Source organism: Neophocaena asiaeorientalis, unplaced genomic scaffold (genome assembly GCF_003031525.2).
Source record: "Neophocaena asiaeorientalis asiaeorientalis breed wild unplaced genomic scaffold, Neophocaena_asiaeorientalis_V1.1 scaffold90, whole genome shotgun sequence".
In the NCBI taxonomy this organism is placed as follows: Eukaryota; Metazoa; Chordata; class Mammalia; order Artiodactyla; family Phocoenidae; genus Neophocaena; species Neophocaena asiaeorientalis.
This window is the reverse complement of record NW_020172445.1, coordinates 3,117,992-3,190,080: the sequence shown is the minus strand read 5'-3', so window position 1 is coordinate 3,190,080 and position 72,089 is coordinate 3,117,992.

The window sequence follows — 72,089 nt, the reverse complement described above, 5'->3', positions numbered from 1 at the left end:
CAAATCAATGTGTATTCTCTCTGTCTCTGTCTCTGTCTCCACATATAAACACATACACACACACACACTCTGCAGAGAAACACACACTCCACACAGAAACACACACTATCAGGAGAACAATTTCAGCTTTGCTAGGATAACTAGTCATTGAACACCAAGATACATGATGAGACGCAAAGAAGTAGTATATTTGCAGATAGAAGGAAACTAAAGGGTAATGAATATCCAACCCCAGGTCTCTACTTGGATAACTAGTGAGCACTTCAAACTCAGCACATCTCAGACTTAACTCATGTGTTCTCCTCTTGCAACTCTTATCACTTCCTATTTCCCCAGACTTGGTAAATAGCATTAAAGCCATCCATATGTGCAGATCAGAGACCTGGGTATCATCCTTTATACCTGTTTCCCTCCTCCCCTCTTTACAAATCAGTGTCTATGTTCTGTACAGTCCAGTTCCTGAGTAGCTTTCCAAATCTAGTCACCCTTTCACTGCCACCACCCATGTCCAAGGTACTGTTATCACTCATCTGGACTGTCCACCAACCATCACTTACCACACATCCTTCTCTTTCCCACATGAATCCATATTCTCACACTATAGCTGCCCAGTGAGACTTTTAAAATGTAAATTTTATCATGTCCCCCATCCTGCCCCATTGCTTAAAAACTGTTAGTAGATTCTCATTGCTCTTAAGAAAACAACTTAAATCCTTAATGGACCTGCATATTCCTTCCTAAGACCCTGACTATTTATCTCTAGATTTATCTGTGCCTTTCTTCCTACCTGCGTTAGTATCTGTTCTACATGTGGATCCTTCAATCGGCCTCAGTCCTTTTGTCTTCAAGGCCTTCCCGTATGTCGTTCCCATTACATGGGACTCTCCAATTCATTTCTTAAAACTCAAAGTGATTTCTGTATCACTTAGACCTCAAAGGTATGTCCACAGGAAGTTTTCCCAGACCCCCTAGACTGAATCAGTCCCCTGCTATAAGCCTATTTGATATCACTTTTATTGTTGTCATTGAAATTAGTTGTTTAGTAACTATGGACCCTGCTGGAACTGTAAGTTCCATTAATGCAAGAAAAGATATGTCCTGTTAACAAATGTATCCTCAGAGCCTGAAGCAGCTCAAACTGGTCCTAAAAAAGCATTTGTAAAATGAATCAATGAATCACGATGGATTCTACTGATAAACCAGATGGATCCAAAGTAAATCTGAAGTTCTGAGCCTGGATCCCCCAAATCAACTTCCCATTTGTAGATGGAGGAAAGGAAATTGAAGATTCTGGCTAACTATAAATGTAACTAAAATGCATTACTCCTGGGTGTAGTTGCTAAAGAAGTGATTTTAATCTGGGGCTTTGTAAAGAGAAGTAGATTATCCAGGACAAGAAACATGGCACTTCTGTTCCACTCTGCACTGTGTAGGATATTCCTGAAATAGTCCAGTCAGGCCCGGGACTTTACATATTTGAACAGTCCAGACGTGAGAGAAGAGGGTGCTGAGGAGGACTGGAAACCATGGTAACCATGAGGTATTGTCAGAGTTGTTGGGGAAGTACTTGGGGACTCTATTCAAAGATCTGAAGAACTCTCATGTTTGTAATGAAAGTGTCCTACATGGCCTAAAAGAGAGAGAGAGAGACGGGAGTTCTTGGGTGAATTTTGGATGGAGCCAGATGATGGCTGTCTATAGAGAACAGTTTTGATTAAACATCCTGAACTGTGATATAGGTCCTGCCCCAAATTGAAAGAGCACGCTAGGAGTCCTCACTATCCAGAGGTAGAATGGGCAAACCCGGAAAGTTGCGAGATGCCTGCCACTTGACTTGGTCCAACATAAACTGGCCTGGCCACATGGTGCTGACAGTCAGGTCGTGTTGGGAATTGGCCTTTGGTGATACCAGCTTCCTATTTAATTGGCATTTATTTGAGAAGACACTATGTGCCTGAAGTTGTGCTGGGCTTATTCACAAATGCTGACTCATTAGTGCTACACCACAGCTCCATAAAGTAGATAATATACTTTTGGAATCCTGTTTGGCAGAGAATGAAAGTGAAACTTAGCAAAGTAAGGAGACTTCTTCAAAATAGCATAGATGGTAAATGATCCTTTGCAGGTTCTTCTTCTTTTTAAATTCCGCAATCCTATGTTGCTTTTTCAAAATGACACTTATAAGCCCTTCCAGGGCGCATGTGCTCTAATTCTACCATACTGGACTTGACACAAAACATGACCAACACACTTAGAAACCTAACCACAGTGGTCACAGCTGAATAAAAAAGACTGAGGTCTTCAAACTGGGTCATATCTAATGACCAAATGAAGCTGAGATTGCAGAGAATGAAGTGCAGGGTAGTAATAGTGGCAGAATATTTGTGATATAGGGCAGGTTGGCTCTTTAATTTTTTTTTAACAAGTATTCTTTTTTTTTAATTAATTAATTTTTGGCTGAGCTGGGTCTTTGTTGCTGTGCGCAGGCTTTCTTTAGTTGCGGCGAGCGGGGGCTACCCTTTGTTACGGTGTGCGGGCTTCTCATTGCAGTGGCTTCTCTCGTTGCGGAGCATGGGCTCTAGGTGCGCGGGCTTCAGTAGTTGTGGCATACGAGCTCAGTAGTTGTGGCGCACAGGCTTAGTTGCTCCGTGGCATGTGGTATCTTCCCAGACCAGGGCTCAAACCCGTGTCCTGTGAATTGGAAGGTGGATTCTTAACCACTGCGCCACCAGGGAAGTCCCCTAATTTAATATTTTATTCATGTTTCTAAGGGGTAAAAGTACCAGACTTGGCAACTAGGGAGGTTATGACTCAAGTCATTGAAGGGGAAACGTGGAGAATCACGATCAAAACTTCATTATGCTCACAATTAGGCTAAAAATAAGAGCACACGGCAGCTGAGGGAAAACATGAGCTGCAGATACTGGATTTCCAGTAGACGAAGTTGAGGAATGAATATATGAAGTCATATTATCGTAGGTGAAGACAAGAAAGAAATGGATGGAATTAATAACAGTGCATCTGGAAAAGTAAGGGAGCTCTGCAGTGATAAATAGAAGAAGTAGAAGAAAATAAATGAATAAATAATGCAAAGGATAAATAGCCAACAATGCGAGATACTACAACCCTAAGCTGCCATCACAGATGACAAAAATACGGGGATGGGTGTGTGTAAAAGACGCAAAAGGCAAGGACAATGCATAAGGCGAAAATGGGGATGAGTGGGTGTGTGTAAAAGATGAAAAAGGCAAGGACAATGCATAAGGCGAAAATGGGGATGAGAAATGTCTCTTGGAAACAAAATAAGAAATCTCTAATTAATTGGTGAGAGACATGTAGCTCATAAAACCCTTATGAAAGTAGAGTGGAAATGGGGTAGCACCAAACGCATTGGTTAGACACCCAGAGCAACCTGGGGCGGTGCCATAATATAGTAGAGAAAGAAGGGAGATGTTATAATCTAGGGATTTGTTTTTCTTTCTGCTGGGTGAAGGCCAGATGGTGTGGGAAGGGTGCGGAGGCATATTTGAAAGGGCATGGATGGAGTTAGGGATTATACTCTTGGGGTTAGAATCTTGGCATTATGATGTGGAGATGCGTGTGCCCTTTGTCAATTTTCCTGACCTCCGTAACCTCAGGGTTTCCTTTGTTGAGCCGCAATATTAGTACTCACAACCGGTGTACTGTTGTGAGCATCAGATATGAAAAATGTGTGTCAGTGGCCTACCAAACAGCTCCCCGCGTGACAGCTATTCTGACTGCAAAGCAGGGTGGTAGAGTGGAAGGAGCCATCACAAAAATGAACTAGAAGAGAAAGGAGGAAATTTACCTTGACGGAACCCTTGCAGTATCTGGGCACATACACACATTAATATTTTGATTCCTCACAGTGACATTATGACAGTGACATTAATTTCCCCAAACTTCAGAAGCACAAATGGAGGTGCAGAAAGCTTAAATGAAATGTCTTAGGTCTCTCTGCTACTGATTGGTGAATCTGGAAACCAAGCCCCAATTTCTGAACGTGAAAGTCCTATTCTTTGCATCATATCAGCCAATATCAACTAAATTATATTAACCATTTAAATCTTTCTGGTTCAGATGCCGAAAAGCTACGAGTTTACTCTTACTCTTCAAAGAGATTTGTTTTCACCTCCAATCCATTGAGTAGGGAAAGGACTTTTGGTACATAAGGTGTCTTAGAGTCCATGAGTTTGAAAAATTACCCCATCTCCAGTTTCTCCATCCCAGTAAACATGCCAGGAGCAGAAGGCACAAGGAAGACTTACAAAGACTCCAAAAGCCAATGGCAGCAAATCAGGAAAGCAAAGGACCAAAGACAGAGAGCCCTGAGGGGACTCCTGTGCTCCATCTTTCTATCGGTTCAGCCAACAGATCTTTAATTCAGTTAGAAACCAGCCCCCATGGATGTGGGCAGCCCGTAGAAATGTATTCTCAGCAAGGGAGGTGTCAGGATGGATTCACGAGAGGTATTTCATGCTTCACAAATCACCCCAAATATTTCATATACATTAAAATATTAGTAGACAAAACTGGGGCCATGGCATATAATTTACCTAGACTTGCGAGTGTTTTTGATACGGAGCAGGGCAGAAGATTTATCTGTGGGCACACTGAGCTGTGCTTGGAACAAAATTCATTGGCTCTGCATTTGCTCCCATCAGAGAGGGTAGCAGAACAAGTTGTGTCGTGGTGAGGCAGTAAATATGGGCGTAGCATAGAGAAATATTAGCTTCATTTTTCTTTATCTTCTGCAGAGTGCATTGGTGAGTTTCTGCCCTCCAAAGGGTGAGATAGCATTGCCCCTGTATGAATGAGTTTAAAAGGCATAAACAAGGGAGTCTGATGGCCTAGTTTGGAGGGTCCAGTGGGAATCTGCCTCCTTGCAGATAATGAGATTGTATTTGGAGTAGATATGCCACCAAGTGAGAAAGTGAATTTAATAGAAATATCACTGCTATTTACAACCAAAGGAACATTGGTGAAATATGCAGTAAAGAGAATGAATTCATGGCTTGGGACCTTTTTTTATGTTTGGAAAAGTATTTAGTAGGGGACCCTCATCCCTTGGATAAATGTACTGTGAGTTTACAGTAATTCAAACCTCTGAGTTATGTTTAGCTAAGGTTGAAAGAGTTTGAAAATTCAGCCTTGAGCTACATTTACTGGCAGAAGAACAGTGTCTTGTATTCGCTTTCCACCTTTCTAAGTTCTAGAACTCTCAGAACCTGGCTCTGGTCTCTTTTTCTCAACCAAGGATGTGCCCCACGGTTGAGGCTACCAGGACACTGGTTTGCCCTCGACTACACAGTAACTGTGTCTTGATCAGCAGTGAAAAGAAGCACTACTTCTGCTAACAGAAAAGCATGCAACCATGCAGAAGTTTAATTTTTTCTTCTTTTTGGCCCTTTGTCTTTCCTGAACACGGGTGTGTGTTTCCTCAGAGACCTCATGTTGGTGATGAATTCAGAGTTTTTTGACTTGCAGAACACACAGATTCATCTCTACAAATGAACCGTAGTTAAAGGAGGTGGAGCAGCCCTGGACTGGAGACAGTGTGCTCCCAGCTCAGTGAATGCTGGTCTCCCTGGAATCTAGTGACTTTGCAAAGTGTAGGAGCTCAAATATATAGAAACCAGTTTGTTTGTTTGTTTGTTTGTTTGTTTTTTGCGGTATGTGGGCCTCTCACTGTTGTGGCCCCTCCCGTTGCGGAGCACAGGCTCTGGACGCGCAGGCTCAGTGGCCATGGCTCACGGGCCCAGCTGCTCCGCGGCATGGGGGATCTTCCCGGACCGGGGCACGAACCCGTGTCCCCTGCATCGGCAGGTGGACTCTCAACCACTGTGCCACCAAGGAAGCCCAGAAACCAGTTCTTTTTTAAGACAGTAGAGAGTAGAGGAAAGAGAATTGGTGGACCAGAAAGGAGAGTAGGGTAGGAAATGCTGATGACGGTCTTGCTGGTTTATAACAATTTCTCAGTGCTTGAAAATGGTATATGTTTTTGGGTTACCAACCTTCCTATGGCTCTTTTATAGGTTGCTTCATTTGAGTCATACAACATTACCTGCCATATCTCCATCTTTAAACTGAGTTTCAGCATTTTAATGATTTTTCAAGGTCCCACCACCTTTAAATAGCAGAATTAGGATATATATGTATGGTTGACTAGCAATAAGCCCAGAATTCTGAGGCTCAGGACCCACAAAGACGTGATCTCTAGGTAGAGTCACAATCTGTCAGAGAGGTTTGGGAATCAGCCTCTCCCTTCTAGGTACCTGATTTCCTCTCTCTTTCCTGATAAGAACCTCAGGTTCCTTTTATGGATGTGGGAAATAAAATGAGATGAATGAGCTGGAGCCGTAAATTGTTATAAAACTATTAAGGAGAAATCAGTCTTAAGTTATCACCTGAGGCGCAAGTAAAAATTGGTCGTCATAGAGGTGGATTTTTAAATAAAGGTTGAACAAAATTACACTCAGATCCCTGAGGATGCTTCTAAAGAATCTTTTAAAACAGGGGGTTATGCAGGCAGGTGACCTTCTTGCCTCACTGCCTGCAAGTTTTATGCCAAGATATCCTGTGTCGAGCAAGGTTTAAAAAAATCTGCATTCCCCCAGTGAATCCATGTGTCCCCTGGGTCTTCTGTTATCTTGCCCAGAGCAAGGCACTAATCTTGGAAATGAGGCAGTCAGTGCTTCCTTCAAAACTGGGGACTCACCTGAAATTTCAACCCTTGAAAATTCAGTATCCTTTGGAGAATCTTTTACTTCAGCAAATGTCTGCATACCTAATAATCTCTAAGCCCCCATCTCCAATATGTCTCTCCTTGCTTAAAAAGCTGCCATGCTTGCCCTGGCTTTCATGGTGCCATATCCTATCATCAGCACCACTTCCTGACTCTGTGTTACGTGCTACTGGACCCCACCATACACCGACGAGTAAAAACTTCCTTAACCATCACCTCCTGTGTTAAGAGTTTCTAAACCCAGTGCAGCACAGATAGGTTTTCGTTTCTTTATGCCCCATACCCACCTTGCCATCTACTCAACACACAGACTTGTGATTGCCTGCGTCTGGGTTTGTAAGTCTGGGAGAATCTCAAAGACAGAGACTTCCCCCCATGCTTCGAGGAGTGTTTGATCCACTGTAGGGAGGGAGTGTTTATTTAATGAAAGGATGAAAAGTGAATGAAGGGGTGCGTGGAGGGCTCTTTCTAGAAGGGCAAGTGGAAGCTTTTCCCCTTCCTAAGGCACATCTGATTATTCCCACTCCCCCTGGCTGTTGCTCACATACCTCTCACAGTTCAGATCTTCCTGGCCCATCAAGACCCCATCCATAGTGGGCATCCTCTATGAACACATCTCCTCTAATAACTTCTCCTGACAGATGCATATCAACGAGTCAAGTTGTGTGGATCGTTTGGTGACTGGTGGGAAAGAAAATAAGCTTCGGGGAAGATTTGCATTAGGGTGAGGTGGTGTAGACGGATGGATAAACCTTTCCTTCTTGAGCTCATTTTCAGTCATCCTGAACAAGGTGAAAGATGGGACAGAGTGGGAGCTGATGCTGTCAGAAAGGAGATGCAGGTTAGTGAGCTTCATCTCCCAGGTGTGGGAATAGGGCTGTGGGTTCCAGCTAACTCTGCGCCAACTGTGTTTGTCTGCTGAGGGGCATGGGGAGACAGTCCCATCCACCCATTTCTGAGGGGTGGCCTATTCTCAAGGGTGCTTTTTCTCAAAGCAAGATGTTTAAGATTTACCTGAAAGCTACACCCTCAGCAGCAGCAAGAGGCAGCCACAGATTAGCCCCTCACCTGCCACTGTCCTCCTGGAGGAAGGTATTTCACATCGCGGAGAGTTTACACCAGGTGAAAACCACTTTCCAAAGCAGTCAGCCAGGTGTGCAACGATGAGTAAGACCCACTGCATCACTGTGTCTGTACCTGCCAAAGAAGAACGTTGTTTCTAGGCTCCAGGCAGGAGAATTTTGTTCCTAGACTTGACACCGTATTGTATTAGGATGGGGCTTTGTCTAAAGTTCTTTATGACCATGATTCCGTTAAGCCTCCTCACACCCTGTAATAGAGAAAACATCTCACTTCCTTTACAGATGGGCAAAATGAGGCTTAGAGAAACGTGATGCTTCTGTGGAGGAAGCAGGGGGTGGGAGTTGGTAGTGATTCCCTGCGTCCCGATTCCTAGCTTACCTGGCAACCCAAGCTCAGCTTTTCTCTCTGCATCATTTAAAAATCTCCACAATCAGCCAAAAGATTTATATTTTCTTATTACCTTAGCAGCTTCTTCCTAATAAATCTTTTTTCTCAGCACAAGGAATGGATTTAAAGGAATATATTAAATTTTAAAATGGGCTTGCAAAGCAAGACTCTACTTTGACCCTAATATCTCCCTCAGATTCCTTTCTGCACACGTACACCCTTATCAAACACGATTCACCTTCTCTGGAAACAGGATGAGATTGAAGTCATGGCCAAAGGCAGGAACAGAAGCATGGGCGTTACTGGCGCAAATAACAAGCAAGTGGATGATTGCTGTGAGGAATTTCAGGGGCTAGACCTCTAATTGCTGATGTTTTCCAAGAAGAGAGGAATCTGATAATTTTTTATACAATTATATTGAGAAATACATTTTGAAAAATGAATTTTTTAAATTGAGGTTGCTGATTTTTTTTTTTTGCATTTTTTCCTATTAGAGGGAATAAAAACAACCTTATATTATATAGCCACTCCACGAGATTTCACACATAGGCTCGCTGGACAGCTCCGTGAGTGATTTTTAAAATAAATACCTAAATGCCCGCATATGATGGGCATACACTGCTTTTCTTAAAACATGGAATATATTTCTTACATGAACTTGATCTCAAAGGAATGATATAGAAAAGATGATATGGTAGACTTTTTATAATACTCTTATTTGATTCAAAATCACACCCAATTCAAATAAAAAAATAACTTCTTTTTTCTCCATGATGAGAATACACAGTCACTTTGAGGAATTTGGGGAACTAATGCAAAAAGTAAAGAAAACAAAAAGCACACAGAATCTCACTTCTCAGAAGTAGCTGTTAATAATTTGGTAAATTCTTTATGTCTTAACTTCATTTATCATTTTTCCCCACTTATCAAGTATCATAGTGCCCATATAACTTTATATATTTTCTCATATTCCTTTTAAAGACTCCCTGATACTTGTTTCCCATGTTGATAAAAATCTTCATACACATTTTTAATAGCAATTCAATATTTTATGATATAGCTACCTTTATTCCCTTATGTTGTGAATTTGGGTTCTTTGAATGCATTTCTTAATGAAAGAAGGATATAAGCAAAGCAAAGTGAGTTTGAATTTGATTTGGAAGAAGAGTGTATGAAATTGTAGAATTTTTTAAAACTGAAAGACATTTGGAAGCTCAAGTCCCCGACCACCTTGTCTCTATCAGAGATCTGAGAATCCCAATCCAGAGAAAGGAGACTTTCCTAGGGTTACACCATGAATGAGCAGTGGAGGGAGGACTGGAACTTACATTCCAGTGATCTTCTTCCCAGTTCCTTATCCTTCCTATGGAAGGCATTTTCCTTCCAGAAGGATAATGCCCTGGTCCACTCTTTGAGAAGCATTACTTATGGAACCAGCATCTGGGGCCCCACAGGAACTAAAGATGGGACTACATGGTGAGCCAGTATAGGACACATGCTGTTATTTCAGGCTTAAACAAGGTCTTCTGCCAAACCAAATCAGAATGATGCTCTGAGAACACCTGGGATAATGGGCTTCAAAAGTTTCAGGTGCCAACATCAGAAAGAGTACCAGTGACAGCATGTTCTGAAACTTCCCAGATCTCTCATGCATCATACCTAAATGTCCTCACTGTGATGTTCAAGCAAAGAACATACTTAACAATCTTATAACCTTTGTTAAGTGTTAAGTGGGTAAGGAAAAGAGTTGCTTGAAGAAGGTTGTTGAGATGGAGGAGTGGCCAGGCATTGGGGGATGCAACAAAACACATCATTTTCCTCATCTGTAAAATGGGAATAGTGGTGTACCCTTCTGTTAAGTTTATTCAAATATTAACTTGAATTAAATAAAATATTTAGTATATATTTAGTATTACGTATAGTATGCATATGAGTCAGTGTTCTCAAGAGGTTTATCATAAGGAATTGGCTCACACGGTTTTGGAGGAGGGCAAGTCCTAAGATCTACAGAGTGCGTCAGCAAACTTGAGATGAAGGATTGCTGATTGTTTCGTTTCAATCTCAGTCTGAAGGCCTGAGATCCAGGAGACCCAATGGTGTAGTTGCCATCCAGACGTCAGCAGGCTGGAGGTCCAGGGAAAGCTGATGTTTCAGTTTGAGTCTCAAGGCAGGAAAAAAGCTGATGTCTCAGTCCTTAGTCAGACAGGAAGAGTTCTCTCTTACTCACAGGAGGGTCAGCCTTTTGTTCTACCCAGGCCTTCAACTGATCAGATGAGGCCCACCCACATTGGGGAGAGCAATCTGCTTTACTCAGCCTACTGATTTAAATGTCTCTCTCATTGAAAAACATCCTTACAAACATATCCAAATTAACATTTGACCAAATATCTGGGTACCTCATGGCCCAGTAAAGTTGCCACATAAAATTAACCATCACAATATGGTACTTGAGATATTCTAAGAATTCTAAAATGGTGAATATTGATTGTTCTCATTATTTGTAATATTTTGGATTATTTTATTTTCCTTCATACTTCCTTTAAGGAAAATACAAACAATTAATAAAAAATTCTGGATGATGATGATGGAGAGGCATGGCTTTAATAAGACCTTAATTGCAACCTAGAGTCTGGCAAGATTGAGTTTTTCAGGTTGCAACCTCGAAAGCTTAAACATTTTGTTTACTAAAATATCAGACATGAAAAGTTTTGGAGAACTTTCATCATAAGATTCATCTATGAGTCACCTGTAAAACACACTTTTAAAGGTGTTGGTAGCAACCTCTCTGCGTCTCTATTTATAGACATATGACTATACATCTGGGTCTGTACAGATACTCATACACACGTACTCTGAAAGGCTTTTGATAAGTTTGGAATAATATAATCAACTTTATGAATTTTTTAAGCTTTTCTCCATGACATGTTGGAAGAGCCAGCGGTTTATACAAACCACGGTTTGTATAAGCGGTTTATACAAAGACCATAATCTAGAGAAAAATTGTTTATTTTTCACAATAGAATTGTTTATTGTAGAAAAATTGTTTATTTTTCAGAATAGAAGCCAGGTCGACAGGGCAACTGGGACATTTTGCTTGTCAGCAAAATAAATTTATTCTGAATTTATGAATTGATAATAAGCGACCTTCTCATAATGATTAATGGTAATTAACCTTTTAAAGCTCCATCACTTACCTGGCCATCTCTGGCTGACAGCCCTTGGAGACAGGATAGAATGCTGATGGTAGAACGGACCTTTGTTTGGACTCTCAAGGTCCTGTAAGGTAGAGAACATCATTTTAGTGTGGAGATGTCACAAATATGATGCAGCCCCAGAGAATTACAAATAAGGAAAAAATGCACGCATGGGCCATCATGGCTAGATGCTTTCATCCTAAAAGGATCATTGCAGACCAGAGTCAGCCAGCTCTACTGCTTAAAGCTGTGTGACTTTGGTTAAGTCTTTTTACCCATGTAAACCCAACCAGCTTCGTTCATCTGTAAAATATTTATGAACAATGATGATATCAACAATTAGTGTTCTTAATGAAGGGTCCCGTGGGCTAGCATAGGACAAAAGGCAAGCCCCCTTGTCCCACAGTCAGCCTCACGTAAAGCTGTCTTCCAGGTGAGCACTTCTCACACTTCCTGACACTGAACTAGATCCACGATGTTCTCCACACTTCGCCTGTTCTAGGCGTCACCGCCTCTGATGTTGACAATGTGAACCTCAAAAATAGCTGGGAAGTAGTCTCTAGATTGGGGTTTAGCATGCAAGAGCTTTATTAAGGGGTGCCCTTAGAACCAACACGTGTGGAAGAGAGGGGAAGGAAGCAGGAATCAGCAGAGAGAAAAGAAATGTAAGGCACAGTGACAGACGTGGCTGACCACAAGTTGAGACCTGGAGCTGAAAGGGCCCCAGCAGAGTTGTTTTGAATCAGGGTCAGTGGCCGGTTCTTTATGCCCCTGCAGTGACCAGTCACGGGATGTGAGCTGCCCCAGAAAGGGTCATGACCTTGACCTGAGAGAATCCCTGAAGGGGCTGAGAGCTGAAGGTTATTTGCAGACAGCACTCCTAGCCACTGTGGCCACCAGTCCTTCCTTGAAGGGGGTTCTGGGTGGCCCGTCACGTTTATTGAGCATTTACTGTATCCCAGACGAACACTGCTGGTGCTGGTATCTGCTTTATCACATTTGACCCTTACCACAACCCTATCAGATAGACATTGGGATGCACATTTGTCATCATAAAAATGAGCCTCAAAGTCTAAGAACCAGGAAGCTGTGCAACTAGAAACCAAATCGAGTCCTTAACTCTAACGTTAAACTGCACAAGTCCAGGGTTTGCAGTGAGCTGTGAGTCAGCTGACACGAACCATCCATTCTTTCTAGTACTGCTCTGATTTTTACTTGGGGACTAGTTCAACTTTCCTCCCTTTCAAATTCCATTTCTTGTAGAATTCATTTCAGCCCCTGACTCAGCTAGGGGGATATAATCTTTTTTTTTTTTTTTTTTGCGGTACGCGGGATCCTCCCGGACCGGGGCACGAACCCACGTCCCCTGCATCGGCAGGCGGACTCTCAACCACTGCGCCACCAGGGAAGCCCAAATCTTGACCTCATCTTTGTTCTCTGAGTATCTGGCTAGCTCTGTGAACTTACAGAAGTTTTACTTATCTGCACTGAACCTTTGTTTTTCTCATCTGTAATAGGGGGATGATAATAGCATGCATCACATCAAATTTCTAAGATGAGAAAAAAAATAAATGCATAGGTATCACACTTACAGGCATGCCTGGTGTATGATACGGACGAAGTGTTTGCTAGTATATTATTTGCATATTCCTCTAATAAAATGCATGTTAGCAATATCATTGTTTTTGTTCATGTCTGTTGATTCTCTTGTTTGTAAGCATCTGGTTTATAAGGATAAAGTAGTGTGATATTTACCTTAACATACTTAGGTCTTAGCATAATGCCTCATAGCAGTAGGTATCCAATAAAAGGCTGTTAAGTTGAATTATATTTTGACAAAAACTAACCAGGTTTTATCAATTATAAGCCATTGATACCATTCAGATTTGTTCATTTGTCTCCATGCATCACCCTAGTCCAAGTTACCATTTCTTTCTTCTGATTTGAAATCAGACAGATCTGGGATCAAAGTCTGGCTGGCATTTGTTACTTAACTAGTTTAAGCTCCTGTTTCTACATTGGTAAAATGGGAACAGATAGAGTGCCTACTTCATGGAGTTGTAAAGAGAATTAAATGAGGTATGCAAATGGAGTAATTAATCCAGGACGTGGCACAGAGCAAACCAGCAGATGCTGGTTTCAATAATAGCAATAACAACTACAGCAAGTTCCACCACAATCATTCTTCTTGTTGAACTTAGTCTAGGTTTCTTAGCCTTCTGTGTAGATAAAAGCAGAAGTAGAATGGTAGCATACACTATCTGTATGCAGTAGAAAGCGCATACACTTTGGAACCTGATTGCATCAAAAACTCTCTCTTAACCTTTACGCAAGTTAATTAATCTGCCTTAGTCTTGCTTTTTTCATTTGCAGATGGGAACAGTGATAGTCCATATATCCTAGAGTCTTTAGGGTTAAATAGGAGAATGCATCTGAAGCATTTCATGTAGCTGCTGAGACCCTGTAAGCTCCTATGAAATGTTAGCTGTATGACTCATGCTGTTGGCATGCACGTGAAACAACACACGTGAGTATCGCAGAGTTGCTGAGAGCGCGTGGGGAACGCTGGCACACAGTGGACCCCGACAGCCAGCAGAGTCTTTCCATTGTGGATTCCACTCCACCCTGGCAAGCTGGGAGTCTCCACGGCCCCACGGCCCGCACGATGCTTAGGAGAATGTTAAATGGCAGGGGAAGCACTCTGACAACATCCATTTTAATGAGACATCCCGTTCGCTCTGGCTTCTCCGCTCCTAGGTCAAGCTGCCTGTGTTAAAGCAAGAGCGCTAACGGACTAGGTGGTCGTGCCTCTCTGTCTGGCTGGGCTGTGGGTTTTTAATGAAGCAAGCAGGCCACACACCCAGGCAGTTTTGGGGTGTGTGTGTGTGTGTGTGTGTGTGTGCCAGTGTTTCCAATGACAAACGTTTTTCATCCTAAAAAGAGCGGAGAAAAACGACAGGATATGAAGGTTCAAAATGTCCTCTGGTTTGCATCAATCAGAGAAAAACTGACCAAGACCTTCCCCCACATGCAGATGACCCTCACACAGGGCAGAGGAATAAAAACCACACTGCTTTTCCAGGGGGGGCTAGCACACCCTCGAAAGCTCTAACAAAGGCCAGTATCAGCTGCTTGACTTCTTAATGATGAATAATTCATACACATCAAAGCAGCCCTCACAAAGTATTTTTTCCTGCAGCCTCCAAGACAATGAAACAACAGCAAAAAGTCCAGAAGGGGAAAGTTTTTTCAAATCACATCATATCTGCTATTTCTCCTCACTACTCTAATATCCATGCTCTGGACTTGATGAAATTGACTGCAATATTATTTTACAAAAATATTTTAAAATCCTTTGATTTGCTTCTGCTCCCACATAACGGCAAACTCCTACTCAGCCTTCAAAGCCCATCTCAAAAGTCACATTTCCAAGTCAATTCTGCCACCCACCTTCCCAAGAGAGTCAGTCTAACCTTACCCCTTATATTAAACACACTTCCTTTACTGCAGTCATTCCTGAGATCTTATTCCTTTAAATCTCTGGCTCAGACTTAAGACTTAGAAGTTCTTAAGGTTAGACATTCTGTCTTATGTATTTCAGAATCACCAGCTCCCAACACAGAGCTGCAATGCAGTAGGCACTCAGTAAATGCTCATGGAATTGAAATGATGAATTCTTGAAATAAATAAAGAACATACTTAAAGTGAAGAATTGGAAAGCTAATATATATTAAGTCTATGAAAACCAAAAGCTGATGAAAAAGCATATTCCCAGCACCTCAAAAACATCATTCAGTATTATTTTTGTCGTTGGTATTTATTAAGAACCCGAATCAAAGGATTAGAAATGCAAGGAGCTGGGGAATATCTTTGGAGGGCTTATCAGTACTCTTTAGGAAGGCAAGCATTTTAAAGAGAAATATTCATCAAAACAGATAAAATTTATATTGGCAGAATTGCAATCTGGGTTATTTTTATAGTCTGTCTTAAAACACAAACTCCTTAAACTCCCTTTCTTTTTGATCATCATAAATGAAAATTTACTACAGACGTACACACATCAAAATGCAGATGTTACCCACTTTTTATATTTCTCAACTGGCTGCTGCTTTAACAAAATACCACCTCAATGTCAGAGGAGAACACATTTCTTTTGTGGAATAAATGCTTGTTATCAAAGGAAAAAGATATATATTTTAAGCTAAACTCTTTATTCACTGAAATATATTACAATGCTATTATGTTCCAGATATCAGGCCAATAATAAAGGAAAAGTTTGGATTGTAAGACAGATCTCACACTCATGGACCTTAGTCCATCAAAGGAGAAAGGTGTGATGAGATAATTATTTTAAAATATATTTTTTTCTGCTTAATGTGTGAACAGAGTTATGGTTTTGCAGAAGGTGTGGTGACTGGTTCTCTCTGGAAAGTTAGAAGTAGCTTCAGAGAGATGATTCGTAATCTGATTTTTGAGGGGTGAGTGAAAAGATATTTTTCCAGTGGAAGAAAGGCAGCTAGAGCCCATCAGAAGAAGTTAGCAGTGCTTTCAAAAAAGATCTGGGGTTGTGGATGGTATCTATGGAAAATTCCATTTCGCTAGGGTACCTAATTTATGGTGAAGGACGAAGCAGGTGAGGCTACAAGGCCATATAGTGTCTTGCCAAGGTTTTAGATTTTTCTTTTATTATTATTCTAAGAACAGTGAGTTTCCATACACAAGTTCCATGATTCTGTTGCTTCAATATGCATATTGCTTTCATTTTCTTAATGCTTCGCAACAATATTTTTTGATCAGAGCTATGTATGAGTCTGAGAAGAAAGCCAGAGATGGAGAAATAAATCAGGTAGATTTGCAACTCTCCAGAAAGCCACAGTTTACAAAAGAGACGAATAACCAGATAATTATGGAACAGTGTGGACAGTGGGGGAAAAAAAATGTTAGAAGGGGTTAACACGGGCAGGCTCCTCACCAAACCTCAGGGGGCAAGGGCAGGTTCCCAGGTAGATAACACCGGAGCCCAAAGGATAAGTAGAAGTTTCCAAAAATATTTAGAATAACAGCTAATATATATTTAGTTTTTACTATGTGCCAGGCACTCAGATAAATGCTTTTCAAATATATTTGAGAAAACAAAAGCCGTATGAGGTATGTTCTGTTATTATCCTCCTTTAAAAGATGCAGAAACTGGGCTTCCCTGGTGGCGCAGTGGTTGAGAGTCCGCCTGCTGTTGCAGGGGACACGGGTTCGTGCCCCGGTCCGGGAAGATCCCACATACCGCAGAGCGGCTGGGCCCGTGAGCCATGGCCGCTGGGCCTGCACGTCCGGAGCCTGTGCTCCGCAACGGGAGAGGCCACAACAGTGAGAGGCCCGCGTACCGCGCAAAAAAAAAAAAAAAAAAAAAAAAAAAATGCAGAAACTGAGGATCAGAAACTTCAAGCAACTTTTTCAAGATCATACAGCTAGGACATGGGAGAGCCATGATTTGGACAAAGATGCCATGTGCTTAAAGTAAAGGCTGGAGGACAGGGAGCTTAAATTGTAAATTTCAGATCAAACTATTAAAACATGAGCTGTGTTGATTTAGAATGATTATAACCTCTTTGAGAAATTTCTGAGGGCCTGTAAGTGCAGCATCTTTGCCCACACTTGTGGATAAGAGCGTCAGCCAAAATAACACTCATCTCCACCCTTAAAAGAGCAGAACCTTTTGTGTGATGGGCGTATGAGAAAGGAGTAATGCACACATCAGAGCACAGGCACATCAGTACTTAGACAATCAGAAAGGACCTGTTTTTATATCATTTGACTTTCCTTCTCTCCCCCGTAATTACTTCATTTCAGCTAAATGACACTGTATTATGATTTAACACCTGGAACAGTCACTTAAGCATTGATATTTTGCAAGCACCTTGCCAGTGTTCCTAACTGGACTTATAAGGGAGAGCAATGAGGGATCACTTAGGGGTCCAGATAAACCATGTAGATGTGCCCAGCGGTCGGTGTTGTGGCTCAGATCCTGCCCTGGTTAACAGCTACTAATATCCTGTTAGCAAATTTTGAGGTAGCATAATCACTGAGCGAAGCAGGGAAAAGATTGTACTTTTTAAGGCAAAGAGAAGGTGACCTTGGGTGGGGAGAGGGCAGGAGTATTCTGACTTCTAGCTGTAACTTTACCTATTCTTTTGAAATTCACCCCTCCCCATTTTGGCCCTTCTGAAACACTGTAAGCCTACTTCTATAGCTAGTTATTTCCAAAGGAAGAGACAAAATGCATTCTGAAGCTACATGATGAAATGCAGAACCCTCATTGTTCCCATGTTTCCTGCAGATTTGAAATCCCAGCCTGTGTTTCATTCCCATGCATTGCTTGTTAACTGCACACATGTGTAAATAATCAAAGGCATCTAGTGGTCAAAGAGCGTATTCTCTGTAAAATGCATACTTACTAGGTGGAGGCAGAGCCCTGAGTACAAATAGTGACTTGTACTTGCAGAATTACAGACGTTTAGTCCCGGAAAGGATCTTGAAGACTGTCCTCCAGGCCCTTTTATTTGATACATGAGGGGTCTTGGGCCCAGACGGGGGATGTGAGGTGCCCACACTTGCAGGATGAAAACATTGGCTTCCAGACCTTAAGCCACTGTTGTTTCAGCTATGTGGCACTGACCTAAAATAGCTTTGCATTTCATACTAAGCTGTAGGTCCCCTTACTTCCTCATCAAAGGCATAATCAATCATCATTTGCAAGGCACTCATTTTAAGAACTAGGAAATGAATTTCCCCAATGTCATTACATTTTAATTTGCCAGGAACTGCTGATTTGGGAAGCGGAACCTCTTAAGAAGAAGGTCACCAAAATGCATCCTGGCATCAACCATGCTTCTCAAACTCAGTGTGAGTCTAGAGCAGTGGATGGCAAACTTTCTTCTGTAAAAGTCCAGCTAGTAAATACCTTAGGCTTTGTGGGCCGTATTATAGCAACTACACAGCTGCTCTTGTAGCAAGAAAGCTGCCGTAGACAATACATAAAGGAATGGGTGTGGCTACATTCCAATAAAACTATTCATGAACAGTGAAATTTGAATTTTATATACTGTTCACATGACAACAAAATCTTCTTATTTTTTTATTTTGTAAAGCAATTTAAAATATAAAAACTATTCTTAGCTCACAGTTATCCAGAAACAGATGGTGGACTGGATTTGTCCCGTATGCCGTAGCTTGCTGATCCCTGGTGCAGAGTAAGACACTTGTAACTCTTTCTCAATATGGTTTGTACTATTAAGAAATATGTATTTGGCCATTGAAGAATTCTTTTAAGCACAAGTCCAGTTTTTCATTGCATTCCATGAAAAAATATCTAGATGTTTCCCTGTAGAGAAATCTCCAAGATATTTAAAGGTATGGAGTAAATTTATTCTTTCCCTCCTAGATTATAATCTTCTTCAAAAGAGTACTATGTTTTATTTGTCTTTAAATCAATGGTATATGGCAAACTACCAAGTCCATATAATCAGCATCTCATAAAGGATTCTTTGGGTAGAATAAACCATGCCAATGGCCTCTTCAGGATACTTCAAATTTTCCCTCTCACTGTGGACTTCATGATTCCAAGTTTGGTTTCAGTACTCTTATAAAATTTCTTTCATTGATTTGTTCGTTTAATAAATATCTCACGAGCACCTACAAGATGGCATTCAAGGCTCCCTATGATCTGCGGTGGTCGAGATGAGATTCTGGTCTCATCTTATGATGTGCCTCCATACACATTCATTCATTTATTCAACGAATATTCAGTGAATATTGACAGTCTAGAATGTGCCAGTGGCTGTCCTAGCTCCTGAGAATAAGGAGTGACCAAGCCAGTCAGAATCCCTGTCTTCGTGGAGCTTTCAGCCTGGTGAGGATACTATTAAAAGCAATCACAAACAACGAATGACTTACAAGTTTAACAAAGGCTAGGAAGGAAGAGAGCAGAGCACTGTGAGGTCTGCTCTCTGCTCCAGTCACACTAGATGTCATGGAAGACCCAACAGAGCCTTAGACTCCCGTGCTGAACCCTCTGCCTCATACAACGTACTGCTTCTCACATTCTGGGTAACTCCAGCCTTCGGCACTTAAAGGTCCCGTGGATGAGCCCTTTCCCTTAAAATTCGTCTACAACTCCAACTTCCCAAGCTGAGTTAGTTGTACTCACTGCAGTGCTCCTCTAGCACGCCGCCCTTCTCTGATTGCTGTCTTTAGATTTTTAGCCCTTGGAGTACTGGCACACGTTGTCAGCCACTGTTCCAGTCGCCCAGCACAGCGTCAGGTTCACCGGAAAAGCGATATTGAACACACGTATGAATAAATGAGTAAGAACGTGCATGCATCATGGTGGCAAGCCAGGTTTACCATGCACGGAGAGTTGCTCATGGGAGTGTTTATAGTATGCACTAGAAATGGGTCAGCGCTTTTCAGATACTTTTCACTCCTCTCCCTCCACCCACACCCCCAACACACTCACATCTCAATTTCAAAGCAACGTCATTTTCGGTTTCTCCTTTATTCCAGAAAACTCACCTTTACAGAGGAATGTCAAGTTGCTTTGCTCTCATTGTTTTAGTTAAGGACTCTGACACCCTACCCCTTTTCCTTCAGACTGACTCTGCTCAGCAATTCCAGAAGAAAACTCCCCTCTTATGTGAATGGGGGCTAGGAAGGCAGCAACTTTCTGGGACTCAGCAATCTTCAGAGTCCAACAGAATCCGCCTAAAACATCACTCTCTGTCAAGAGATGACACCGTTTAACCCCGATTAACTCACATCTTAAGTTCAAGCCTCCTCGTTTACTAACATGAATCAATACTTTATCAATGATGTAAATTCAAACCAATGACATTCCTTGACAGTTTTGGAATTAAAAACTATTAAAATTCTGCCAAGTGAGATGTCACTCGGAGCCAGACTGTGCTCCTGTCAGGAGATGTTGCAGGGTGATCATATTTCGCTTTTTTTATAAGGTTGAATAAAAATCCCTAGATGGTTTACTGAAAGTGGGAAGAAGACAAAACACATGTCCAGATTCTTCAAGTTGCTCCTTAGGGCTGCTATTTATGAAAACTAGTGAAAAACATTTAAGAGAGGATAAATGAGCAACTAACCCTCCTACCTCTCATTGGGAGATTCCAGTCTAGAGAGAGCATGCAACATGTTCAGGGTTCCACGGAAAATGGGAGGGTGGGCAATAGTCCTAGGGGGCATGACTTTGAACGTGGATCTAAGTCCAGGTCCGTTTCTGTATAACCACCAGCAACTTACCTATTTCTAAAAGATTTGTTTCCTCCATCCGTGGAATGGACACATGCCTCACTACAGTAAAGACCTTTGTGAACGTTACACAAAAAAGTACAATAGTGTATGTGGAGTGCTTGGCGCCAGGAGTGTAGTAAGTGCTCAGTAAGTATTAGCTAACGTTATTCTCACTTCCACGAGCAGATGTTTCAGTGTTTCATGATTCCCAGTCCAGTTTCAGTGTTCTTTAGAATTTTCTTTTTTTCATTCGTTCATTTGTTCAGTGCATATTTGTTAAGCATCTGCAAGGTGCCTGGAACTGTGTTACATCACAGAGGAGGTTGTGAGGAATGGGCAAGACACAGCCTCTCTTTTCATGAAGCCTACGGTACTCCCTAACCCAGCACAGGCAAATATGTCATTTTTCAATACAGACATTCAAACAATCTCAAGCTTTCTCTGATATGAGCAGTTAGTCTACCAAGGATTCTCCTTCTGTGCTTGGCTCATAGTAGTTGCTCAGTAAATGCCAGTTGAATGAATAAATGTCAGTCGAATGTAAAGACGGTTAATGGCAACGAATATCTCATATTCTCAAACATTGGGGGATGAGTCAGAGGCAGTAGCCCCTTTTTTAATGTTTTCATGAGATTGTGTTGTGTATGCATACATGTGCTTTGCAAAGAAAATATCCTGTGGAGATTTTAGCGCGTTAGATTCAAATTCTGCGACTAAACTTTATATCCAGTTGTCATGGCAAGTGTGGTATTGAGATAATTAGATACTACCCTGAGTGTTAGGAAGGGCCAGTCATTTCTGGAGAGGATTTTGATTGGAGAAAGAGAACTTCAGGTCCTACCCCTCCTGGTCACCCCACTCAGAAGGAGAGCCATAATCCATCAGCCCTTCTGTATTCGTTTGCTAGCACTGCCATAACAAAATACCACAAACTTCATGACCTAAACAACAGAAATGCATTGTCTCAGTTCTGGAGGCTTGATGTCCAAAATCAAGGTGTCGGCAGGGTTGGTTCCCTCTCAGGGCTGTGAGGGAAGGATCTGCTCAAGGCCTCTCTCCGGCTTATTGATGGCCATTCTCATGTTCGCGTTGATGTTTCCCCTGTATCTGCCCATTGTCTTCCCTCTATTTGTCTCTCTGTCCAAATCCCCTCTATTTATGAGGACTCCCTCTCTGAAGACCCTGCCTCCAAATAAGGTCACATTCAGAGGTGATGGGAGTTAGGACTTCAGTGTGTGCATTTTAGGGGAACATAACTCAGTCCATAACACCTTTTCACGGGCAGGGGACACTGGATCCTGCTAGCATGCTGTGTGTGACTTCCGAGGCATTAGAAAGCTGTTATCAGTAGTCCTGTAATGTATAGAAGAAAAAAGTGAAACCCAGGGAAGTGAAGCTACTTGCATCAGGTCGGACCGCTAAGAGAGTTGGAATGTCTTCATCGTATATGGTACCCCAAAATGCTAATGCCCATTTTTATCTGACCATGTCCAGATGTTTCATGTTTCTTTTACGATATAGGGAGAATCTCAAGCAGAAGAATGGCTATTGTGATTTTAGTGCTCAAATCCATTAGGGCATGGGCACAGTCTTCCAGATTCCCCCAATATTAACTGAAAATCAGTTTTGTGGAGTCCTGTCAGGGCCAGCAATAAAAGAGATCCAAAGCCTACTTACCTTCCAGGCAGTGAACCTATATGGCCACCAAAGCTATCATTTTCTTGCCTCCTGAAAATGAAATGTTAATTTCCCCACTAAGACCCTCCACAGATTTAATTTGTAAGGCTAATAACAGTTTACATAAGAACAAGGGGAATGCCATCCTTGCTTTGATGTATGATCACAAAAAAGAACTATCTTTAAAATTCCCTTCAAAAGGGGTGATGTTTATGGATCCACTTTCAGTGGGGATTATTAAGGGACTGTCAAACCCTGGTGTGATTTCAGTGATGCAGAGAAACCACAGCCCCCTTCAGTGAGCCAGTGCAAATGCGAGCTCCCGCACGGGGCTGCTCTCACCCTATAGTCCCAGCCCTGGTGCTTGGAGCTGCCCCAGCCCCTGGGCCTCTTAGGGCATCCAGACCATTATTTCCTTCTCTTCTTGCTTATTAATTAATTGATTTGTTTGTCTCTTGTGGTCTTGATTTGAAAAGTGAAGTATGCAATGAGAGACTTTTCACCAGCATTATCAATCACAGCCCTGCCTAGGCCTTGACAACAGAAATACCAAAGATATTGAGTAGCTTGGGGTGTCATTGGTGCTTTATTTTCCAAGTCTATGTAAAATAGGCAACTGGACTTGACTTCCTAATAAAGGCTGCCTTCACAGCAGCTGGGTTTTTTCTGCAGAAAAAGTTGTCAGCAATAGAGTTTATAGCGACATCATTCAAAGGCAGGAGAAGAATAAAATATCTTTGTTTTTATGTGTCAATTATTGGTTGCCGGATATATAATGTTGCTGTTTCATATTGCATCCAAAAATTTTTTTTAAATAAATTTATTTGTTTTTATTTTTGGCTGTGTTGGGTCTTTGTTCTGTGCGCGGGCTTTCTCTAGTTGCAGCGAGTGGTGCACAGGCTTCTCATTGTTGTGGCTTCTCTTGTTGCCAAGCACAGGCTCTAGATTTCAGGCTCAGTAGTTGTGGCGCACGGGCTTAGTTGCTCCGCAGCATGTGGGAATCTTCCTGGTCCAGGGATCGAACCCATGTCCCCTGCATGGGCAGGCAGATTCCCACCCACTGCACCACTAGGGAAGCCCCTGCATCCAAATTTTAAATTAAGTTTTGTATACCCATTTTGCTAATGAGAAAACCGAGGCTCAGGCGAATTAAGTAATTTTGTCAGATTTGTGCAACTCATTTAGGCTCCAAAGCATAGATTCAAACCCAGATGGGCCTAATTTTTCCTACTCCGCTATGATCCCACTCATTATAAGATGTCCATATTAACTTACACATCTGCTCATTCATAGGTCTGGTGACTGGTTACTGCCTTTGTGCTTCTAAAATAATTTACTTTATCCATGATGAAATGGATCGGTTCTATGAAGAACGCCATAAGAGATATAGGCCCGGAAGTTTGTTCGTTAGATTTTCCCTCATTTAGGATGAGGTTTAATGTTATTCACTTTAGACTCTTCAAGGAGAAGTTCTGTGAATGTAATCTTCTCTGTGAAGAAAACTTGAAGATCCAGCATCTAGATTCTTATGGCCTTGGCTGGCATTCAGCTTCTGGAGGAGAGCAGTGGGGTGGAAAAAGCGCAGGCCTGTGAATAGTGAAACCTGAGCTCTGTGTTCTCCTCCTTCTTTGACCATTTATTTGTATGACCTTTGGTAACTCACTCAAGTCACAAGATGACATTTGTGAAATGAGTAAAAAGTGGGTGTGCTATTATTTAAAAGCACATGAGTGAATGCGTGGTTGCACTCACCCCTCCCCTGTATAAGTATGTTTAATTATAAATGCTCAATAATTATTGGAACCCTATTAAAAATCAGCTTCTGTCCTAGAGCTATTGTAGACTTTAAGTATTAAAATTATTCTTATTTAATAGATAAGATGATTGAAAGTCACAGAGATTGAAAGAATTTCCATGGTCACACCATGGTGAAGTTACAAGTTAAACCCCAGAGTGTCTGGAATTCATATTCCTTCTACAATATATATTCCCCCATCTAGGGTCATCGGAAAGATTTGACCATGATTCATATAAATGCAACTTTAAACTTGAAGTTGAATCTAAAGGAAGTTCAGTAGATGATCCACCCTTTTGACGGGGTATCTGAAAAGGACAATTAAATTTCAGAGGTGCTTCACCAGGCCACAGAAAGATGAAGGCCATTGGTGTACATGGCCAGGCAAACAGACAGAGGTCTTAGTCTTCCAGAGATTCCCTGATCTTGAAGGTGCCCGAGGAGAGTGGGACAAGCAATCACCAGCTTCATTTACAGCATTTGTTTCCATTCTCATGAGTAGAACAAGATAGTCCATCACCAACTACCCCACCTGCCTTGAAAATGTGGCTTGTTAACAAGCCGGACACCTGCTACACAAATTTTCCAGTTCCCATTTGACTACAGCTCTACTTTTGTGGCAGGGATTTCCTGCAAGGGAGGCTTGATGACTTGATCTAAACAAACAACTGTGACCATAGCCTACCTTTGCTACACAGCTGTGAGTCCACCTTTAAAGGGTGGGTTTTTTGGCATCTCTTTTAGTTACCATGTTCTATTTCTGTTCCTTTTTAGGTGTATCTTATATTGATAAAACAAAACCAAAACAAAACACCTCATACCCTTCCTGGAAAGACTAGGGCTCAAGTAGTTTGTGAATAAATAAAAGTGGGTTAAAGGTGGAGAGTAGTTCCCATCACCAGATCAGACCCACCCATAGGAGTCTCTTCAGTTGTATTTCCATAATTCGAAAATTACCTCTCCCTGTTTTCATGTGTGCTAGTTTTTGCCGGATGCATACGCGTTCCTCATCTCATACTGAAACTGTAATATTTATTTATTTAACAATCATCAATTAAGCACCTACTAAGGGCCAGATAGTGTGGTAAGTGGAAGAGAAGCTCTGCCAACTGTAAATTCATGGGGTGAAAGACAGACATGAAACATAGGCTAATATGGTGTATTGTAAAGACCACCTCCCCTGGTGGGTGAACGTTGTGGTACGTGACTCCTTTTGAATTATGGTTTTCTCAGGGTATATGCCCAGTAGTGGGATTGCTGGCTCATATGGTAGTTCTATTTTTAGTTTTTTAAGGAACCTCCATACTGTTCTCCATAGTGGCTGTATCAATTTACACGTGAATTGCATCTTCATTTCACGTAATTTAATATTTTCTTATCTTTCTGTCACATTTCACATTTCAGTTCATTCTACAACTTACTCATCTCCCTTAAATACTGTACCAAATATATTTTTCCCCAACCTCTCCCAACCTACTAATTCAAAAGTTGTCAAGGGTTCTCTGTTACCTGTAGAATCAAGAATAGATCTAAGGGTGCCCTGGATGCTCGATGCCCGTGCTATACACCAAGGCTTATCTTCCACAATCCCCTCTGTCAACTTTGCCTTCCACACAGGCTTGTTTTATCACTGTCCTCATGCTCGTCGGAAAACTCATTCTTACTCATAACCAGCTATGAATCCCTAATCTTCACTTAAGCCCCAGCTCTAGACTCAACTCCCTCCAGATCTTCCCCAACTAACACCACGAAATCTTAGAGTTGTCTGAATCATCTGTGAAAGTTTGATTGCCCATCTCTGAGAGGATGAATAATATCATCCCCGCTCAGTATTCCGTAAACAGTGATCCCAGTATTTTAAGGAAGGGGCACTCATTGTTGAATTTTTCTTAGCTCTAGGAATTTCTTTTTATGCAGCCCCGTTACTTCTCTGGAACAACATTCACACTGGTTCTGCTCTGCCTTTTGGAAGAGAAAAACAATTCTATCATCTTTTCATCTCCTACCCTTCACATGGTTGATGGCAGCCATTTTTCTACCATCATCATCCTCAGATCTCTCCTTCTCCAGCCTGAATATTCAGATGGCTTCACTCCTCCCGGGAAAATGCTGGGCTTTCTCAGTGCTGCGTTCACATGCAATACCCCAGGGCAGCATACAAGCTCAGAGCTTGCTGTGATTTATGTCATAGAGTGTTCTGCCTATGTTTTCCTCTAATATTTTTAAAGTGTCTGACCTTACATTTAGGTCTTTAATCCATTTGGAGTTTATTTTTGTGTATGGGAGTGTTCTGATTTCATTCTTTTACATGTACTGGCACAAAAACAGAAATATAGATCAATGGAACAGGATAGAAAGCCCAGAGATAAACCCATGCACACATGGTGACCTTATCTCTGATAAAGGAGGCAAGAATATACAATAGAGAAAAGACAGCCTCTTCAGTAAGTGGTGCTGGGAAAACAGCGTAGTCCTTTTTATAGAAGGTGGTTGGCCTGTCTCTTCTCTTCTTCATTGACTTTGTTATTCAGACTAAGTTCATAATTATTTTTGCAGCAGCTATTTCACTCTGGTGCTCCTGAGACCAAAGTCAACAGGACAACCCACTCTTTCTGCAGAGACTGCCACTTAGACAGACCCTCTCCAGCCAGTGCTCAGATAATAGAATTATACTCGATCTAGATAAGCCCATGCAGTTCACACCCCACCATGCTCTGCCTCCACAGAGTAGTTTGCCTGCTTCCCTAGGGTGCTAAACATTGAAAATTTCAAAAGCATGAGCAAAAATCACAGATATTGAGAGCTGGCCTGAAATATGTAAATGTCATCTAATTCCAACTGACCAAAGTGTCAGGAGTAAGTTATGTTTCACATGTCAGCCTAATAATAGTTAATAATGATGCTTTGTATTATCCACTGCTTTTCCTCCAGAGACATTGGCAGAGTAACGTAAATCTAACATCGATATTAAAAAAATAACCCCCTGAATTAACACCAGCCTGACATCCCCCCCAAAACCAGAAGGCATAATAAAAGGCTCTCTGACAGCCCGGAAATGAATGGTTTTGCAAAGCATGAAAATTTGGCCTGGAGGATGACAAGAAAAGTAATATTTCACCTGTGACTAGTTCTAACTCCTACCCTCAGGGTGGGTGTCGCTTTAATTTTGACTTTGGAGAAAAGTAGAGAAATGAAAGGTAAAGAAAACACAGTGAAATTTGGGCAAGGTTACCACCTGGGAGAAGAAAAGCTGAGAGCAGAAGTTGGCTTCCTGGACAGAGGAGAAGGGACCCATTGGAAGGGAATTTTGAGAGCCACTCTATGAGGGGTACAAAGCAATGGTGCATCCCTCCCTTCCAAGGGATACTAAGTAAAACAGGCATTACTCTCTAGGGCTTTGGACATAAAGTAATGACTTCTGGGGAATGTAAACAGTTGCCAAGTCCTACAGGTATCAGTGGATTCAGGTTAAGATTGAGGGAAACAGCAGGATTAAGGGAAGAGCTGACATCTGCATGAGAGAGTTATTAGGCATAAATTAGTATGTGTAAACACCTCATCTGAAACACTGCCGCAGCTGCCATAAAAGTAATTTATAGATGAGCAATTTTAAGGAGTAATCATGCCTTAAGCACAAGTAACAAAGTTCTAATGGTAAAATTTTAAACATAAACAGCAGACCAAACTATGAGAAAATAAAGTATAGAACTTAATTATAAGTCTTTCTATCTCTGCAAGTAAACAATGGAATTATTGGTGCAAAAATAATTTAATATATTAACAGATTAACCAATATTCCTAAAGCCAGGAAATAAAATACGATTTTGTTTTCCCCCTCACTCTCTCTCTCCTACCCCAACTCCCAAATTTGTCCAGCACTTAAGTGTGGAAAGAAATAAAGCATATGATTCCTAAACAGTCTCTGCTCTCAAGGAGCCAGTAGAATCATCAGGGAGACAATGCAGCAACATAAATAACCAAAATCTAAGGAGGAAGGGACCTGATGACACAATGTGAAGATACAGGGCTCTGTAGGGTCATTGGAAGGATGATCTCCGCAGGGAGTGGGAATCAGTCAGGAAGATCTTGAAGATACAGAAAGGGCATCCTCGGCTATATAAACATCCACAGCAAAGACATCTGAAAAGAGCAGAAGATAGAGCATTGCCAGTCTAGAATACAGGGGGGCATGACTGCCACTATTTAATGGCACATTCCATGGTAAATAATGTCGGTGTACTCATGGTTATCTGTTTGAGTTTTAATCCTCACAACAATACTATCTGGCCATATTCAACCTGTCATGATAGCAAACTTTTATTAAGCAGTTGCTATATGGTCATCTTTATGCTAAGTACTTTGCACTTTGTGCTAGGTTGATCATAATGGTGGCCCCAGTTACTGGCCTCCCTGTACCCAGGTCCCTTTCTGTAACTTTCAAACCCCCTTCTCTCTGACTTTGGCCTTGCTTTGTGGCAGAAGTGATGTTCTACTAGGTCAGAGCCTAGGCCTCAATGGCCTTTGAATCTCAGTCTCTCTGTCTCTATTCTGTCCATCTACCATGAGAACAAGTCCAGGAGAGCCTGCTGCAGAATAAGACACCAGGTGGAAGAGAACCCAGTTTTCCAGCCAGGACCAGACTAGACTACTCTTCAGCTGCCTAACTCTCAAACATATGAAAGGACACAGCCAAGGTCAGCAAAGCTTCCTACCCACCTTGTAGCTGGTGCTGCATAATAATCACGCCTAAGTGAGCCTAGCTAAGACGGAACTGCACAGCTAACCCACAGACTCACGAGCAATAATGAAGCGTTTTTGTTTTAAGCCACCGAGTTTTGTTAGTTTGTTATGCAGCAATAGTCAGCTGATACACATATACTCTTCACAACAAACTGTGAAAATACTCCTATGCATCCCCATTTTACAGGTAACTGAAGCTTAGAAAAATCACATCATTTGTGCTAAATCCCATATAGTAAGAAGGCATAAGAGTAAGGATTTAAATCCAGACAGCCCTTTTCTAGAGCCAGAGCTCTCAACCACTTTGCTATACCGACTGCCCATTATGATCCAAATTTTGCAGTTCAATTCGAAATAGGCCAAGTCTGGCACAGACTCAAGAGAAAAGCAAGCTGCAAAGCCAGGCCTGCCTGACTTCAGCCCTGGTGCTGTGTCTGCCGCGGTAGCCCCTCCCACACAGACGGATAGCACTGAGAAATAAATCTCATGGTGAAGGAAGGTTGAGGTCAGAACATGCAGGCTTTTGGACACCAGGCCAAGAGAGCTTTAGCCATGTTTTGAGATGTTAAGCAGTCGTACCGTTATTTGAGCAGGGGCAGTACGAGAGCAGGTATCTCTCTTAGAAAGTTTAAGAGGCAGCAGGGGTACTTTCAAATAAGCCATAACCCAAGAATGAATTCGGTATTTGTGTTTTCTGCCAAGAAGAATATCTCTCTGCAGAAAATGGACCTCTCTTTAGCTTAAAAATAAATTCAGGATGAATAAACCTCAAAAACTTCGGGGGCTAGGTCAGAAAGTTCTCTCCCATGCAGAGCATAAATGCCAACTTTGTGGAAACTTGAAGTGTCCATATTTTTTAAAAATCATAAAATATGTTGGCAAACTTGACTTCCACAAGGACCCCTACCATGAGGATAATCTTAATCCAGCACAAAAGGAAAATATTTACAGGAACTGAGGCTGGCAAGTTGCTCTCCCCTGTGTTATGTGATATACTGACTCCCCTGATTATGTGACAGTTTGATGGGCATGGTAGGAAAAAAATGCTTCAGAGTATAAATATTAATGCTTAATGATTTGTGTAAACTGCAGAGCAAAAACAAAAGTACAGATATAAGTTTTTCACATATTTTGCCTTGTCCACAGTGTATATTATTTACCCCACATGTTTTCCATTTTTACAGCTCGTCTGTGTGACTAGGAACAATATTTCTCAAATCCTGAATTCTCATATAAGTTTTACTTTTTTGAAACAGAATAGAATTGAAGCTGGTTTGCAAACTGGCGTCTGAGGCATTAAAATTGAGCTTTAAAAGATTCTTCTGTGAGTATTATGTGGTATCAGAAAGAGTCAGTGGCAATATCAAAAAGCATCAATGCACTACCAAAGCTATTTCTAAAGACCATTCCAAATGATACAGTCTCCATGGAAGAAAAATGTGTCCAAATTCCCTTCTGGACGTCATCTGTAAGTTGGTGGGTACTGGCCTTATTCCACTCTTTCAATTTGACAACATGGCCCTCAATGGTGACACGAGAAAGGAAGTTCCTCTATTCTTTGCTAGAGGCAGAAAAGAAGCTGAGTTCTTGCTCGTGTACACTGCATGCCATGCCCTTCCCTACTGCCACCACTGTTCATACCTATGTCCTTGAGCAACACTAATGTAATCCCCTGCTTCTTTTTCCCACCAGCCGTATGTAGCCAAACTGAGAATGGTCTTATTGTGAGTTGGTAGCTTACCTGGCTGGTTCTGGTGAGCCCCAGTCAGGTGGGAACCCCTGGCCAGGCTACAGCATTGACCGCACAGAGTTAATGGCAGGAGAGGTCTGGGGTGTCATGTTCCACCCTAAGACTCTTCATTCACCTGAACAGCAGACATTTCTGGTCCACATACCTGCTGCCAGACCTTGTTCTTGGTGCTGGGGATGCAGCAGTGTGGAACGCAGCAAGACAGACATGGCCCTTGGAGACCATGGGACAGAGACAGATAATAAACAGACAACAAATACCAGAAGAAGGTAATTTTTGATTGTGATACGTGCTCTGAAAGGAGTAAATATGGTGATACAGTAGAGGGCAACTCTACAGCAGAGGGTATCTATTATAAGGAGATGACATTGGAGTTGAGCTCTGTGTGCTGGGGCAAAGCTAGTCATGTGAGGGTGAGCAGAGTACCTTCCAGTGAGAAGGAAAAGGAAATGCAAAGGCTGCAAGATGAGAGGGAGCTTGGCGTGGTTGAGGAACTGGAGCAGGTGGGAGAAGAAGAGGCTGGGAGAGTACACAGGATCCAGATCACTGAGGCATCCGCCAACTGTAGCAAGGAGTGGTAAGGTTTTTGAAGGTTGCAAGCAGAGGTGACATGTGGTCTAATTCATTAAATCTTAAATCCTCACTAAAGATTAGGACTTCCCTCCAACCTCTGCTTTGTAGAGGAGTTCCCCATAGAGGGATTCTCTACTTCCTTGCTGGGGCTGAAGCCTCATCCTCACCCCAGGGATTCTGCTTCCTGCCTGGGTCCCTACTTGGTTGCCCCTCCTTCTCTCTGACCTTGGTGATCATCACTATCTAGGTATCGCTTCTCCATTACCCTCCCTTCAGTTCAGACAAGCTCAGGCAGTCACGCTGGCTAAGCCTGAATGCAGTGTGCTGTCTCTTTGCACTCTGGTCGTTGAACCACTGTGAGTCAGCCTCAGAGTCCGGATGGGTCTCCACGCTCTTCCCACTTTCACTGACCTGTACCACACATGTCCTAGCATGCCTTCTGAGGGCTCAACTCATGAGAGATACTCTAGTGCTTAGTATCTCCAAATAGAAACAACCCAGATAGAAGAGAGGTACGTTGTATGTTTTGTCTTGTTCTGGTCATGTGAATCTTAATTGTTATAGATAGACAGGGTTTCCCAATCCTAATTAGAACATTAGTCCTTCCTTCCTTCCTTCCTTCCTTCCTTCCTTCCTTCCTCCCTCCCTCCCTCCCTCTCTCCCTTCCTTTCTTCTGTCTTTTTTCTGTCCTTTCTTCCTTTTCTCCCATCTTTACTCTTTTCATCCTTCCCACCTCAATATCTATAAGAAGGATAGAATCCTTTAATGATTTATGAACACGATAATCCTGGTAATAATACTAATAATGATTATGATGATAATAAAATAATCATATCTGGCGTTTATTGAACATTTAAATGTGCCAGGCATTGAACCAAGCCCCTTACATACATATAATCTCATGAATCCTCACAACTCTAACGGGTAGTGTTAATATCTCTGTTTTAAAACATGAAGAACTCGAGACCTTTTAAAGGTTAAGGCACTTGTCAAGGCTGCCCAGGAAGGCAAAGGACAGAGCTGGTTGGTCCAAATGCAGAGGCTGTGTTCTTCACTATACTTTTTGTGATGGCTTGTATTGCTAAGCATGACTGAGCCTATATCCCGTACTGAGAACTTTGTAAAATATGCACACGTAGAGACAAAGCATCTTTAACTCTCATGTGGAACGAGATGGCTGTAATTAAATGAAGGGCTCCTGGATCTAGACAGACAGGCAGTTCTGATATTCACCTCTCCTTCCTCCTCCTAGAAGTGCTGAGAGAAACCCTCAACCACTGTGTTTTGTGGGGAAGGTCTGGCCCACTTGGAAAAAGCCATTGTGTGTGTGTGTGTGCATGTTTTTACGTCTATCACTCTGTGTCATGAGTGCTGAACCACCGCAGATTCCCTGTCCTTCACTCTGAGGTCAGTTTACATCGATAAGGCGATATCTCCATCAATTTCTGTTTCCCCACAAGATGCTCTACCTACTGCTGGCTGTGCTTCTTTGCATGTTCAAAGGGAAATCTATGTTTTGCTAACCTGAACCCTTCATTTACCCCACACTCTCCCTCCAGTGGTCCTGGTGGCAATGGTGGTAGTGTGTGTGTTGGGGAAGGAGGGGTCCATTCATTCTGACCACTGTGGCTTAAGAAGGGACGTTTTAGGTCCTCTTCTGAGGGATCCTCAAACCAATTTGAGGTTTATGCCAAAAACAAGATTATCCATTGAACAAATACAGCCACCATAATCCTTCTTTCCTCTTCAGCCTCATTAAATACCCCCGTCACCAGGCTCAGCAGTACCCCACGGGTGTGATAATATAATCAGCGTATGCCCATTAGCGGGTTGGCTCAGTTGCAGCATTTACTTTCAGAATAAGTACACCTTCGAGATGATTTCTTTATAAAAGAATGTAATTTAGAATAAAAACCAGAAGAGTTTTGTATTTTAAGTTGTTGATCACCAAAGAAACAGGTCCTATTATCATTTACTTTCCTCTATCAAATAAGACATCATTGCACAGAGGTATTTACTTGACTAGGCAAAGTACACAAAGAGACATACACACAAAGTCATCACGCACAACAGTCTCTAGGAACTTAGAGTCCAGGATGAAAGATTATTGTGCTTTAGGAAGCCTTTGTAGCCTAGAGAATTGTTTCTAAAGAAGATACCAACACTAAAATAACAGCTAGACACTTTTTTGTCTTGTGAGTTGCCACTTTTTAATATATTTTTAATATGGTGGTACTGCATGTGTTTGGTCAAATTAGGGTGTATGTTTTTCCATATAAGTGAATTTTCCAGATAACTGGGCCTTAGCATTTACCCCATTGGAAATGGCTTATTTTAAGTTTTTTTTTTTTTTAAAGGGAAACCATTATTTAATGTATCAAATACTTCTTTGCTTTTTGAAACAGAAAATACAGAAACCAAGTTAACCTTGCCTTAATGTCACAGACTACCATTATCAGCAGTTGTGGCAGAGAGAAAAAGTTCTGTATTTGAAATTATTTGATGCTATGCACATGTTTATACTTTGCCGCTCTTCACAGAGAATTTGGGGCAGTTTAGAAAATTATATGTAATACAAAAGAAAAAGAGCAAATAATTGAAGGAATCAAGATGAAGGGAAAATAGGAAAGCCAGGGAAAATATCCATGAGCGAGATCCTGTCTTCATGTTCTGGTTCCAAGTGCTGGAAATCCAGCTTTGAGTTACTAGAGGACCAACAAGGAAGTAATTTCTGCATTATAAAATACTGCAGTAGTGAGGAATGGTGGAAATGGCCTTAAAGTTGACCAGAATTAGCTCCTGAGCACTGTCAGGACCCTCTCTGTAGGCTTCTCATCTGTTTTTCTATGCACTGGATCCTTATTTTTCTACTGTGAAAAGTGGGTGTGGTGATTTGGCTCATAGGAAAGCATGCATTTCTCTACCAGTTCTGGTGGAAAAATCTTGGAATAGGACTCTGATTGGCCCAGTTTGGGTCACATGAACATACCTGGAGAGGTCTCTCTTGCTACGGGGATTTTTATTATGATCAAACCAGTCTCATTCTAGTGCCTGTATACTTGGGTGAGTCTGTTATCATGTAAGGAAAAGAGATGCTATTCAAACAAAACCAATAGTCACTATATAAGCATTCCACGCTAAATGTCAGCCAGATTTTCGCTTAAGCTTTCCAGTGGCCAAAACAAAGCAGGAAACATGGTTGCTTACATGATCCCCAATTTCTGTAACACAACAGAAAATGGGTTGGGAAGACAGTACAAAAGAAGAGCCAGTTTTCTGAGGGAAACTCAGTTTTTCCTTGAGTTGATGCCAGAGGTTTCTATCACTTGGTGGTTATCTGAATTAGGGGACCATGGAATACCTGAATTTGAAATGTAGAATTTTAAGGAGCTCTGGTCCCAAACTTCCGAAGTTAGAATCGCATTCCCTGGGCTGAGCGCTGACGCACAGTTGTCTGTTTCTCTTTATCTCACAATCCTACTCAGTCCCACTGGGGTCTGGGCAGTCTGCCTTTGCCAGGATTCAGAACTATTCCTGTTGCAAACAGTAGCAAAAACAAACAAAGGAAACATCCCAGATCTCATACCCATAGCAGGGAGTAGAGGTCTACACCCTCTCGGAGGAGTACTCAGACATACAAAAGAGGCTCTAAGAATCCAGAGACCTGAGTAACCCCAAGGAAGCCGTGGTCCCCGACCCGGGCTGCTGTTTTTAGACATAGCTGAACAGCTCGTATTAATCCAAGTGCAGAGATATTCTCCCAGGTTCGTGGTTGTGGAGCTGCGGATTGATTCGCACTCTTCTGCCAGGGAAAACATTAAGTGGCCTTTGGGGAAGCTCATATTTGTAGTACATGGAGGGCAATTTGCCCCTCTATTCCTTGGTGACTTACCTCCCCTCCTGATAATTCCATTCTGAACCACAACCTTGCAGGAAGTACGTGTCGCTTCCTGAGTCGGAGATGCTATTCCAAGGCCTGTGGGTAGACTTGCATCCACCTCACCCCTCCGCCTGCCCAAAAGCTCTCTCTTTTGCCAATATTAACACCAATTGCAGAGTTTCCCTACCCGAGACGGTCACTTGCTTATTTCTTTACTTCTGGTCATTTGTGTGATTGTTTTGGAGGACAGGGTTCCTGGTTCTTTGTATTTGGATCCTTCTTTAAACTAGCAAGTGATCTGCTTTATCACCTTCACTGGGCCGAGCAGGCAATGGCACCTTTCTGATTGTCTCCTATAGGTTAGAAACCATACAAGAAGGCTTATTAGAATCATGTAGAAACATGTATAAAGTTAGAGCCCACTGAGTTCTAAAATGTGTGTGTGTGTGTGTGTGTGTGTGTGTGTGTGTGTGTGTGTGTTTAAGGGGCTTTTTGAAAGCCATGCTTAGCTATATCAAGCCCTTCTCATTTATATCTAATTTCAGGACTAAATTTTGGTTAAGTTACCAGAAGCCTGGCATCTGAGTAAGTGGAACATAGCTGTTCTTAAAGAGACATCAAGTATCCTAGAAATTACTCACTCTGCGTCTCTTACAATGACTAGTGGGTATGTTTTGGGAACAGATCAGGGACCCAAATGAGTTGTTCTTGTGTCCACGGTGAAGAGCATCATCACTTCTCCTGTCCAATGTATTATATGCAAAAGAGAGACACACCTGACTTCTCTTTCAGAGGCACGAGTGTCTTCTGGATGGATATGGAGAGAAGAGCAACCTCCCCCACACATTATTGCTTAGATGAGCCGCCAGAGCGCTGGCACGTTCTGAAGAAGGCAGCAGAGAGGCGTGAGTGGTTGCAGAGGGAGCCCCGCGCCGAGCTGTCCCGGGGGCTCGAGACAGCGTCTCATCGAGATGCCCTGGAACTCGCCCAGCTTTGCTTCATGTGTTCCAAGCTCATTTTGGTATGTGCATTTGCATTTTCTCTGCCTTCCTCGGGGGACATGCTTTAAAGAGAGGGGATTGTGAATTTGAAGTTTCAGAGCTCAGCTTGCTAACACTCCACTAGAGGAAATCGTGGGGCAGAATGACAGGATCACTCCCTGGGCTTTAAGTACAAGAAAACAAGCCTGCCTGCCAGCCCCACTCTCACCCCCAACACCCGAGCGCGCGCGTGCGCGCACACACACACACACACACACACACTCACACACACAGTGAGACGTAAGGCAAATTGCTTAATCATCCCAGACCTGTTTGTCCACCTGCCAGAAGAAGAAGCATGGTGCCCAGCCTCCAGCCAGCTGGGGGTCACGACGATTAAGGGCAAAGTGCCAAACGCAGTGGCTGCTCCATGGTCAGCACTCAATCTTTCTTTCTTTTTTTTAAAAGTAAGTATAGTTGCATGCCTAGATACTTTAAGGGCCAGCTGTGATGGTCCTGTCTCCATGAACCCCTCATAATTTCTTCATCTGGAAGTTGGTGCTCTGCAGACCCCTGGATGGGTACAGTCATGGTTTACTTTGTGTTTGTACTGTGTGTGCATCTGTATGTGCGTCTGTGCTGCTTCTTGGATTTTTTTCAGTCCTTAAGTTTACTTGTCCCAGACAGGAAATGTGGCTTTCTGTCTCCCTCCCTCTCTGTCTCTCTCTTTCTCTCTCTCTCTCCCCCATGCTGTGTATACAGGAAGGCTTAATAATTTTGTGACAAGTTTATTTATTTACCACCATGTGAGAGCTATTATTCTGTTCCAGGCTACTTACTAGGCACTTTATACTTGGTATCGTATTTAATCTCTATAACAGCACTAGGAGATGGGTTTTATTAACTGCATCCTTTTAATGACTATTTATATAGTCAATAAGACTATAATGATATAGACTCCTACTGAGCAGATAAGGGAACCAAAGCTAGGAGGGATTGAATGACTTGCTTGGTGTCACAAAACTACCAGGTGGTGGATCTGGAACCCCAACTACTTATCTATGATTCTGACTCAGGCTCCCAATTCTAAGTAACCAATGGCACTCAAAGTGCGGCCCCCAGACCAGTAACATCAGCATCACGCAGGAGGTTGTTAGAAATGCAAATCACTGGGCCCAGCCCCAGACCTACTGAATCAAGAACTCTGGGGGTGGGTTCCAACAATCTTTGTCTAACAAGCCCGTCCAGGTGACTTTGATGCTTGCGCAGGTTTGAGAAGCCCTGCCCTGGATGCCATCAAGTCATGCCTGGAAGACAAGGGCCAGGAGAGAGCAATGGTGGGGTGCAGGGGCTCTGGCTCCTGACTGCCTGAGTTCAAAGCTGAGCGCCTCCACTTTCTAACCATGTGCCTCTGGGTATGATATTCATTGTTTCTGTGCCCCCCTTCCCTCATGAGTAAAGTGGGGATAATGACAGACTTCCAGTCACTGTGAAGATAAAATATATTGATACATGATACAAGTAATGATATTGATACATGGTACAAGACACTGAACCTGGCACATAGTAGGGACTTGGTAAGTATTATTTGTCATTATTATGATTTAAAGATTTAAGATTACTTTTCTGAAATATTTCTTCACCATCCTGCCCAAAGCCTGAATTATTTTGTTGGTTTGATTTATTTTTTTTAGTTGAAGTATAGTTGATTTACAACTGCCATACAGCAAAGTGATTCAGTTATACATGTATGTACATACTTTTTAATATTCTTTTCCATTATGGTTTATCACAGGATATGGAATATAGTTCCCTGTGCTATGCAGTAGGATCTTTTTGTTTATCCATTCCATATATAATAGTTTGCATCTGCTAATCCCAAACTCCCAATCCATCCCTCCCCCACCCCCCAATCTCTTGGCAACCACAAGTCTGTTCTCTATACCTGTGAGTCTGTTTCGTAGGTAAGTTCATTTGTGTCATATTTTAGATTCCACATGTAAGTGATATCATATGGTATTTGTCTTTTTCTTTCTGACTTACTTCACTTAATATGATAATCTCTTGTTCCATCCATGTTGCTGCAAATGGCATTATTTCATTCTTTTTTATGGCTGAGTAATATTCCATTGTATACATGTACCACTTCTTCTTTACCCATTCATCTGTGGATGGACACTTAGGTTGTTTCCATGTCTTGGCTATTGTAAATAGTGCTTCAATGAACATTGGGATGCATGTATCTTTTCGAATTATACTTTTGTTTGGATATATGCCCAGGAGTGGGATTGCTGGATCATATGGCAACTTGATTTTTACTTTTTTGAGGAACCTCCATACTGTTTTCCATAGTGGCTGCACCAAGCTTTATTTTTTAGTAGAAGGAAAAATCACTTGGGCCTGGCCTTGCTTAGGTTTCTGAATTTCCCTTCTTGTGCTATGTCAGTGTTCTGAGGATTAACCATAGTCTTCTTCTTCTGAATTATCTACCCTTTCCTGAAAGGGGTGTGCTTTCCCTGAAGAAGGGTCTGCTGCCTGGGGTAGTGTAATACGATCTCAGGAGTAAGACTGGAATCTGTCTGCAAACATGAGTCATGTGGCATTGGGCGTGCTCCTTAACATCTGGAATCTTCCTTTTCCTTATATGTGAAAAGGTTGGAAATTATCTTGGGAGGGGACACTAATATTTATTGAGCACTTGCTATGTCCCAGGCATTATTCTAAGTGTTTCATGTGCATTATCTCATGCGAGCCTTAGTTACCTGCAAGGTAGGTAGTAACATCATCTCCACTTTACAGACCAACTGTCCCAGAGTACTCACTTCTTGGTAGTCACACAAATAGGATTGGAGTCCGTAAAGTCTGACTCCCAAGCCAACATGCTTTTTTTTCTTTTTATTGGAGTGTAGTTGATTTACAATGTTGTGTTAGTTTGTGGTGTACAACAAAGTGATTCAGGTATACATATATATGCACATATATTCTTTTTCAGATTCTTTTACATTATAGTTTATTACAAGATATTGAATGTAGCTCCTTGTGCTATACAGTAGCACCTTGTTGTTTCTTTTATATATAATAGTTTGTATCTGCTGATCGCAAACTCCTAATTTATCCCTCCTCCCGCTTTCCCCTTTGGTAGCCATTAAGTTTGCTTTCTGTGTCTGTGAATCTGTTTCTGTTTTGTAAATAAGTTCATTTGTATCATTTTCGTAGATTCTACATTTAAGTGATATCGTAAGATATTTGTCTTTCTCTGTCAGACTTACTTCACTTAGTATGACAATCTCTGGGTCCATCCATGTTACTGCAAAAGGCATTATTTCATTCTTTTTTTATGGCTGAACAATGTTCCATTCTGTATGTATATACACACATACACACACATACACAAACACACACACACACACACACACATTTTCTTTATCCATTCATCTGTCAATGGACATTTAGGTTACTTCCATGTCTTGGCTATTGTAAATAGTGCTGCTGTGAACGCTGGGGTTCATGTATCTTTTTGAGTTAGTTTTCTCCAGGTATATGCCCAGGAGAGGGATTGCTGGATCATATGGTAACTCTGTTTTTAGTTTTTTAAGGAATCTCCATATTGTTTTCCATAGTGACTGCACCAATTTACATTCCCACGAACAGTGTAAAAGGGTTCCGTTTTCTCCACACCCTCTTCAGCATTTATTATTTGTAGGCTTTTTTTTAAAAATGTATTTATTTATTTATTTTTTGGCTGTTTTGGGTCTTCATTGCCGCAAGCGGGCTTTCTCTAGTTGCAGCGAGCGGGAACTACTCTTCATTGTGGTGCGCGGGCTTCTCATTGCGGTGGCTGCTCTTGTTGCAGAGCACAGGCTCTAGGTGTGCAGGCTTCAGTAGTTGTGGCACGTGGGCTCAGTAGTTGTGGCTCACAGGCTCTAGAGTGCAGGCTTAGTAGTTGTAGTACATGGGATTAGTTGCTCCGTGGCATGTGAGATCTTCCCGGACCAGGGCTCAAACCCGTGTCCCCTGCACTGGCAGGTGGATTCTTAACCCCTCCGCCACCAGCGAAGCCCGTGTAGACTTTCTGATGATGCCAAGCCAACATTCTTAACCACAACCGTCTCAATGAGTTGTTGAGAGAAATAAGTGAAACGATGAATGTTAAACACAAAATGGTGCCTGACACGTGGAAGTGCTTGTTAAATATTAGGTGGAACTAAGAAGAAGGAGAAGGAGAAGGAGAAGGGGAAGGGGAAGGGGAAGGAGGAGGGGAAAGAGGAGAAGGAGAAGGAGAAGGAGAAGAAGGAGAAGGGGAAGAGAAAGAAGAGGGAGGAGAAGGAGAAGGAGAAGAAGGAGAAGGAGAAGAAGTAGGAGAAGGAGAAGAAGAAGGGGAAGAGAAAGAAGAGGGAGGAGAAGAAATAATACTAATAATATGGATGGAAGGGAAGTTTTTCCATTTGTTGCAGGTGGGATTTAATCTCCTCAGAACCAGGTAGAGAGACCTCTGTCTGGCCCATGAGTTCAGTCAGCACTTAGAAAAGATGCTTTCTCTCTCTTCCCCCGCTGGTGCACCATTGGTGTCATTAAGAGACAGTTAACACACATCATCTTTCTTAGCTATTTTTGCCGCCTGCCATCTGGAGTGCCTCAGCTCCCTTGGATGTGTTCACACTAAATCAGCAGAAGAAAGCATTAACTAACTTCTTCATTTCAGATCTGCTCATCTGGGTAACAATGACCTTTAAAACTAGTGTCATCCACCTCATAACCATGTGCCATATGTTGGATGTCAGTTAATAAAGCATATTTAAACTTAGCGGGCTCCGTAATACCTTATGGCTGGCTGGTGATTAATTAGTAACTTCCTTACCAGCATCTCCTAAGGCTGACGAGGCGTTTTGTTTGCCACTCAGGGTCCATTTGCCTTGGAACCTCTTGGAGCACACTCCATGGAGACTTCATTGCGTCCTGAGCTTCCCATCCCATTCACTCTTGGCCTTTGGGGGCAGCACATTTCCTTCTGGAGATAACTTATCCCCACACAGAAGAATATATACTCGACATGAATCCTTGAATGCCAAGTTCTCCTTTACTGCTCATAATAACCTCACAGGACTAGGGTTTCGGTACCCATTTATGTCCACTTAGCTGAAGAGGAGGGTGAGAATTGAAGAAGCTGAGCGATTTTTTCAGTTTATGGAAGAATTTAGATTTGAACCTAGCTCACTGACTCCAAATGCCACGACTTTATTTTCATTTATGTTTGTTTTCGCTGAAATGCAAGATATTATGTTGGTTCTGTTATGCTTTCCTCATGCTTGGAGAGTCAGGCTCTGCTCTCATTCATGTCTGCATCAGAATGGGAGGCGTTAATTCCCAGTATCTCATCCAGTCTCCTCCCACGCCTGCCCTCCCTTCCGTCACCCTGATGGTCCACACTGGGAGGAGTGAGCAGATTCTGACAGTCATCTTGCCCAGGACCTGTGTTTCCTCCTCTGATGACAGTCCGTTCACTACCTCAACCATAAGCCATGGGTGGACTCTCCTGGGCCCCATGTGATTTACCAGAAATCTTAAATAACCCTGTTTTTCTGACCACATAGGAGGAACAAATATTAGCCAGTTTACCCTTTCTGAACCTTCGATTTTGAGGGGCTGTATTTGATCCCCAGGAAAGTAACTTCCATTCTTTGGAAGAGGCATTCGAAACTGATTACCTGGGAATGAAGGGGATGACCGAGGGAACCCTCACTTACACCCAGATGCCTATGGAGCCACACATTCTACAGCTCAGGCGAAGCCAATAGAATCAGAATGGGAGAAGAGCTGGGCAGCACCGGAACCTCCTACAAGTCCTTGTCTTTAACCGTTTGGTTAAGCAGGGTTAGAAGGTAACAGCCCAGGACTCTCAGGATCTTAACCTGTTTGAGTTCAGCTGTAACACACTGGGGACCTCAGTGTAGCTACTGTACTGTACAGTGTAGCTACTGTACTGTACCAGCTGCTGATGGTCAGACTAGCCAGGCAATAGAGTACGATGGGTCCAGCAACCCAGGTCACAGTATCCAAGGGGGCGGCAGCCTGGGATGCAATTCCATTATCATTAATACCCAAAAGATTCTTCTGTCAGGGGGAGTGGCACAGCCCCAGTCCTAAATTTCTTCTCGGGTTAGAGCACATTGTAGGTAGAGACGCAAAGAAGCAGGGAAAATATGGCATGTATCTCTCTGTTCTGAACTTTTCTTGACCACTTGAAAAATAGATTCCATATTGAAATGAACATGAATATAGGAAGAAGCAGTAACAAAAATTGCGTGAATCATTTCTTTTAAACAAGAGGCTTCAAAGCACTTTGGTCGTTTCAGTGGACTGCTTCAGGAACCACAATGTTGCCCACCTACCGCTACAAACCCACATGAAATTCTGTGCAAAGGCCCTGTAGATTTTTTTGTTGTAGAATTTGTCACAATCTGCCTTTACCTAGTGTATTGATGTATTTAGTTCATGGTTTGCTTCACCTAAAATGCAAGCCCTGGGAGAGCAGAGGCCTTGCCCGTCTTGTGCATGGGAACACAAAGAGACCATTTTACCTACAACCTCAGCCCATCCACCTATCCTGGAGTCCAGGTAAAGAGTCTCTGCTGTAGTCAGTCTTCTCAACTCTAAACATGACGCTGTCACGGCCACTGTGAGCAGCAAAGGTATTGGTGAGCAGGTGTAGGGGCATCAGCCAGTGGATGCTAACGATAAAGAAGGTCAGCAAGCATGGCAGGAGCGAGACTCCCATGCTGGGGTGTACCAGCCTCACCTGTGTGCGGTTCTCAATCGGCTTCTCTGAGGATGGGCTTAGAGAGACTATGTGGGGCAAGGCTTGCTTTAGGGAAGCTCCCTAGTAAACGTAGGGAGTACCTGGGGGTAGAAACAGACTGACTAAGCATTAACCAAAGACCTTTCTGGGACCTGATAGGGTGTCGGGGAAGGGCACCTTGATGGTCAACAGGCCCTGTGTGTTCCACGTTAGACCAGTTCATAAAGGGAAGTGCCCACCTCACTCCTGGTGTGAGCTAGCTTCCTCTTCCTAGGTTCCCATGAAGTATTTAATTAAATCCAATCACATTGAAATGCTGTGTTTGAGATTCCACTTTTCGCTTCTTCGTTTACTTTCTGGTATATATAGACGCCCTGGATTTTATTTAGTCAGATGTCTAACTAGAAATTGCACCTTTCAGAAAAGATAAAAAATAATGATCATCTAATTCCCTATTTTCCACAGAGCCACTTAACTTTATAAAGTGCTTGGTACTAATCAATAAAAGTCTTTCATCACACAACCCAATAAGCAAGATCAAATTCGAGGGAAATGCTCAAAAAAGAGCAATGGTTGGCACCCAAACCATTTTGTGAGGGCAGAATCACTTTTCCACCTGAAGCTCATTCCTACTCATGGCCCAGAGCCATTCCACCTCCTGCTCTCTGATCTCTTGCTTTTAAAATTTGAGTCCACTGGGTCTACTGCTGAGAACACAGGGTCTACTATGATCAGCATCCAGTGAAAACCTAAAACCAGAATCGACACCAGATACATCGTGTTACCAGCTTGAGACCCAGTTCAAGGGCTGCTTTGCATCCAGGAGAACCTGCAGGCATTGGTTTAGGGAGGAAAGCAGATATGAGGGACGTGTTAAGAGTCAGTCTTTCTGATGATGTTCAGATGGTATTTGGACCCAGAATTTCTGGGCTCGTTCCATAAACCCCCTCCCTTTCCCCGACCCTCTCCAAGGAAGTTAAACACATGGAAAACAGGAACAAAGAAAAGGGGAAGAGCCTTAATTGTCAGTTGGGCTTGAGCCCCAAATCTCAGTACAGAAAATGTTAGTGGGCTGGGTTGTAGTGCAAGGTCCATATTAACACTAAAGAGATGCCTTGCCCACCAAGTCCAAACCTAGCTTTTGAATTTTACCATCTTCCATTCAGCCACATGTGAATAAAAGACAGAAGAGTGAGAGGAAAAATCCTGGGTCAGCTTCCCACTCTCACCTCATGGGTTTAAGAGGGAAAAGAGAAAGAGAGAGAGACAGAGAGAGAAACAGAGAGAGACAGAGAGAGAGACATTCATAATACAAGTGCCCCATACAGCTAACAAATGTACAATGATCACTTAATTGAAATTTGTTAATTGATGTTAGGAGTCAACTACTACTTCTATGAAAATAACTTTTCTGGAATATAGGTGGAACTTAATAAATGCTTGTTCATGTATGTATGTGAGAGAGAGAGACACACAGAGAGATGGAGAGAGAGACAGAGGTAATTCACATGGATGTTGATATATTCCTCTCATACATTATTCTGAACCTAAATTGGAAACACATCATCACAATCAATTAATAATTCCTTAAAACATGTCTAAAACAAAATTCATTGTTAGATTTTTTCTTTCTTTATTTTCTGTACTATGTTTAAAAGATACTATTTAAGGTTGCAGAATTCTGCTGTAAATAAAAGACCTTATTATCCATGCATACCAGCAAAAATATACATAGGTAGGAAATTGTTACCATGTAACTAGTCTCAACAGGTAAAACACGATCCATGGTTTCAAGTTAGATGCCAGTATAATAAAGAGCAATATATATATACTTGGAGAAAAAAAGTTAAATGTTTATTCCCATAGAACTCAGAAATGGATTATTGAGAATGGCAATACAAAATACTTCAAACTTACACGAGTTCTTAGGCTAATTTGGAACAGTTTTCTTCTTCGAATAAGGTCTAAAAGTCAAAGTAAAAGAAAATCACTCATGTCCAAAGAACTCACTCGCAAAGGCTCCGCTTGTTCAGGAGGATGGGAGAAGCCGCTGGCTTTGGGTTGGGCTTACCTGTGTGAATCCACTCACCCTTGAGCAGTCCCGCCCCTGCTTAGGAGGCCGTGGGCTGTGTTTCAGTGCACCTCTAAGATGATCAAAGTGTCCCTGATTCAAATCTAACACAAGCACCAAAATCAGTTTGCTTTCTCTCTAGAACTTGTGCCTATGAACCAATTAACCAACATTTTTTGCAAAATTGGTATTTCATAAAGGAGAACTCAGGGAATTCCCCCTGCAAGAAGTCAAAACATTGGGTCCTGTTATCTCATTAGCATACTTACAACAATAGCAAGGTCGTAAGTTGTTTAATAAGTGCAGACCTTCACCAGCTGTCCCACTTTGACAGGAGATGCCCATCAGAGGTTGCTCTCCTGACAAACGGTTGTAAAATTGGATCTTCCTGTTTGCAAAGAATGCCTCTGTTTTCTGGGAATGGGGACTTTGTCCTGTTCTTTGGTGTACCTTAAGCTCCTTCCACATGTCAGATGTTTTTCTTAAGTGAAAAATAAATGAATGAACAAGTGAATTCCCTTAAATTCAATTGGAAGGGTGGAAATTATGGAAATGAACAAAAAAGAAAGCATTTCTTTCTCCGAAAGATTTGGGCATTTTCTTTTGAAGAAGTTGTATGACTTGGTTTTGTAACACACAGTTTCCATCATCCACTATAAGGGACTCCGGCTTCACCAGATCTTATTTTGAGTTGAAATGTTTCATGACAGGTTTATGGCATTAACTTCCTCCTCTTGGGTGCATGGTCTTTATATGTGTTTTCTTCAGAGGGTCAATCAACTTGCTAGGGCGAGACAGACAGAGCATCCGTTATGTGACTTGAAGAAACAGTCTTCAGCAAACAGACTATGAGGGATTGTGGCCCACTGAGGAGTTTCCACTTGGCCAGGTTTTAATGCTAAGAGCCACCAGAACATATAAGTAATCAGCTTTTAAAAATAAAGGAGTTTTAATTAAGTGATTTCTCCGAGTCCTATTGCTGACACCGGTTACTTCTATTTCTAATGGATTTTTGAGACTTGCTGTTCAGAAATTAATCCTGTTAATGAGATTCGATTTTCCGTTTGCCTTCATAGTGCACTTTGAAATACTTGCGTTGAAGCCCGGGAATATTTGGTGTATAGGATTGCTGTGGTTCTCTGCGTGATCTTGGCAAGTAAGACTAAGAGACACTGGAGAGAGAAGGGAAGAAGTGGAAAGACTGACCCCCCTGCAACTTAGAAAAGAAAATAGGTCAGTGTTTCATTCTGTGAACCTAGTTCAGTGCTGTTCAACCTGTGAAGCATGCATTACGATCAAGGGCCTTTAACCTGAAGGGGGCCAGCCAAGTCCCTTTAAACAATCTGGCTGCTTAATAACTATATAAATGGCTGTACACCGTACACCGTAAAAAGGAAAACAATTTCCTGGCATAAAGCAGGCCTGCCTCGTCTCCAGATTTCCTTTTGGCAACATTTCCCTAATGAGCTTTAATATTCTTTAATTTCTAAAACTTTTTTTTTTTTTTTTTTTTTTTTGCCTACCTTAGAGCTATGAAATCTATGGCTCTTGTAGAGGCACCAGAAACAAATTTGTTTTATGCAGTCTTTCATCATAGATATAATAATACTAAGAACCTAGTCTGTGCAAGACAGGGAGGAAAGAGCTTTAAGTCCAACCAAAATTTAATTTGGCTGTTTGAGAAAAGTAAGTGAAAGGAAGGGCATGTCAATTGAGGGCTGCCTTAAATAAAGACAGTGTGATGTCAGAGGCAGCAGGATCTGCGGATGTGCTTGTCATGAAGGATGAGTGTCCACCAAGGGGCATGTTGGGAAAGCAGTTTAAAGTTCATACAGAGCAGGAGGGTACGGCTCTTGAGGGCCAGGCTAAGAAGGCATGGGCTTTATTCTGTAGACAATGAGAAGTGATGGTTTTGGTGGGGAGGGGAGTAGGAGAAATGCACTGTCCAGGCTAACGCCTGAAAATTCAGGTGAATATTTTGAATTAGGGAATATTTTCTTACATTTTAAAAATACTGTTTCCCAACTTCGCAAGCATTATAAAATCTGATTATTGTTGATGCTGTATTGAACTGAAAACTTTTATTAATAGTTGTGGTTTCATTTTATAAAATTATCATAACTGATGGATTTACAGTTGTGAAACAGTTACAAAATCTTAATAATGAAGCCATTAATACGTACCTTGGCTTCAGGGCACGGTACTTGTGACAATGAAATATTTGCTGTGAAAGCAGCAATCCCCAAACTAATATATTTATATCTCTATGTAAGTTGCACAGATGTCTCCCCAGTTAACAGCACATCGTGTTGTCTTGACAATGAGAATTCTTCCACCAATGTTGGTGCTTTCTTCCACTTCGCAGGGAGAAAAAAAGATGTTTGAAATATAAAAGAAATGAATTATCAAGATGATCTTGAGAGACTTAAAAAATAATTTAAGAAGGAATTTCAACTTGAAGAGCTCACTGTTCCTGGGGCTTCCCTGCAAAGGCTGTGGGGTGTGTGGGGGGGTTTGCTAAGACTCACAGCTGCGTTTACATTTAAATGAAAATACAAACATACATGTTTAACAGAGACCATCTACTTATGCCCCTTAAAACCATGTTTTCTCCATAAAAGGAACAAGGAACATCCCACTCTGCCAATCCACTGAAATACCAGTTTATTCTCTGTGAAAACAGTACATTGTGCAACAGTCTGGGATGTTTATTTATTTCATTAATTTTATTTATTTGTTATTTTCCTGGATCGATGTCTATGCTGAGAATCAGCCTCCCGGAGACATAAACAGCCTCGGGTCCTGTTCTATTAATTACTGAAAGTGAAACCCGAGAAAACTTTGAGGTTTCTTTTGGCTACATCCTGCTCCCCCCACTGCCACCATTTCTGTTTCATGAAACTGACACCCAGATGGTCCAGGTGACTTACCCTAAATTATGTACCCAGTGACAGCACTGGGAGTGGGGTGACATCCTTGACTCCCCACGGAGGTGCTCATTTTGACCTGTTTCTGGCATACTCATCTAAGGTACTTACTGGGAGAATGTCAGTAGCATCTGAAAAGGATCTTCTTCAGAAAAAGATCTTACCTGTCAGCTGTATTCCTTCCTGCTCTCAGCCAACCACTGTCCTAGCTTGGGGGATGAGAGCAATTAGTACTGATATCAGAACTAATAATGAAGAAGTCTGGGTGTGTAATCATTTCCCTAACGTGTGCTCCTTTGTTCTAATTATTCAACACAGGCGATGTCATAGCATCTGTACTGTTATCGGCATTTTATGTCAGGTGAGACTTGGAGACATCAAGTTGCTTGTCTGATATCACACAGCTAGTAAGGTTCAGGCAGAGATTTGAACCCAAGTCATTCTGAAGTCAAAGTTCATCATGATCTTTACGATACTTGAGATACTTCTCCCGGCCCGAAGAACAGAAGGCAGAATCTGTCTTAACAGACCTGCTGACTACCTATCCCTCTGCACACGTTAATCCCTTTTGCTCTAAAGTCCGTGTTGATAAAATGCAATAACTGATCAGAGTTTAAGGACCACCTCTGAATGCAGACATACTTATTTCCACTTAGAGCATCTGGGTCTTCAATTTCAAGTATCAAAGCAAAACTTCTAGGCATTACACGGAGATCTTACTGAAATGACTAATGCTGCAACGTTGGTATAAAGCACTTTGGGAAACTCCCAAAGCTAAATTACATTCCTGAGTCAAAAGCCAAACTTCTCTTCCAGGGCTGCTTAATTGTAGTTGAGCAACTACTTATTTCCAGCCCTTGGGGCCAAGTTCAGCAAACCACTTATTTTTCTAAGATGCAAAAATGTTTCCATGAATGTGATTTTTGCTTATTTATTCATTCATTTATTTATTTATCTGCCTATTAAAATAAATACAGCTGTGTACAAAACTGGAGAGGTGACTACTTGGATGGGAAAAAGCTGCCTTTCTTAAAGTATCTAGAACTGAGATAGACAGGAGACGTAAATGCGCTTCCTACTCAATGTCATGGGGGAGGCACAGGACAGATAAGGGTTCTGAAGAAAGGAATTTGAATTCTAGCTCAGCTGCTCACCGGCTGGCGTACTGAGTGTCCTCAAGCTGAAGCTAGAGATTTGGCAAAAGTTAGTTTCAAAGGAGCAAAGATCAAACGTTGTAGCCATTGTGCATTTAGAAGAGATGCTTAATAGACACTCCGGGGTAAGTTTTCTTATGAGCGTGGGAGCTAATGTGAGTTCTGGACAATCCATGACCGGTGGAGGCAAAACATGGGGAGAAGGAGGGGGGCTGCCCACTAAGAGTTTTTGCAAGCAGGCTTGCTGCCACTGGCTCTTGTTTCCTTTTGGGCTGTCTTCAAGGCACAGTCAAATGTTTAAAATTGACTGACAGCCATTTTTTTTAGTACTGTTTCCCCCGAGGCTGTAAACTCCACAAGGGCAGTGAGTAAATTGCCTTGTTCCTTGTCACACCCCAAACATAGTTCCTTGCTTGACACCTGGCAGGGAAGTCCTAGAGGTAATGGTTACGGTTATTACCGAAGTTATGACTATTTTCCATATTCAGATTTCTATGATAAACTCCAATTTTTTCCAGTTTTATTCCACTCTGTCATCTTGGCTCCTGTGTTTGCATTTGTTTGGATCTTGTAGCTGCTTTTTCAGTTTTCACTCATTTTTGTCTCACCGTTCTTAATTTCCACGGGTGCACGACTCTCTTTTCCTATTCTGCACTCAGGTGTCACTCAAGTATCTCAGCCTCATTTTCTTCCATTTTAAAACAGAAATAATGCAAAAGTTCTGGGTGACTACAGAAGAAAATGTGTGTAAAGAATCCAGCCCCGTATGCAAGAGATAATTATTTATTATCCTACTGCAAATCTTGTGACTAGTAATGGGCTCAGTAGACTGGACTGATGGGGCAAGAGCTGTATTTATCCTAACCTCAGCCTGGAGAAACGTAGTCATGAGAAATAACCAGCTAAGTCAGGCTTAGTTGTGTAATTTTCCCACATTGTTTATGAAGGTGATTTCCAGAAATAAAGAGTTCTTGTGAAAACAGAGCAGAGTAGAAATCTGTGCATGCTGAAGTCGACATGTTGTACTCAGTTTACAACTGAACAAAAATTTCATTTGCATTTAACAGAAACATGGTACAGAGCTGAAATTTATTTGACTGAGAAAGATTAAAAGAAAAAAAGAAGATATTCGGACAGAGGCAGGCATAAGCAAGAGCGTGTGTTCCCAGTGGCCATGATGCTGTGTGATTCATAAGGTCAAATTTTACAATTACAGATTTTGCATAGGTCACTCCTTTAGCATGGGAGATAATTCTTTCCAAGATGTGCTCTCTCTTTTACCCGAGCTCTGTGTGGCCTGTCACACTCTTGAGGTGCAACATTACAATTCAGCAGCGTAAGAGATTCTAAATTTGACCTGAGCTTTGGCAAAATTAAATGTGCCCTAGCTAACTCCAAATCAATGTCGGTTTTCCATCGCCCCTTTCAGATATTTGCCATTTTAAAGTGAAATGAATGTATGAATGACTAAATTCATTTATATATCATAAAATGGGCTAACCTCACCTACCTAAAGATCTAAACATAATTATAGATAGCCTTAAAAGTACATAACAAAAAGTAAGCTTTATATAAAGAGAAAGGTATGGAAACAAATTATATGCAATATGCATACATCAATTCAATGCATAGTTGAATGGCTGAATGTGCTTTCTGTAAAGTAGGATTTAGTCAAGCAGTAAAAACTTTTACTCTGCAAAGATTAAACTAATCATATTGCTGAATGAAGGTCTGGCCCAAAAACTGAAAAGAAAAGAGAGAGATTAAGAAAAACAGGAAGAGATTCTACAGGAAAGAAGAGGGGAGCGTGAGTGTTCATGGGCAATGGTCCATCAGTTCATTCCTGGTGCTGCCCTCAGAGTGACCTCGCTGGTGTCTGGAGTCATCTTGTAAGGCCCCTGCTCAGTAACCTTCATTATTTTCTTATAACCTAGAGGGAAAGGCCAACCTGGTACCTTGACATTCGAGACCCTTCCCATTCTGTCCCAGCCTCCGGATCCATGTTTGTAATTCATTCTTTCCTTTGAAAATCCAGGACTCATCCAATCATTCTTGAAACTTGTCTCCTACAGAATTGATCAAGGGGTGTCTACTCAGCTTTCCCTTCTCATTTGAGTGTATGTCTTAGCCCATTATTAACCATTAGAATCCCACCCGTCCTCTAAGGCTCAGAACGAGTCCTCTTTAGTCTGAGACCTGTCTTGCCCTGGACCTTCCCAGCTGAAGGACTAGAACACTGTGAGCTTCACATATTTGGGGAAGTATAGTGGCTAAAAGTCTGAGCTAAGGAGCCATCCACATCTTGGTGACTCCTTTCTGGGTGTAGTGACCCTGAGGGTCACTGACTTATCCAGTATAACCTCAGTTAGCACCTCTTGAATATGGGATGATGTTAATCTAAGTCTCACATCATAGATGTGAAAATTAAAAGAGATAATGTAAATAAAGACGCATGGCAAGTGCTCAGTAAAAGGGCTCATAACTCCTTATCCCGCGTTTATGTACTGATCCTGAAGGGAGGCTCTTCGGAATCCAGTGATAATTTGGATAAGCCCATCTGTGCTAGCAAGAAATGCAGAGTTACTGGTTCATAGATCACTTCTCCAAAATACATTTTGGCAAGTTTTTTCTTTTAGGAGAAATGAGGATTGTATGGGAAGTTTACTGAAAGACCGATTTCTCAAACCCCATTTCCACTGATTGTGTGTATGTAAGCTGGACTAGTGTAAGTCCAGGAATCTGTATTTTTAACAAAAACTCCAGCTGATTCTGATGCAGAAATCTAGGGAACACACTTTGACAAACATGACCTAGTAGAGACGATACTTATTCTAAGATTGGAAATTCGGGCCACCATATTTAGGATTGTGTGACACAGATACTGTTATTATCGTACTGAGTCTTTGTATTTGTGTATGATTGTATTGATGTGTAGTTCATATGAAGCAAAATGCACAAACCTAAATTTTACATATATATATAAAATTATGTGTGTGCCTATGTCTAACCACCACCCAGATTAAGACATAGAACATTTCCATCAACCCAGAAAGTTTCTTTATGCCTTTTTCCAGTAATATCCACCTCATAGGTAACCACTAATTATTTTTTATAAATTTATTTATTTTTATTTTTGGCTGGGTTGGCTCTTCATTGCTGCCCGCACGCTTTCTCTAGTTACGGTGAATGGGGGCCACTCTTCATTCTGGTGCGAGGGCTTCTCATTGCTGTAGCTTCTGTTGTTGTGGAGCACGGGCTCTAGGCACACGGGCTTCAATAGTTGTGGCACGCGGGCTCTGGAGCGCAGGCGCAGTAGTTGTGGTGCACATGCTTAGTTGCGTTTCGGCATTTAGGATCTTCCCAGCCCACTGTCCCCTGCATTGGCAGGCAGATTCTTAACCACTGCACCACCAGGAGAGTCCCTGTAACTACTATTTTTACCTTTATTTTCAGAACCTAATTTTTACCTGTTATTGGACTTCATATAAATGGAATAAAATGGTATGTATTCTCAACATTACATTTACGAGATTCATCCATGATGCTATGACATATTTCAAATCTCTCAAACATCCTCTCTCCCTTTTTTCTGATGAAAGTTACCTTCCTTGTCAATATCTGGAATTGCCTGGAGGGACCAAACTTTCTGATTCTTAAACACCATAGCACACAGCTCACATTTTCCAAGCTGACTTACTGAACAATTTCAAATGTGACCTTTTTAAAATGATGCTGCTTCTGACACAAGCACATGTTTTCCTATCCAGGCCAATATTTTACATTCAATACTGGGAGTAGGCATGGGGGGAGGGCAGAGATACACATCCTGGGCACGATGTATACTTAAAAATGACATTTTTCTGAACTTGAAAAATGAAGAGCAACCTGCAGAATGAATCAGGGTGGAGAGCGCCATTGATGAAATTGGCAAAAAGGAGCAGCCCATTTTCAACTCATATACCCCTTGAATTACATTAGTAATTTGGTGTGTCATCTGTTACTCAGCCAATTTTATAGAAATTATAGAGAGATTCATTCCTAATTAAGAATAATCTGATGGTTGGGCTTGACCCAGTTAAATTCTTATCTTTATGACATCAATCTTTTATAATGCTTCCAGAAGCCTTGGCAAAGGCTCTAATTTTATAAGTAAAAATTAATTAATTGGGACATTAAATGTGAAAGATGCTTTTATCTTTTCCCTGGTTCATGCCTTCACAACAGAATGCAATAATTAACAGTTTTATTCAAATATATGAAATAATTCCTTGAAGATTTCTAACCACTTTAAGTCCTCCAAGAATCAAATGATATGATGTCAAGATATCAACAGACAAAGGAAAGTGGATTTTTTGCAGATATTTTACCGAGCGAGTTCTCCATAGTAATCGCTTCCACTGGGGTAAGGCTAGGTCTTACGAAGTTAACTTGGGACCAAATTGTGCTGCCCCAGAAAATTCCAATATAATTTTTTGTTTAAAAAAAGTACCCTTTGGGGTGTCCCTGGTGGCGCAGTGGTTGAGAGTCCGCCTGCCGATGCAGGGGACATGGGTTCATGCCCCGGTCCGGGAAGATCCCACATGCCGTGGAGCGGCTGAGCCTGTGAGCCATGGCCGCTGAGCCTGCGCGTCCGGAGCCTGTGCTCTGCAACGGGAGAGGCCACAACGGTGAGAGGCCCGCGTACCGCAAAAGAAAAAAAAAAAAAAAAAAAAAAAGTACCCTTTCTTCAGGATTTTCAAATAATTTTTTTCAGGATTTTCAAAGCTTTTTCTCGAAAACAAATCTTCCTAGCTAAGCTCACCTAATTTGACTAATCAGAAAATGAATTATTAACCTGCATCTTGAATTGATTTGAATGCATCAGCATGAAACTAGTGTTGGATGTGCTTATCTATGTTGGTTCCATTGTTCATTTGCCTGTCCCTTCATTCATCACTACTTCCTGGAGTATGGCACATCTGGAAGAGGATAATTAAGAAGACTACACAAACTCCCAGAGGCTAGCTAGGATTTGCCTAGTTCCATGGACTGAGTAACCACCTCTGAAGAGTGTGGCTTGGCCAGTCTAAAGAGAGGCCTCCAATGGTGTGCTCCAGCACTCTGACTTGCCTGAAAGTTTTATTAAAAATTTGGGAGACACTGGAGAGGATGAACTCATCCTTTCAGATGAACTGATTTATTCAGATAACATGCATTGAATAATAACACGAAACTGAGTGGAGAGGAAGAAGCCAACTTGCATGTCTGAGAAGGGTACAGTTGTACCTCTTCACAGATTCTACTCTTTTTCACCAAAGAAAGGGGAAAGGAAGGTTTAGGGTAGTAAAGTAACTTGCTCCATATCATACAAAAGTACATATTAGAGCTGACCACCTTCCTAGGTTGGTCTGTAGGCCACAAGTTTTTTGACACACTTCGTATTGATAGATGGGGGCCTATCCCCCCCAACCCCCTTGAATCTGGGTCAAGCTTAGTGACCTGTCAGTCCACAGAGTGTGGTGGAAGTGATGCTACACAACTTCCCAGGCTTGGTTAGGAAAGACCCTGCAGCTTCTGTCTGATTCCTTTGGGACACCGTCTCTTGGAAACCAGCTACCATGCTGTGACTAAGCCAACGAAGCTTGTGGAGAGACACAGGTTGCAAGAAACCAGCACCCCTGGCCCTGACCTGAAGTCCCAGCAGGGCTCTCAGCTAACAGCACCAACTTGCCAGCCATGTGAGTGAGCTGTCCTGAAAGTGGATTCTCCAATCCCTTGTTGAAATGTGCCCCACTGGAGGCACTGATGAACTGTTTCTCCTGTGGCCTGCCCAAATGGCATATTCAGGAACAAAATAAATGATTATTGTTGTTTCAATCTACTAAGTGTGGATGGTGGTTTGTTATGCAGCATAAATAACTGGACCTCAACACTGGTGCCCTCTTTGTATGTCCTGTTACCTCCTAGAAAGGAAATGTCTTAAAGACAAGGTGGCAACAGTTTTGAAGGATGGTTCACAGTGATGGGAGTGCAGGTAAAGGCCTGAGTGTTGAGCATCAATTCCATGAGACTGAGTTCTAGGCAAACAGGGTTTGGGCATTTAACTTGGATTTGTCAGTTGAGCCCACAGTTGTGATGGGTTAACTGGAGTGACCCAGCTGCTCCAGAGCATTTGTGGTTGAAATCAACTGGAGAACAGGCTCAGCAGAAAGGACATGTGGGTCTTCAAATGCAAAGAGTGCAAACTCATCCCCTTCCGACCACAACCAGCAGAGTATGCTCAGTTTGGGGAGCCATGGTCAGGAAAACCATTGAAAAAGTTGACTGGTGTTCTGCAAAGGTCGAATAAATGATGAATGGTCTGCAAATTTGGTACCATGTGGAAGAGATGATGGTACCATTAACATCCAGCCGGCCAGAGCCAGTGAAGTATGGATCAAAGGTTAAGAACAAGGATCAAGAGCAAGGATGCAGTGACCATGCGAGGAAAGAACATCCACTTCGAAGCCAGGTGGCCTGGCTGATCATCTCAGCTGTGTGGTTTCTGTAGAGTCCTGCACTCCCAGACTCTCAGCTCAGTTACAAATTAAAAGGATAATCTCTACCTCCCTCACAGGCTTATAGGCACGATGTTAGGACTATTGAAGGTAATTTATATGAAAGCATGGTATGTGGGAGACCCTCAATACTTCTTTGCTATTATCCTCAGGAGTGTGGATTTGGGCTTTATTTTATTGATTTATTTATTTTTCTTCCCCATATCCTTGTCTTTTTTTTTTTTTTTTGCAAAGTTTATTTTTTTGATAGATCTTGATTGGAGTATAACTGCTTCACAATACTGTGTTAGTTTCTGTTGTACACCACAGTGAATCAGCCATGTGCATACATATGTCCCCATAACCCCTCCCTCTTGAGCCTCCCTCCCATCCTCCCTATCCCACCCCTCTAGGTCATCGCAAAGCATCAACATGATCTCCCTGTACTATGCAGCTGCTTCCCACCAACCAGCTAATATTCCATTCTATATATGTGCCACATCTTCTTTATCCGTTCATCTTTCAGTGGACACTTATGTTGCTTCCATGTCCTGGCTGTTGTAAATAGTGCTGCAGTGAACATTGTGGTGCATGTCTCTGTTTGAATTATGGTTTTCTCAGGGTATATGCCCAGTAGTGGGATTGTTGGGTCATATGGTAGTTCTCTTTTTAGTTTTTTAAGGAACCTCCTTACTGTTTTCCATAGTGGTTGTATTTAATTTACATTCCCACCAACAGTGTAGTATATGCCCAGTAGTGGGATTGTTGGGTCATATGGTAGTTCTCTTTTTAGTTTTTTAAGGAACCTCCTTACTGTTTTCCATAGTGGTGTATTAATTTACATTCCCAGCAACAGTGCATGAAGGTTCGTGTTTCACCACACCCTTTCCAGCATTTATTGTTTCTAGATTTTTTGATGATGGCCATTCTGACTGGCATGAGGTGATACCTCATTGTAGGTTTGATTTACATTTCTCTAATAATTAGTGATGTTGAGCATCTTTTCATGTGCCTCTTGGCCATCTGTATGTCTTTCTTGGGGAAATGTCTATTTAGGTCTTCCACCCATTTTTTAATTGGTTTGTTTATTTTTTTGCTATTGAGCTGCATGAGCTGTTTGTATATTTTGAAGATTAATCCGTTGTCTGTTCTTTCATTTGCAAATATTTTCTTCCACTCTGAGAGTTGTCTTTCTGTCTTATTTATGGTTTCATTTGCTATGCAAAAGCTTTTAAGTTTAATTAAGTCCCATTTGTTTATTTTTATTTCCATTACTCTAGGAGGTGGGTCAACAAAGATCTTGCTGTGGTTTATGTCAAAGAGTGTTTTTCCTATGTTTTCCTCTAAGAGTTTTATAGTGTCTGGTCTTACACTTAGCTCTTTAATCCATTTGGACTTTATTTTTGTGTGTGGTATTAGGTAGTATTCTAATTTCATTCTTTTACATGTACCTGTCCAATTTTTCCAGCACCGCTTATTTAAGAGGCTGTCTTTCTTCATTGTATGTTCTTGCCTCCTTTGTTGTAAATTAGGTGACCATATGTGTGTCGGTTTATCTCTGGGCATTCTGTTCTGTACCATTGATCTATATTTCTGTTTTTGTGCCAGTACCATACTGTCTTGATTACTGTAGCTTTGTGGTATAGTTTGAAGTCAGGGAGTCTGATTCCTCCAACTCCGTTTTTCTTTCTCAAATTGCTGTGGTGGTCCTATGCCAGCTTCCCAGGCTTCATCCCCGCACAGCCTGTGAGCGATAGCCCTTCCCTTACACCTGACTGGGCCTCTGGGGTGAGGAGGTGCTGCACGAAATGAAATCTGAGGCACAGAGAAGTTAACTGCCTGGTCCAAGGTCACAGAACTAAGCTGTGAGACTTGAATTGGTGTCCTTCATGCATCACATCTTCCCCATCGCTGAAGAAGCCATTGAAATACTTGCATATTTAGCTGTCTCCTACCTGCTCTGTGGCTGAAAGGGTCTTGATGCTCAGGCAGGCTATCAGGCTGGAGCCTCTGAGGTGGGAGAGCCAAGTTCAGGACATTGGACCACTAGAGAACCCCCCAGCCCCTTGTAATATCAATCGTCCAGAGCTCTCCCAGAGCTCTCCATCTCAATGCTAAGACCCAGCTCCATCCAACGGCCAGCAAGCTCCAGTGCTGAATGCCCCATGCCAATCAACTAGCAAGACAGGAACACAAACCCACCCGTTAGCAGAGACGTTGCTTAAAATCATACTAAGGTCACAGACACCCCAAAACACAGGACCAGACGTGGCCCTGCCCACCAGACAGACAAGATCCAGCCCCACCCACCAGAACGCAGGAACCAGTCTCCTCCACCAGGAATCCTACACAAGCCAGAGAACCAACCTTACCCACTGGGGGCAGACACCAAAAACAATGAGAGCTACAAACGTGCAGCATGCAAAAAAGAGACCCCAAACACAGTAAGTTAAACAAAATGAGAAGACAGAGAAATACGCAGCAGATGAAGGAGCAAGGTAAAAACCCAGCAGACCAAACAAATGAAGAGGAAATAGGCAGTCTACCTCAAAAAGTATTCAGAGTAATGATAGTAGAGTAATGATCCAAAATCTTGGAAATAGATTGGAGAAAATACAAGAAACATTTAACAAGGACATAGAAGAACTAAACAGCAAACAAACAATGATGAACAACATAATAAATGAAATTAAAAATTCTCTAGAAGGAATCAATAGCAGAATAACTGAGGCAGGAGAATGGATAAGTTACCTGGAAGATGAAATAGTGGAAATAACTACCACAGAGCAAAATAAAGAAAAAAGAATGAAAAGAATTGAGGGACAATCTCAGAGACCTCTGGGACAATATTAAATGCACCAACATTCGAATTATAGGGGTCCCAGAAGAAGAAGAGAAAAAGAAAGGGTCTCAGAAAATATTTGAAGAGATTATAGTTGAAAACTTCCCTAACATGGGAAAGGAAATAGTCAATCAAGTCCAGGAAGCGCAGAGAGTCCCACACAAGATAAATCCAAAGAGAAACATGCCAGGACACATATTAATCAAACTGTCAAAAATTAAATACAAAGAAAAAATAATAAAAGCAGCAAGGGAAAAGCAACAAATAACATACAAGGGAATCCCCATAAGGTTAAAATCTGGTCTTTCAGCAGAAACTCTACAAGCCAGAAGGTAGTGGCAAGACATATTTAAATTGTTGAAAGGGAAAAACCTACAACCAAGACTACTCTACCCAGCAAGGCTCTCATTCACATTTGATGGAGAAATTAAAACCTTTACAGACAAGCAAAAGTTATGAGAATTCAGCACCACCAAACCAGCTTTATAACAAATGCTAAAGGAACTTCTCTAGGCAGGAAACACAAGAGAAGGAAAGACCTAAAAAAACAAACCCAAATCAATTAAGAAAATGGTGATAGGAACATACATATCAATAATTACCTTAAATGGAAATGGATTAAGTGCTCCAATCAAAAGATATAGACTGGCTGAATGGACACAAAAACAAGACCTGTATATATGCTGTCTACAAGAGATCCACTTCAGATCTAGGGACACATACAGACTGAAAGTGAGGGGATGGAAAAAGATATCCCATGCAAATGGAAATCAAAAGAAAGCTGGAGTAGCAATTCTCTTATCAGACAAAATAGACTTTAAAATAAAGACTATTACAAGAGACAAAGGACACTACAGAATGATCAAGGGATCAATCCAAGAAGAAGATATAACAATTGTAAATATCTATGCACCCAATATAGGAACACCTCAATACATAAGGCAAATGCTAACAGCCATAAAAAGGGAAATCAGCAGTAACACAACAATAGTAAGGGACTTTAACATGCCACTTTCACCAATGGACAGATCATCCTAAGTGAAAATAAATAAGGAAACACAGCCTTAAATGATATATTAGACAAGATAGACTTAACTGATATTTATAGGACATTCCATCCAAAAACAGCAGAATACACTTTCTTCTCAAGTGCTCATGGAACATTCTCCAGGATAGATTATATCTTGGGTCACAAATCAAGCCTTGGTAAGTTTATGAAAATTGAAATCATATCAAGTATCTTTTCTGACCACAATGCTATGAGACTAGATATCAGTTACAGGAAAAACACTGTAAAAAATACAAACACATGGAGGCTAAACAATGTCCTACTAAATAACCAAGAGATTACTGAAGAAATCAAAGAGGAACTCAAAAAATACCTAGAAACAAATGACAATGAAAGCACAATGACCCAAAACCTATGGGATGCAGCAAAAGCAGTTCTAAGAGGGAAGTTTATAGCAATAAAATCCTACCTCAATAAACAAGAAAAATCTCAAATAAACAACCTAACCCTACATCTAAAGCAACTAGAGAAAGAAGAACAAAAAAAACCCAAAGTTAGCAGAAGGAAAGAAATGATAAAGATCAGATCAGAAATAAATGAAAAAGAAATGAAGGGCACAATGGCAAAGATCAATAAAACTAAAAGCTGGTTCTTTGAGAAGATAAACAATTTGATAAACCATTTGCCAGACTCATTAAGAAAAAAAGGGAGAAGACTCAAATCAACAGAATTAGAAATGAAAAAGGAGATGTAACAACTGACACTGCAGAGATACAGAGGATCATGAGAGATTACTACAAGCAACTATATGACAAAACGGACAACCACGAGAAATGGACAAATTCTTAGAAAAGCACACCTTCCAAGACTGAACCAGGACGAAATAGAAAATATGAACATACCAATCACAAGCACTGAAATTGAAACTGATTAAAAATCTTCCAAGAAACAAAAGCCCAGGACCAGATGGCTTCACAAGTTATCAAACATTTAGAGAAGAGCTAACAAATACCTTTCTCAAAATCTTCCAAAATGTAACAGAGGAAGGAACACTCCCAAATTCATTCTACAAGGCCACCACCACCCTAATACCAAAACCAGACAAAGATGTCAAAAAAAAGAAAACTACAGGCCAATGTCAACGATGAACATAGATGCAAAAATCCTCAACAAAATACTAGCAAACAGAATCCAACAACACATTAAAAGGATCATACAGCATGATCAAGTGGGGTTTATCCCAGGAATGCAAGGATTCTTCAAGATACACAAACCAATCAATGTGATATACTGTATTAACAAATTGACAGATAAAAACGATATGATAAATTCAATTGATGCAGAATCAGCTTTCAACAAAATTCATCACCCATTTATGATAAAAACTCTCCAGTAAGTAGGCATAGAGGGAACCTACCTCAACATAATAAAGGCCATATATGACAAACCCACAGCCAACATCGTTCTCAATGGTGAAAAACTGAAACCATTCCCTCTTAGATCATGAAAAAGACAAGGTTGCCCACTCTTATTGCTATTATTCAACATAGTTTTGGAATTTTTAGCCATAGCAATCAGAGAAGAAAAAGAAATAAAGGAATCCAAATGGGAAAAGAAGAAGTAAAACTGTCACTGTTTGCAGATGACATGACACTATACATAGAGAATCCAAAAGGTGCTACCAGAAAACTACTAGAGCTAATCAATGAATTTGGAAAAGTAGCAGGATACAAAGTTAATTCACAGAAATCTCTTGCACTCCTATACACTAACGACGAAAAATCTGAAAGAGAAATTAAGGAAACACTGCCATTTGCCATTGAAACAAAAAGAGTAAAATGCCTAGGAATAAACCTACCTAAGGAGACAAAAGACCTGTGCAGAAAACTATAAGACACTGATGAAAGTAATTATAGACAGTACAAAGAGATGGAGAGATATACCATGTTCTTGGATTGGAAGAATCAACACTGTGAAAATGACTATACTACCCAAAGCAATCAACAAATCAGTGCAATCCCTGTCAAGCTACCACAGTATGGTACTGGCACAAAAATAGAAATATAGATCAGTGGAACAGGATAAACAGCCCAGAGATAAACCCACGCACATATGGTCACCTTATCTTTGACAAAGGAGGCAAGAATATGCAATGGAGAAAAGACAGCCTCTTCAACAAGTGGTTTTGGGAAAACTGGACAGATACATGTAAAAGAGTGAAATTAGAACACTACCTAACACCATACACAAAAATAAACTCCAAATGGATTAAAGACCTAAATGTAAGACCAGACACTATAAAACTCTTAGAGGAAAACATAGGCAGAACACTCTATGACATAAATCACAGCAAGATCCTTTTTGACCCACCTCCTAGAGAAATGGAAATAAGAACATAAATAAACAAATGGGACCTAATGAAACTTCAAAGCTTTTGCACAGCAAAGGAAACCATAAACAAGACGAAAAGACAACGCTCAGAATGGGAGAAAATATTTGCGAATGAAGTAACTGACAAAGGATTAAGCTCCAAAATATACAAGCAGCTCATGCAGCTCAGTATCAAAAAAAACAAACAACCCAATCCAAAAATGGGCAGAAGACCTAAATAGACATTTCTCCAAAGAAGACATACAGATTGCCAGCAAACACATGAAAGGATGCTCAACATCACTAATCATTAGAGAAATGAAAATCAAAACTACAATGAGGGGGCTTCCCTAGTGGCGCAGTGGTTGAGGGTCCACCTGCTGATGCAGGGGACGTGGGTTCATGCCCTGGTCTGGAAGGATCCCACATGCTCAGCAGAAACTATCACACCATTGTAAAGCAATTAGACTCCAATAAAGATGCTAAAAAAAAAAAAGATTGCTTTGGCTATCCAGGGTATTTTTGAATTGTAAATTTTTTTCTAATTCTGTGAAGAATGCCATTGGTAGTTTGATAGGGATTGCACTGAATCTGTAGATTGCTTTCTGTTTGCTAGTATTTTGTTGAGGATTTTTGTGTCTATGTTCATCAGTGTTATTGGCCTGTAGTTTTCTCTTTCTGTGACATCTTTGTCTGGTTTTGGTATCAGGGTGATGGTGGCCTCATAGAATGAGTTTGGGAGTGTTCCTTCCTCTGCAATTTTTTGGAAGAGTTTGAAAAGGATAGGTGTTAGCTCTTCTCTAAATATTTGATAGAATTTGCCTGTGAAGCCATCTTGTCCTGGACTTTTGTTTGTTGGAAGATTTTAATTACGGTTTCAATTTCATTACTTGTGATAGGTGTGTTTATATTTTCTAATTCTTCCTGGTTCAGTATTGGAAAATTGTACCTTTCCCAGAATTTGTCCATTTCTTTGTGGTTGTCCATTTTATTGGCATATGGTTGTTTGTAGCAGTCTCTTATAATCCTTTGTATTTCTGTAGTGACAGTTGTGATTTCTCCTTTTTCATTTCTAAGTTTATTGATTTACATCCTCTCCCTTTTTTTCTTGATGAGTCTGGCTAAGGGTTTATCAATTTTGTTTATCTTCTCAAAGAACCAGCTTTTAGTTTTATTGATCTTTGCTATTGTTTTCTTCATTTCTATTTCATGTATTTCTGCTCTGATCTTTATGATTTCTTTTCTTCTACTGACTTTGGGTTTTCTTTGTTCTTCTTTCTCTAGTTGCTTTAGGTGTAGTGTTAGCTTGTTTGAGATTTTTCTTGTTTATTAAGGTGAGATTGAATTGCTATAAACTTCCCTTTCAGAACTGCTTTTGCTGCGTCCCATAGGTTTTGGATCATCGTGCTTTTGTTGTCATTTGTTTCTACGTATTTTTTTATTTCTTCTTTGATTCCTTCAGTGATCTCTTGGTTATTTAGTAGCACACTGTTTAGCCTCCATGTATTTGTGGTTTTTACAGTTTTTTTTCTTGTAACTGATTTCCAGTCTTATAATGTTGTGGTCAGAAAAGGTGGTTGATATGATTTCAATTTTCTTAAATTTTCCGAGGCTTGTTTTCTGACCCAAGATGTCATCTATCCTGGAGAATGTTCTGTGTGCACTTGAGAAGAAAGTGTATTCTGCCACTTCTGGGTGGAGTGTTGTATAAACATCAATTAAGTCTATCTGCTCTATTATGTCATTTAAAGTTTGTGTTTCCTTATTTATTTTCTGTTTGGATGATCTGACCATTGGTGTAAGTGGGGTATTAAAGTCCCCTACTATTATTGCGTTACTGTCAATTTCTCCTTTCATGGTTGTTATCATTTTCCCTATGTATTGAGGTGCTCATAAGTTGGGTGCATAAACATTTATAATTGTTATATCTTCTTCTTGGATTGATCATTTTATCATTATGTAATGTCCCTCCTTATCTCTTGTAACAGTGTTTATTTTAAACTCTTATTTTATCTGGTATGAGTATTGCTACTCCAGCTTTCTTCTGATTTCCATTTGCATGGAATAACTTTTTCCATCCCTTCACTTTCAGTCTGTATGTGTCCCTAGGTCCGAAATAGGTCTCTTGTAGACAGCATTTATATGGATCTTATTTTTGTATCCATTCATCGGCTTTATTTTAAAGGGGTTGTTCGTCATTGAAGTGCCTGACCTTGGAAAACAGTGAGCCTCCCGTCTTAATGACTTCTTTCGGGGACTGATGATTACTCATGAATGATATTAGGGAGCATTCTGGCATGTGTGGGAGGCTGGCCACAGTGACCTCTAAGTTCCCTTTGACCCCTAAGGGATTGCACTGACAGCTACCCTTTTGCAGCTCCAGTGATGTCTCTCCTAATTGCCTGTGTATCCTAGAAGCCCAGTATCGCCCAACTCTCACAGCAATAAGCGTTAGCTTTGCTTCAGCAGAGGACAGATCCTCGTGAAGTCAACGGCCAGCAAGCCGTTCATGTTCAGACTTTGAAGTTTTACATTCAGCTCTCTTCTCTCCTCTCCACCACTAATATAGAGGCTCTTGGTTGAGATGTAAAATATTTTCAAAATTCATGTATGCAGAAAATGTTGTCTATCAGACAAATGCTCGTACATGAAAGGAACTAAGAACATTTAATATTCTACACCAATGTGAAACCGGAATTCAAGGGCATTTTGTTCTCTGAATCGGAGATGTTGTCATGCTTCTTCCTCCTCCTTTTACTTTTGTGTCAAGAGTTACTGTTAAACAAGGTGCAGGAGCTAGCTGCACGGGGATTTACTTTGAATTTCAGCTTCATCCCTTACTACCTCTGCAACCGTGAGCAAGTCACTTAATGTCTCTGAACTCCATTCTCTATATGCAGAATGGAGGTAATCTGGGGCTGTTGTGAGAATTAAATAAGATAAAATGTGTGCTGGTGTCTGCGGCAGGTAGGAAGTTAACACATACTCGCTTCTTTCCCGCTGGTTGATTTCTTTGGGCTGTATCCATGAGACTGAGAAGGAAGCATCATCTTTCCCCATCTTTTTCTCTCTCCCTGAGATAGACATCTAAATTGTGCCTGTCAGGAGAAATGGCATTTAGGGGCTTGAATCTTTATAGAGGAGGGAAGTACAGCTCCCTTCACTTGCATTGTTTTTCGTTCATTTTTATCCTGGATGCTGTGGCTGCCAGTTGCCCATCTGAAGGTACAGTGTCTCTAAACTGCTTGATGTTAAAACCCCAATTTCTGGCAGTGGGGGAATAATTTCCTTCTTAGATAAAAAGGTGGCTCTTTGTTTTCCAACCTCTCTTTTAGTCAGGCACTGCCATGTGCTTACATTCTGGCCAAAACGGTATATGAAGATGTGATGTAGAATGATCTGCATTTAAGGAGCCACCTCAGCTGGGCAATGCCCCCAATTGGCTGTCTCGCCTTTCCTCCTCCTCCCAGCCTGAAGCTTGTCCTTGCCGGCTGCAGCGTCAGTACCAAGTGACCTTGAAGATGTGATAGGCAGAGATATAGGATCCTCGGTCTCTGTGGACCCAAAGGAAGGAGCCACCATGATATTTTGGACTCTCCAGTCTCCATACGTCTTTCACTTGGGAGAGAAATAAGGCTCTTTCCTGGGTTAAGTCACTGTTGTTTTTCCCTCTTGCATGCAGCCAAATCTAATTTTAACCAAGAAACATGGGAAGGAACCCAGGAGAAGACCCTTAGAAGGAAAGGTTCCTGATCTACTCTCCCTCTGAAGGAGTCAGGCAGCCTTCCTCGTAGGGAGTTTTGGAGAGGCGATTGTGGGGCACAGAGACAGGTGGGAGCGGCTGGTGGTATAGTGTGTGTCACAGAGCAGAGCAAAAAAGACCTGCTCTTAGGAGTGAAACTGTGGGGCTTTATCAGAGGCCTCTTCCTTCCCTCCTGTCTCCTTCCCAACCATCGGTGAACCACACCTGCTATGTGACAGGTACCAGGAGAAGCACCAAGGACCACGATTCTTGATCTCAAGTTAATTTCCAGTTGGTGGAGGCAGACAACTCATACTTTCATCAAGAATTGTCACAGAATGTGGAGAGCCCTGTGGATGCCATCAGTGTACAGAGCTGGAGCAGTTAATCTAGCTTGAGCTGAAGAAAGGGACTCAAAACAGGCTTTGCCGGGAAGGTGTCTTTGCTGGGTGTGGAAGGGTGATAGTCTTTAGCCATGGGAAGAAAGGATCTTCATCCTGAGGTCTGCAGCCCTGCCTGACATTTCCCACACCCCATGGCTGAGTACCATGTCATCACTAATAACTTCTCTCCAGTCCCGATGTTTATCCACATCTGCCACAATTTAAATCTGACTCAAAGGCCACTCAAAATCCCAGCCCCTCAGTCAGTGTTGGATACAAACAACACTTTGGGAAATGGGAAATCTGCATGTGGTAATTACCAGTTTAATCTCAACAGCCTTGTTATTTGGGAAGCACTCTTCCATGTAACTGGCAAATTAGCTGGAGAATTGCCCCCATTCACCCTGTGATGGGGCTGGGGGGAGCAAATGCTTCAGACATAGTAACCAGACAGAGTCTCCAAGCGCCCTCCCAAGACACCAGCCCAGCTGTCAGCAGGCAGAGACAGTTTTTACCTCATCGCCAACCGGGCAGGGGCCGTGAGACATGCAAAAATGGGTTAAGCGGGTAATCAGCTGAGATTGCATCAGCTCGTGAAGATGTGATAGATATATTTTTGACTGCTTGCCTGTAGGGAATGAATAGAAACATCACAGGAGGAAAGAGTTGAGGTTGATATTTATTGAGCACCTACTATTTGCCAAATTATTGTTTTAGGCATTTAACATACCTTGTCTTATTTGATCCTCACGTTAACATTTTAATATAGTTATATAATATATGTATTGGGACCCACATTATATAAATGAGAATGCAACAGAGCCTGAGAGATTAGGAGAGCTTGTCCAGGGTCTCATTAGCAATCAAGGATTCAGGATCCCACTCCAGTCCACACCCCACACTGACCCCTCACACGAGAGCACATTCATACTAGGCTCCAACTGTAACGGACTCTGCAAGGCAGAGAACACATTTTTATGTGTGAAGACAGGGCCGGGTGGAGGCTAATAATGATGGTGGACTGGCTGTGTTTCTCAGTGTTGCTGTATCAGGAGCTGTGGACACTTTTCTCTGGTGGAGAACAGCTACCTGACAAGGTATGTTTACCAGAGATGTTTTATATTCCCTTCCCAAAGGGACAGACGTAGCTTCTGGTCTCTAACTAGGAGAAATAGTTATGTGTATTCCCTGTTTGTCCTCTGCCCAATAACGTTTGCCAGGCTGTTTACTAATTACCCCAGAAACAACAGGTTCTCAACAGAAAGTAAAAAGAGATCTATTTTCTAGGTACCTTTTCACTCTAACACTCTGGCTTACAGCAGAAAAGAGAAACACACCATATATCCTCAGTTAATGGGCAACCAAACAGACGACTTGTCAGAGAACAGGAGAAAGGATAAAAATATCCTCTCTATGCCACAGGAAACCCATAAACCAAAACAGAACTCAGTAGCCTGTCATATGCTCCTGGGTGCTCCCCTGAAGGGATGAACTCACACTCCAGGGTAGACTGTGTTATGAACTTGAAAGCTTTCTTTCCTTTGCCCCCAAATTATCCAGAGGTATTTCATCTCTCTTCCTCAGAATCTTGACAACCCCTTTGGCACCTGGGAGATGGCTGGGTACAGCAGGAGGAACATGGAATTAGAAATCATTAGACAGGAGATTAGATCTGGCCCTGGCCACTTACTACTTGTGTAACTTCAGGAAAGTCATCCTTAGGAGTCTTACAAGACGATTGAGAAGAACAAACAAGAAATATGTATGTGTAAGCATTTTGCAAACTCTCAGGCACTCCATAGCTTAAAAGAAAACAGTAAACATTGGGACAATCATTAGGATATAGAATGTGAAGGTCACAGCAGAATGTTAGTGTTCAGTGGAACCACATTTATTGAGCACCTACTAATTCCCAGGTAAGGCCCAAAGCCTTACCTCCTTCCAGGGAGGTGCTGTTTTGTGTGCCCACTTCACACAAATGTGTGAGTAGGTCCCATGCTCTACAGTAGTTGTTTATATATCTTAAATGTAGTAGTGTGTGTTTGTTCATCCCAAGCTCCTGATTTATCCCTCCCCACCACATTTCCCCTTTGGTCACCATAAGTTTGGTTTCGATATTTGTAAGTCTGTTTCTGTTTTGTTAGTAAGTTCATTTGTTTCATTTTTTAAATTAGGTTTCATATATGAGTGATATCATATGCTATTTGTGCTTCTCTGATTTACTTCACTTAGTATGATAATCTCTGGGGCCATCCATGTTGCCGCAAATGGCATGACTTCATTCTTTTTATGGCTTTGTAATATTCCATTGTATATATGTACCATATCTTCTGTCAATGGACATTTAGGTTGCTTCCACGTCTTGGCTACTGTAAGTAGTGCTGCAGTGTACACTGGGGTGCACATATCCTTTCGGATGATGGTTTTCTCCGGCTGTATGCCCAGGGGTGGGATTGTTGGATTCTATGGTAGCTCTAGTTTTAGTTTTATAAGGAGCCTCCATACTGTTCTCCATAGTGGTTGTACCAATTTACATTCCCACCAGCAGCGTAAGAAGGTTCCCTTTTCTATGTTGGTGGTTGTATTGGGCTGATACTGATTTCCTGGCTTTGGTAATGTGCAATGGTTATGTGAGATGCCACCATAGGGGGAACCGGGTGAGGCATACCTGGGATCTCTCTGTTCTGTTTTTGGACCTAATGTACACACGTTTATTTCATGTTACATTTCCCCTCTTAGGACTGATCCCCTTCCCCCTCTTATCATTATCTGAGTGGCCCAGCCCCCTTCACCACTCTCGTAATATCCTGTACTTACCTTGATGTTAGCACTTAAAGCACTGCTTTGACTTCTTTGATTATCTTATATGTTCTATCGCTAGATTCTGAACTCGTGGAAGGCAGGGATATTTCTTTATGTCACTATATCCCAGGTAACTATATACAGTCTGATCCGTAAAGTTTTGCTGAATATATAGAAGAATAGATGAGCAAGCTATAATGAATATAGTTATCTTGCTAGTTAGAAACCATGATAATTCACCAGGGAGACACCGGGAAATATTGCTGTAGTTTTAGGGGCTGCCGTGTTATGCCCAGGCTCTTCCCAGAGGCCCCTTTCTGCAGGTCATATCAGTTACCTGGTTATGTCAGGTGCATAATGGGAAGTACAGATGGTAGGAGCTGAAAGTAAGGAATACGCCTTTCTAACACACGTAGTTCCACCAGAGATACGTGCAGCAATTTTTGAAGTGAGATAGAAAGGGAAAACTGATGAGTTAAAATATAAAATCAGAGGGGAAAAAAAGTTTCCCTTTGTATCATGTGGACTCTGGTAGTTACTGCTATTGCCAAATGAATGTTCCCATTTTCTTGGAAGAGTCATGTGGCACTGGGCATGTCACCAAGGTATAATTTGATAAGCATTAAGTGATGCTGTAGAGTTTGGAGTCCAGAATGGAATTTTAACAGGAACAATAAAACAGTCATGATGGACCTTTTCTAACTTCAAAAAGTGAAATACTGATCCTGGGGTTGAAAATATGGCTCCTGGATCATCACTGTACAATCATCTAGGTCCAGAGTGATTAAAATAAGCCCAGACCAGTTGATGAATCCCAGGTACATTCTACACCATGTTTTTACTGTTCTTCAGCAATTCTCAGACACCTTTGACTTACTTTTTTTTTTTTCTTTCACATGTTAACTTCTCTGAAATCAGAATGCTGTCAGTCTGGCAGGCAGGAGTCTTGATGTAATTGCCATTGCCTGTTCATATGTATTAAAAGTCGCAGAATGAGGATCTGTAGTTTAGGGGGAAATCCCCGTTACAATAATGGTTCCCTCTTTCAAGAAATGCTATATCACCAGTGGTCTTGATATGGGAAAGACCAGCTATCAATAACTCTGAATTCAAAAGTGACCCTGAAGATTTTTCACTCTGACTATGAAGAAGCTTTATTAAGACCTTGACCAATTTATTTCACTTTTTAAAATAAATGCACAAGAGTAACATGTGACAAAATCTATGTCTAAGTAAGTCTCAAAGAGCTCTTTCAGTGAGTTTTTAAAAACAGTGATAAGGAATCACTGTGTCATAGTTTAATTGGCAGAACTACTTCTTGTTTAGTATTACATGTAATAATGATACACCTTAAAATTGATAGTTCCTGGATACAATGAAATAAATTGCATTCTGGGTACAAGTGTCAGAATTCAAGTTAGTAAAACATTCCCAAATCAATTATGTAAAACCAATTAGCAGAATGACCTAAAACCCCTTTTTGCAAGCAATTACTGTCAATATCCAATATTTAGAGAGAAATTTTTAAAGTTTCATTGCTGTTGAAAAATAGATATTCAAAGGACATATGGTAAAAAAGGAAATTACCCCGTGTACCCAATGTTACATTGAAGATCCCAATAAAAAGTTAATAGTTACCTGGTGAATGCGTCCCTCTTGTCGCCTGACCACATGGATTTACCCCTCTGCTGGAAGAAGTAGCATGTGGCTCCATCAACTAGAGTTGGATTTGAACCGGAGTCTTCAGGTTTCAGAGGTGGAAGGGCACCTAAACAGAGTTCTCCATTTTACAGATGAAGCGACCGCCTCAAGATTGGTTCTCACGCTTAAATCACTTACAAGGCTGCTTTCAGTCTAAGACTGTGCTTACACAACCAGAAACATGAAAAAAAAATCTGAACATAAATATCAGCTGGATCATATATCATCAAATCACCTCAATCCATTTCAACATCCACTGAGTGTCTTCTTGCCATTGGTACCTTGCCTAGAGAATCTCGTGTAAGTGAACACCCACAAACCTTACTGCGCAACTTCACAGATGAGGAAACTGAAGCTGAAAGTTTAAAGGGCTTTGTCCAAGGTCACACAGCTGGTGGGGGAGGCGGGAACCAAATCAAGTTCTGCGAGACCCACAGATTGCTCTCTTTCTGTCGTAAGACATTACCCCAGAGTACAGCCATGGAGGGAATGGCATTGTGCTCTTCTGAAACTGACACTCTCAGGGAAAAGAACAGATATAAAAGCACATAGTTAAATGCATTTGATCATGTGCTGCAGTGGAGATTTGGGCACTGGGGGTCTATTGACTCTACACCTCTGTTTGTGGCTGGAGTGGTCCCCTCCTTAATCTCCAATCACTTTTCCCATGGCTAACCCCTACTCCTGAATTAAACTTCAGCACAGGCTTTGGTACTTCCAGAAAGATTCTAAGGCTGAGTTCCTGGCTTCTTCCTCTCTACTCCCCTAAGATCCCATGTATCTCTTTATCATTTCATTTATGTCATTGCATATCGGATTATTGAATGGGCCATCAGACAGTGAGCTCCCCAAGGACAGGGAACAGATTTTTCATCGTTAGACCCCCAAATCTAGCACTGATGCAGGTCTGTTGACTGAATACATGCATCGTATGGACTGCTAAGACTTAGTTGTCCCTTCTATAAGTAGAGACCCTTTGCTTCTCTAAACAAATGGCCACAGTTGAAATATTTTAAGTGGAGGGGCATATGAGGAAGAAAGCAGGGCAAAGTCCCTTTACTAAAAATTGCATACCTAATTCCCCAAACACATAACAGAAACAAATTCAGGAACAGTCTGTGGAAGGCACTGCAAATCTGCATCTGTGTGTCATGCAGCATAAGGAAAAAGCAAATCAAGATTTGGTAAACCAGTAGAAGTTCTTTTTCTAGAATTGCATACCCGTCTATCGTTTGGTCAGTGCCTACACTTCTGTGCCTCACTCTCTTAGAGAATGTTTTAGGATGGCAGAGTGGGCACAGGCTATAGAGACATTAAGGAATGTCTCGGAATTTGTGAATGAATGGATGAGAGTGAGTTCAAGGATCCAGGATCTTCTCATGTTTCCATCCTGTTTCTTTCCAATTTTCCCCAGTAGCCCAGGATATACTTTAAAAACAAAACCCTCAACCCATCGCCTCTAGTTATTTGAACTTAGGATAAATGCCCCACCAGAAAGTACTCACCTGGCCTTGCAGGATTGCCCCCTGCCTTTTGCTCTGGTCCTCTTTTCTCACTGCACACCAGCCACATCAGCTCTCTCCATTCCCTGAACATACCTAGAAACTTTCTGATCCACATTTATCTTCCTAGATCTCTTTACCCTTCTCTCTTCATCT